The sequence below is a fragment of the Vigna umbellata genome, chromosome 11 (genome assembly GCF_029865625.1).
Source record: "Vigna umbellata cultivar VRB3 chromosome 11, Vumbellata_1.0, whole genome shotgun sequence".
In the NCBI taxonomy this organism is placed as follows: Eukaryota; Viridiplantae; Streptophyta; class Magnoliopsida; order Fabales; family Fabaceae; genus Vigna; species Vigna umbellata.
Window position 1 is genome coordinate 23,048,214 of NC_142175.1, and position 72,089 is coordinate 23,120,302.

The 72,089-nt window shown below is 31.9% G+C and overlaps 3 protein-coding genes and 1 non-coding gene across 14 annotated transcripts; 3 read left to right on the forward strand and 1 right to left on the reverse strand.

The window, feature by feature from the left end:
• Positions 1-403: 403 nt before the first annotated feature.
• On the forward strand, positions 404-5,220 carry LOC124821726 (putative pectin methyltransferase QUA3). Its single transcript, XM_047293656.2, has 7 exons — positions 404-1,078; positions 2,087-2,290; positions 2,378-2,588; positions 2,677-2,938; positions 3,163-3,537; positions 4,144-4,239; positions 4,671-5,220. Exons 1-7 carry the CDS (start codon positions 650-652, stop codon positions 4,876-4,878), a joined length of 1,785 nt encoding a protein of 594 aa, XP_047149612.2. The 5' UTR covers positions 404-649; the 3' UTR covers positions 4,879-5,220.
• Positions 5,221-6,047: 827 nt separating this feature from the next.
• TRNAG-GCC (transfer RNA glycine (anticodon GCC)) lies at positions 6,048-6,118 on the reverse strand. Its single transcript has one exon. It is a non-coding gene; the product is annotated as a tRNA-Gly (tRNA).
• An 11,642-nt stretch (positions 6,119-17,760) lies between these two features.
• On the forward strand, positions 17,761-32,324 carry LOC148191218 (E3 ubiquitin-protein ligase RGLG4-like). 9 transcript variants are annotated; one of them, XM_088102660.1, is made up of 10 exons: positions 17,765-17,991; positions 28,494-28,782; positions 29,204-29,225; positions 29,342-29,978; positions 30,060-30,189; positions 30,305-30,402; positions 30,998-31,127; positions 31,229-31,285; positions 31,919-32,014; positions 32,089-32,324. In XM_088102660.1, exons 6-10 carry the CDS (start codon positions 30,374-30,376, stop codon positions 32,176-32,178), a joined length of 402 nt encoding a protein of 133 aa, XP_087958786.1. In that variant the 5' UTR covers positions 17,765-17,991; positions 28,494-28,782; positions 29,204-29,225; positions 29,342-29,978; positions 30,060-30,189; positions 30,305-30,373; the 3' UTR covers positions 32,179-32,324. The 9 variants fall into 9 exon arrangements, 8 of the variants coding, with proteins under 8 accessions (XP_087958787.1, XP_087958785.1, XP_087958781.1 ...); XM_088102656.1 differs by having other exon boundaries at positions 28,494-28,583; positions 28,679-28,782; positions 29,204-29,978; XM_088102659.1 differs by having other exon boundaries at positions 17,762-17,991; positions 28,490-28,583; positions 28,653-29,978.
• Positions 32,325-60,929: 28,605 nt separating this feature from the next.
• LOC124846506 (homeobox-leucine zipper protein ANTHOCYANINLESS 2-like) lies at positions 60,930-67,655 on the forward strand. 3 transcript variants are annotated; one of them, XM_047323773.2, is made up of 10 exons: positions 60,930-61,074; positions 61,384-62,197; positions 62,304-62,521; positions 62,748-62,865; positions 62,975-63,658; positions 63,810-63,911; positions 64,010-64,225; positions 65,725-65,899; positions 65,991-66,358; positions 66,833-67,655. In XM_047323773.2, the coding sequence occupies exons 2-10, from the start codon at positions 61,976-61,978 to the stop codon at positions 67,226-67,228; spliced, it is 2,499 nt and encodes an 832-aa protein (XP_047179729.2). In that variant the 5' UTR covers positions 60,930-61,074; positions 61,384-61,975; the 3' UTR covers positions 67,229-67,655. The 3 variants fall into 3 exon arrangements, with proteins under 3 accessions (XP_047179729.2, XP_087957820.1, XP_087957821.1); XM_088101694.1 differs by having other exon boundaries at positions 61,021-62,197; XM_088101695.1 differs by having other exon boundaries at positions 61,024-62,197; positions 62,307-62,521.
• Positions 67,656-72,089: the final 4,434 nt, after the last annotated feature.

Genomic DNA, 72,089 nt, shown 5'->3' on the forward strand with positions numbered 1-72,089 from the left:
TCTGTTCATGTACAAACTCTCAATTAAAATTTCTCTTCCAAGACTCAGCTACCAATGAATATTTGTCAGTAATATTAGACCAGTTCATTTGTACTTATTTAAATTTAAAAACAATAGTAAATCATGATTTAAAAGTAATTTTCTATAATAATTTAAATTATAGTTATGAAAATAAAATTATAGTTAAATTTTTTTTAATCCTTAAAATTCTCTGATCTTATTTTTCAAATAATTGTTTTGTTTCTAATCCATTAAATTTAATAAATTAATCTTTAAATATTATATACGAGGAACTAAAATAAGTTTTAAAATTTCAATTATAGATTAAAATCTAGAATTTAAAATTGTTTCAAAATTTTATGATCTTAATTAATAATATAGTGTGTGGGGGAGTGTATGTGTATGGAAGATGTGGTTTTGCAACGAGATCTGCGTCCCACGTTGCCGACCGGTGAAAGAGTGATCTTTAAGCTTTACTCTATCTCAAAACATGCAAAACAATAAAGCATTCACACTCTTCATCTTCCAGTAAACCCTTCTTCACTCTCATCAAACAAACTTTCATTCATTTCACTTGCATTCGTCAACGCGCCCAGCTCCAAAACGCCAGACCCCAATGCCGTTTTGATCCCATTCAATACGGTTTCCGATGGGTCACGTTAACCTCCCAGCCTCAAAGCGCGTGGGTGGCCCTCGTCAGTGGCGCCTGCTGGACGTCGTCACCGCGGCGTTCTTCGGCCTCGTCTTCCTCTTCTTCGTCCTCGTCTTCACGTCCCTGGGGGACTCGCTCGCCGCCTCAGGCCGCCAGACGCTGAACCTCTCCGCTTCCGATCCGCTTCGGCGCCCCCGCGTGTCGGCGGTCATTGAGGCCGGTCAGCCGCACGTAATCGAGGCCTGCCCCGCTGACACCGCCGACCACATGCCGTGCGAAGATCCGAGGCTGAACAGCCAGCTGAGCAGGGAGATGAATTACTACCGAGAGAGGCACTGCCCGCCGCTGGAGAACACGCCGCTCTGCCTCGTCCCGCCGCCCCGTGGGTACAAGGTGTCGGTGCAGTGGCCGGAGAGCTTGCACAAGGTATGTGCAGTGTTCTTAATCTTGAGATTAATTTGTTAATTACAAGTGTATTAAGAGCTTGAGAAAATAGGTTATACAAAGTTCAAAATAGTTTTATATATTCCACCATATTAGGAAGTTTGTTGATTTTTATAATAATTACTATGGAGGTGAAATCTTATGGAAGGTTAGTGTAAATATGTGGAGTATTTATCCCTAAGATTGTGTATGGAAAAAAAAGAAAAGATGTTTGTTTATAGAAATTTCTTAAATGAATTTCTTTAACATAACATGTTAGTGTATATTTGGATGTCAATCATTAGAGTTCTAAAGTATTTTCAGTCTTGAAGCTATAATCTTTTCTTCCTCATTTTGTATCTGGTAATTGGGGAATGTGCATTGATTTCAAAAAGCGTGTTTCTAACTTTTATCCAAACACAGCTTTAGTCTTCAACTCCTGACTGAGAGCTGTCGTAAAAAAACTTATAGAATGGATAATACAAAAAGTTAACAATCTTACGAGAATGGTAGCATAAAAGTAAAAATCTGTTCATTATAATAGCTACATTGCAATGAAAGCTCTATATTTTGAGTAGAATGTGGCATAAAACGGCAGGAGATTTCTAATAGAAAGTTCCTTTTTACTTTAGGGCAGTCAATAGAAGGACACTTTTTCACTTATGGTGCCTTGCACTAGTTCTACTAAGGGAGCTATTATGTCAGTGTTTGACAACTAAATAATTTTCACGTTTGGAAGATTGGAGTCGTTTTTTAGTGTTTTCAGGCATGTGACTGGTTTGGGTTTAACTGTTTGCATTTAGTAAAATTTTGGTGTTTGAGCATACCTTTTAAAAATAATTAATAATTTTAATGCTGCTAAAATTATTTGGAAGCCAAGTTTTGGAGCAACCTACGATAAAATAAAATGTCTGCCTCCTGGACATAGGCAATTATGAGTTTCAGAAAAATGTTTTTTATATTTGTCATCAGTGATCCACCTTTCTGAAAGAACTCATGCGATTTCTGTAGATATGGCATAGCAACATGCCATACAACAAGATTGCTGACAGGAAAGGTCACCAGGGATGGATGAAGATTGAAGGTCCGTACTTTATATTCCCTGGAGGTGGCACAATGTTTCCAGATGGAGCAGAGCAGTACATTGAAAAACTTGGTCAATACATTCCAATGAATGGTGGTGTTCTGAGGACTGCTCTTGATATGGGATGTGGGGTAGGATCTATTTTTCTGTTTCCTTGAGACCTTTTATTACTAGAATCTGTTGTTATTTAGCTTGAAAATGTTTCTCATGTTTTCCAGGTTGCCAGTTTTGGAGGATATTTACTAGCTCAAAACATATTAACCATGTCTTTTGCTCCAAGAGACTCACACAAATCACAGATACAATTCGCTCTTGAAAGAGGAGTACCGGCTTTTGTTGCCATGCTTGGTACTCGCAGACTACCATTTCCTGCATTTGGCTTTGACTTGGTCCATTGCTCTCGGTGTTTAATCCCTTTTACAGCCTACAGTAAGTTCATTATCGCAGCTGACCTTTGCATATCTTGCAATCTTCTAAATTGGCGTCACTACCCTAATGCAGAAACCTTGCCTTGCAGATGCAAGTTATTTCATTGAAGTGGACAGATTACTTCGCCCTGGTGGATATTTAGTCATTTCTGGTCCCCCCGTTCAGTGGCCTAAGCAAGATAAAGAATGGTCAGATCTTCAGGCTGTGGCAAGAGCTTTGTGTTATGAACTGATTGCTGTAGATGGTAACACTGTGATCTGGAAAAAGCCGGCAAGGGACATGTGTCTCCCCAACCAAAATGAATTTGGTCTTGGCATGTGTGATGATTCAGATGACCCAAATTTGGCATGGTAATTTCCAATATGTTATTGATAGTTAATTTTTCCTCTAACTATCTTTGCTTCACATTGGTTGACATCGATAATGTGTTGAACATCCATTATTTGTGCTTGCTACGCATCTGTTTCATCCGGACATGGTGTAATAGCACTTGGGAGAATGCTGTTGTTATTTGTTTACTGACTTCTCATAGTGTTTAAATGAGATTCCGCAATTAAGATGATTTATTTCGCAGGTACTTCAAATTGAAGAAATGTGTCACTAGGGTGTCTTCTATCAAAGGTGAATATACTGTTGGTACAATTTCCAAATGGCCAGAAAGGCTCACTGCTCCTCCAGTAAGGTCCACGATCCTAAAAAATGGTGCTGATGTATATGAGGCTGACACTAAGCGATGGGTAAGAAGAGTTGCATTCTATAAGAATTCTCTAAAAATAAAGTTGGGGACTCCAGCAATACGCAATGTTATGGACATGAATGCATTTTTTGGGGGATTTGCGGCAGCACTGAATTCTGATCCTGTGTGGGTAATGAATGTTGTTCCATCTCACAAGCCACCAACTCTTGATGCAATCTTTGATAGAGGCCTTATTGGAGTCTATCATGATTGGTGAGTTTTTTGCTGCATATTTCATGTCGTTTCTCTTGAAAGGCCTTTTTGTTGTATCATTTAACTTTTGTTAATCAATGGTAAATACCTTACCTTATATACTTCACAAGTGTTTGACTTAAAATTTACTTTAGTGTGGGAAATATCATTGTACTTGATGATACAGATTTTTCATACCGTAGACTATTTAATTCGACTTCTGTTTCGCTGAAATTATTTTGCTTACAGGTTGATTCCTGTTCTAAAGTTTGACTTGTTTAGCGGCTTTTTCTTTTCCTGGCACTTACTACTTCTATATTTTATCTTGTGTTTTTCTATGCGTCTCTGCATGCATCAGAATTTATATACATGATCCAGTTCTCGTTCAGTTTTAGCATCTTGGATCTAGATTGCTCTTTACTTCTGCTCAGTTAAGCTAAATATTGAACAGCACGAGACAGTGAATAATTATTTAACTGATCTTATAATTCTTTGCATTTTAGGGAGTTCTCTTTAAAAAAATAGTGATAATCTTGTAGTTTTTGTTATGAAAATGAAAACTGAAGTAACTGACCTCTTATTTTAGACTCTTATTTGAAATTTGAGTTGTTTGATTAATGTTCCCAGGTGTGAACCTTTCTCAACATATCCTCGCACCTATGATCTGATCCATGTAACAAACATCGAATCACTTATAAAGGATCCCGCCTCTGCCAAAAACAGGTATTTTCATTCTAAAGTGCTAATTTGAATTCACAGACCTGGCTTCTTCTACATTTTCCATACTGTCATGGGACTTTTTGGGGTCATGATGATGTGATTGAATTTTCGTTTATGAATTTTAAATTTCAATCGATGCTTTCAAATATCTGTTAACATGAATAATTGGATAAAGCGTTAGCAAAAACTTGCTACCTTAATTGACGTGTAGCTCGTTAATTTCATCTTAGTTTTGTACCAAAGTCAAGTATGCATGTGCTTACATTCATAGTTTTACTACTTAATAAACAAAAGATTACAGTCAAATGTATTTCTAAGTTTCAGATACTAACAAACAAAAAGTGAGAGTATTTGTCATACTGTATCATCCTTGCAGACACAACTGTTCACATAAGTTATGAACTCACCTTGATTGGTTCATGATTTCATTACAGATGTAACCTTGTTGATTTGATGGTGGAATTGGATCGAATTTTACGCCCAGAAGGAACTGTGGTGGTGAGGGATACCCCTGAAGTAATTGAAAGAGTAGCTCGTGTTGCACATGCAGTGAGGTGGAAGCCCACTATATATAATAAAGAACCCGAATCACACGGCAGGGAGAACATTCTAGTTGCAACCAAGACCTTGTGGAAGCTCTAATGCTCATCCCACTAACATAGCTGCTTAATTTAGGTAAAATTTCCTTCCCACCGTTTCGGTGGATGAGGTTTTTAAGGCTACCTTCTCTGTGCATCAAAGGGATGCAGTTTCCTTTCCTGTTCAGTGTTTATATTAAGAGAGAGTAAGGTTAGGATCTGAGAAAATGAAAAAGATGTGAGGATTTTGTGCAGTTTTATATGGAAAGCACAAGCTAGTGTTATATTTTCTCTATAGCCATAAGGATAACTTGTAATTCAGTACTTTTATTTATCATTGTTTATTTATTGGAAACATCCATCACTGATCTAATTGGCTATCTAACTCAACCCCCATTCCCATGTCTATGAGGACTTCTTCCCTTATTTTGTTTACAACTACTACTGCATTTTTTTCAAGATTCTCAGTAGAGGCTGTGCTCTTCGATTACAAGCTTTAGTCAATGTTTTTTCTTATGAAAATTGTAGTCAATGTTCGATGATAGAAAATGGATCAGAACATAATAGAGTGGAATAAATTGGACTGAAATTGATTAAAAATGTCATCATATAAATTTTTTTCTATAAATTTATTTATTTTTGTCCATCGTATAAATTTAAAAATTCAGAAGTTGTTAATCTAAATAAGAGAAGTTACAACTTTTTTTTTTAGAAAAAAAGAAATAAAAGGCCTAGAAATCAGATTTTACCCAAAAGAAAGGTACATAAATTTTTAAATATATCACAAGAACTTAGAGACTATTTTTTTTTTATTAGAATGTTAATATTTCTTATATCACATTTCTCTCATATGGGGAGGAGGGGTGGAGTAAAATAATTACAAAAGCTGTAGAGGGAAAATGTAATTGTAAAATATGTTTTTCGTTCGTAAATATATTTAATCTTAAAAAAATTAAAGAACTTTGGTAATGATTTAAATAATTAAATATATATTTTTATCTTTAGTAATAATTATTCATAATAAGTTTCAACCTAATTTACAAAGCTGATCTTTTTACTTCATTTTCAGGTTGACTTCATTCATATGAAGACACATTGACAAATAAATTCGTAAAAAAAAAGATTGGAAAAAACCTAAGGAACTCAGACAGGTTTTTTTCATCTATCCTTAAGGCGATGAAAGTGTTTGACCCATCAAACACCTGAATAGTCATCACCGTTCCCTGAAAGGAATGCACCAGCCGGGAATCGAACCCGGGTCTGTACCGTGGCAGGGTACTATTCTACCACTAGACCACTGGTGCTTATTGATTTTCTTCAATCATTTAGATAAATATTCTATTACATTCTGTATCATCCTTTTTCTATTATACTCATTCAATTAATTAAACCTGGTTTAAATTACTTTGGTCTCTATAGTTTTATTATTCGAATTAAATATATGTTATTTTACTCACATTTTTTTTAATGATGGAGGCATTTGACACTCCATAATAAATAGACACCTTAAAAACAATATTATTATTTATTCCAAAATTACTCATCTTTTTTAGACAAACAATTAAATTTACATTCATCATCACAAACAAGTTATTCAAATAAAATATCTATGTTAATTTCGATTAAGTTAAATAATGTACCTAAAAGAACATTTCAACTAGTATGACCCTTGTTAACTAGAGGTTATATAAGTTAAAATGTTTTCATTAATATCTTCTATGTGACTACTTTTGACTTCGCAGTTGGTTCTCAACTTACAACCTATTACTCAAAAACATTCTTTAACAAAAATTGCCCTTATTTTGTTTTAAATATCATCATTTTACGAACAAGGCAATTTAGGAAAAACATATTTTGTTTGAGTTTGTAATATTTTTCAAGTTAATTCATTTCGCAATTAATAAAAATTAATAGTGGAAGATAAGAAAACAATGTTTTATATCCACCTTACCTTACAATAAAAAATTATGTATGGATTTCACTATAATAATTACATAAATCAAGAATTTTAATTATAATGCTTGAATGAAAGGATGAATTTGAAAAAGAAAACAAAAAAAAAATAAAAATGAAAAGAAAGATAAAAAAATTTAATATATATGTTAATTTATCTCGATTTTCATAATAGTTTTCCTACGATTTCTATAAAAGAAACGAATAAAAACTTAATCTTTATAATTCAAGTAACTTTATAATATATATATATATATATATATATATATATATTGAGTCAAAATAATCTCTCAGTTGGATTCAGAAAGATGAGTTTTGATCAAGTAACTAGCGACTGGTTCATTTGAAAAGTTGAATTTGATGAGTTCTTTTATAAACAAAAATAAGAAAGTAAAATGAATTTTGAAGTTAAAATGAACTTATGAGTTTAATTTTAAAAAAGTTTATTAAAATGAATTTTGAAGTTAAAATAGATTGTTGTTATATGTTGCTTAATGGACGGTACGAAACAACAGAAGTGTGAAATTATAGTGTTGATGGTTGAGTTTGCACCTCGTTATATATTTTGGTTTTTATGATGAACAAAAGAATAATTTTATAATTTTTTGCACAATAAATGATATAAAAATTGTATTGTCTGTATTTTATTTGTGCTTGATATATGAATTCATTATTGGTAAATGAATCAGGCTTAAAATAGATTGAATATCTCATTTTTAGTTGACATAATCGATTTAGTATTGTATATAATTTGTTAGATTTCACCATATCACTTTGTATCTTAACAAGGGAAAATTGTTTTGTAGTAATCGATTACATAAGTTATCTAATCGATTAAAACAAAAAGCAATGTCACACTGTTAAGAATGAAAATTGGATTGAAAATTTTCTTAAGTGCAGGATTAATCGATTACATAAGTTATCATCGAATTGATTAAATCAGTTTACTTTGTTTAATCCAAAAGCTTAACATATTACATAAAAACCTTAATCGATTATAATGCATCAGGATTTGAAAAATCCTATATACATGTATCTTGAGACCTGTTTCAAAACAAGAATTGATATCATTTTCAAATACTAACGTTTTAATTGAGTTTTGATTACAGGAGCATTCCAGAAGTGATCTTGGAGAATCAAGGCTACATTGGTTGCTTATACATCAAGATTCTTTCAAGAAAAGTGTGCTAAAGTTGTTCTGATTTGATCTACACTGAAGGAGTATATCTTAGAGATCAGGTTCTTCATTGACAATCTTTTTATTGTGTTCTTGTGTGGGTTTGCCAAGGGTTTAAGAGCTGTGAGTGCTCTTATATTAAGAGATTGAGGATTGTTCATCTCTTGGGTAGCTATATTGATTTTTAGTTGTGAGAGAAGTGCATTGAGAGGGGTATCTCTGTAAACTCAATATTTAACTCAGGTTGTTGAAGGAGGACTAGATGTAGGCTTGGGATTAGCCAAACCAGTATAGATTGTCTGTGTTGATATTTCTCTATCTCTTTTCTCTTGTTGATTCATCATTTTTATTTATTGATTTCAAGAAAGCTAAAGAACTCAAAAAGATTTTGAAAAGATCATCTTAAAAGGCCTAATCCAATTCACCCCCCATTTGGCATGAAATATAAGACATTTCTTTTCTTACAATTGACACCAAAGATGGAATTTGAAAACCACTTTAGCCGATTATACTGTAAATACCATTTTTCATCTACTTCACAAACCTTTCTTCTCTTTTCCTGATTCATCATGCTTTTAATTCTCTAACCTTACCTTTCCTTACTAAACTGATGTTCTAATGTACTCATTCCTTCAACACTTGAAATCTTTCATCTCAACCTATGATCGAACATTTCCTTTATGAGAACCACTAATCTTGAAACATCATTCTAAACTTCACTCTACAATATCCACTTGCCGATAAGATTTAATCATCTCCTTCTTATTAGATACTTAACTTAAGACTCTTACAATACTTCATTTTTCTCAAAGACTTCATTTTCTTTCATAGAAAGTCGACCCTACACCACTGCTCCTCAACCTTTTCTTAACCTTATTCTTCTTTTATAAAGATTGGTTCCCCTTTGTCCACTTTAAAATTCTTATTTATTTCTTAGCTTTAACCTTAAATTTTCCACCACTCGTCTTCTTCAGATCTCAACATTGATGATATACCGAACCATGTTGCCTTCTCAAACATTGATAGACCTGTGCACCAACACCTTCACTTCTTCTAACCTCTAAAATCACTGGCCACCAAAACCAAGCTGATTTCTCAAATCTTGTTATACCAATGCTTACCCACACTACTCTTGGAAAAACTTGTGGTTTCTACCCTCTTAACTCTATTCTTGAAATTCTTTCAACGAAAACAACACTTCTACCTTCCAACATCTTAATACATTCTTTGAAACTCAAAAACTTTGGTCTTTTAACTCCCTATCTTTGATGCAAGAATGTGTTTCAAAGGCCTTAATCAATTCTAATGAAGATATACATGTCAAGTTATTCTTGAATTTGCATTCCTCTACCACTATGAAGAACAATACACTACCACAAAGGCAATAACAAAACAAGAATCACTATAGCCAACAACATTGGAATCAACCCTTTCTTTCAATAACCTTCATAATTAAGAAAGGAAAATCATCTCTGATATCGAGTCATAAATGTGCACCCTCATTACTCTTATTAAAATGTTTTTATGTTCTTAAAACTTCCAGTTAGATACATTAACTCTACGATTTAAACTTAGAAAGACATGACAAATCATGTCACCTAGATTCAACTCTTCACAGGAAATATACGACAAACCCACAACTCGTAGGTCATACCTAAAATCTCTTTCCATACTTTCCATTCAATAAATAAATATATATTTAAACATACCACTTAATGTATCACCATCATCATATATATATCTATATAATCATCATTATATATACCCACATAATCATATGAATATATTTCACACAAACATGGTAATAAATCACATGAAATCATTCTATATACATCAATACACAAGAACTAGTCCAAGAAGAGCCACTAAATAACACTAAAACTCCTTTAAACTCGTACTTATAGAAGTAGCATTCAAATCCAGAAACTAGCGCTTAGCGCTACAACCACTAGAAACCTGACGCTCAGCCCTAGCGACACTAGAAAGTGGAGCTCAAGTGCCGTGACAGAGGCGTTCAACGCCATATCAGAACTTGAACTCTTCTTTAATGACCTTGGACACTTGCTACACCACTTTAATTAATCCCTAAGACCTTCTTAACATTGAGAAACCCCTAAAAACACCTTTCTAACTCAAAATGACCACTTCAAACCAAATCAACTTCCCTAAACTACCTAATCTTTTTTTACTCTTTATAAAACCAATTTCAATCAACCAAAGGTACAAACAAGTCATAAATGACTCTATGACAGACCCTGACCTTCTAATTCCAAATCTCACCTATCAAAACCCATAAAACTAATCCCAATTCAAGCCAAATTCAACATATCAACTACTAAAGAGTCTTACATAAATTTTTCTACCATTTTTAAAGTTCAAACCAGTTTTAAATCACCTAAGGATGGACCTAAAAGTTCTATTTTACATCAGACTTACTTCCTTTAAACTTTCACTTATTAAAACCTTTAAAATTGAGCATAAAACCTCCTAAACTTCACCCTACCAACTAACATCAATTTGTAACCCAAATTTAATCTATTTCTAAGCCCCAACAATTTTTAATTGACATGAAAACAGACCTAAAATATCATATTATTCACTTCAACCATTATCTTACAATTTTGCCTATTAAGACCTCCGTTTCAAATACTAAAAACCATTTACTTTGATACTCATCACCCTTTAACCATTTCAGATAATTTCAATCATCAACACAACATCACAACCACATCATTCATGACAATCAATCAATTCCACACATATTCAATAAATTACACAACATTATTCAACCAATAACCATCATTTTCAACATAATCCACAACATGCATAAATTTCATATACTTCCAAATATCATTTTATACTTAATAATTAAATTAGAAAACAACATTAGCTTCCCTTACCTTACACCAAAGCTACCAAGCTCTATACATGTGAAACCCTTGCTTCAAGCTTAAAGAACCCTAAGAACGCCTATAAACCTCAAAATTAAGATCATAATAGATCATTAGGACCGTTGATTAACAAAGAACGAGGAATTGATAAGGGTGAACACATGTGTCAACCCTCAAAACCAGAGATTTTAGAACAGAATGACGAAAGGATAAAAGAGACGAAACTTACTTGCTCTATAGGAGAAATTGATCGGATAAAAATGTAGACCTCACTGTTGTGGTCATTTAGGGACCTCCCGATTGTCAGAAAGATGACTCAAGAGTTAAAAAAGGTAAAGAGAAGGTACAAAACTCAAGAGAAGAGTTTTTAGAAAGATGATTTATGCTTTAGATAATGAAACATAATATAAATTCTATTTATATTATGAAACCTTTATTATTAAAATAAATTAGTCTCATTAAAATAAAACACACATCTAGTTTATATACTCAAATTTCTCGATTCTTATAATGAGAATTTGTAATCATAATTATTTGATTTGTTGTTAATAGAAGAAGATACTCAGAGAAAAATGTTATAATTTTTTTTCTCAACCTTTATAAATGAATGTTAAGATTTTTGGAACGTCTCCTCAGAAGATTTATTAATCTAAAAAAAATGAAGGAAAAAAAAAGAGAGCTCAAAAATATTTTATTCATTATCGATGTGTGAACTATGATGACTAACAATTGACCTAACCGAAAATCGAACGCAACCGAAAATCGAACCTGGGACTAATATTATTCTAGTACTAAACCATAAGGGCTTCTTTAATACATTTTATCAATAATTATTAATTTATAGATATTTAATTACTAGAGTTGTCAAAACGCGTAACCAGATTTGACCCAGCCCGACCCACTAAGGCAACCCAACCCGGCTCACTTATTAGCAAGCTGAAAAAATTCGAACTCGGCCCGACCCACCACGGGTTGGTGGGTTAAACGGGTTGACTCACTAGCTCATTTAATTATAAGTTTTTTTTTCAAAATAAAAAAATTATAATATTTTTTAATTTAAATCTAAATAAATGTCACAGTAAAATGATATTAAACTCAAAATGATAATTTTTGTATCACTTGTCCATTTATAATATTAGAGTCTTGATAAATCTATAATATTTTTCTCTCTTGAAACATTTTCTTTTGTATCACCATCTACAATATAATTAAAAAAATGCTAACTAATAATATTGAAACACAAAATAATAAATAATTAAATTAAATGGGTCGGTGAGTCAACCCGATTGGTAATCCGGACTCTAAGTGAGCCGGGTTGAAAACTAACACACATAAAAAATTACATTTTTTTTTCAAACCTAACCCAACTCAAACCCGTGTAAGCCGAATTTGACATGTGAGTTACAACCCATTTTAACAACACTATTATTTATCATAACTTTTTTGTCATATTGTCGGATAGGTCAATAATGCAAACATAAGCTGTTAATTGCTTTTGATTCTGGTCTATTATAAATGAATAAGCTAACATTATGTCATAACATTTTTAAATATGAGCTGTTAAAAATAATTTAAATATGAATTTAAATGTTAAATAAAAACAACAAAGTTATACACATGTAAAAAAAATCAGAAATTTATTATCTTAAAATTTTAAATTAAAAATACTATTAATATTTTATATACTTTCGTCTCAGATCACATTTTATCTAATATTTTTCAAATAAATCTATCATGTTTGATTTGTGGTACATTACTGATACGCTGATAAAAAAAACTGCCAATAAACAATGAAATATACAAAAATTAAGAAAAAATTTGGCACATTTACGAAAGAGAAATCATGGTTGAAATTAATTTTAGTTTCATATCCAATAAGACTTCTTGACCTAACCATTTAAAGATAAGATTTAGGTTTATACTTGTTTAACCTAATTCTGATATTAATTATTAAATTTCAAAAAGAAAATATTTACTAAAAATACGATAATAATAAAATTTCAGTCCAGTCACATAAAACATTTACATTACTTTACTTAAACTAATAAATTTTTATTTTTATATATTATTTAACTTTTTCATTTTTATCCAATATAAAATTTATTGTTACTTTTAAATTTCTAACAAGATTTACTAAATTCATGATTTGATATTGGACGTGTCAACTCATGAAACAAAAACCCTTAACCCTTGAGGTACAGATTTGATGAACTGATATTGTTGTAAATTGTAATAATGGCGAAGAACATTGGTGAAGTTGTTCATAGTGAAGTGCACATAACAACAAAATGTGTGAAGTGATTGAAGTGAATGATAGAGAAGAGTATATCTGGGAAACATGATCCCAAAAAAAAGTAGGGTACTTGAAAGCTACACATAAGATAGTACAGAAGGAGGTTGAAGGTGATATGCATAAAAACATAAAGGGAAGGCAAATTATTTTGAAAAACTTTCTACCCTTTTCATCCAAATTCATATCACATAGTTAATACTGCAGAGAACTGGTTTTTGTTGCAGAAATCACAGTGTAAGGAACTTGGAAATTCAAAGCTCTGCTGCAACAATGCAGAACCTGTTGGGAGCATCTAATGACCTTCCTATTTTTCATTTTTTACTTCCTCTGCAAAATAATAATAATAATAATAATAATAAATATATTATTTTATTATGAAAATTTATTTTATTAATTAAGTTTTTATTAGTAAATTTGTGAGATAAATACTTTTAAAAATTAAATAGTTTTTTATTAACAAAAAATTGGGAGATAAATATTTATTTTAAAATTAAAGAGATATAAGTGTGATGTGATTTATTTTGTAAAAGCTCAAGAGAAGATTATTGAACTGAAGACCAAGTGGATTTATGATTATTTTTTATTGAAATAACGCTGTTAAGTTAACACACCTATACTCATATTATTATTAATAATGGAAAAGCGAGAATACATACGTTGAATAAGAGTGAAAGTGTTAAAAGTATTTTTTTTTAGTTTTTATTGTTGTTTCTTTACAAGTTTCTCTAAATAATTTTATTTTTTATTTTAGTTGTTATTTTTAAATAATTATTTATTTTTAAAACTTTCAAGTTAAAATGGATATGAACTGTAACATCCCGGCAACTTACAGGGAAGATCGACTGCTCCCACTCATCCCTAAATTGCTCCAGGCCAAGCACGCTTAACCATGGAGTTCTTATGGATCAGGCTACCAAAAAGCAAATACATTTTGGTGATATGAGTAGCCAAATCAATCCCTTTTAAGCTATGGAGTTCTTATGGGTCAGGCTACCGAAAAGCAAATGCATTTTGGTGATATGAGTAGCCAAATCAATCCCTTTTAAGCTATCCTTCAACTGTATAGTCCCATACCTATACAGTCTCTAGATCTCTCTCATTCTGGTGTAAGTTCGATTCGTTTATGTGCCCCTTCCACTGGAAGCCTGTCAGGAGCCGCTCCTTGTCAGTGTCTCTTGCACCATGTCTCTTGCACCGGCGATCACTCTCCGCCTTCGTCAGTGTCCGGGTGTCACATGAGCTACGTTGTGGTATGATTCAGCTTAATAATGACAAATAAATTCATAATGTAAATCTTGTTGAACTCATATAAATTAAATGGAGAACTTTCTTATGTACACACCCTGCCTATTGTCTCATCATCTCCACATATATCCCAATATATATTGTCTTTATCCCGTTTCCTATTTAAATTATTAAAGTACATAGATAATTTTAAAAACTTTTGAATGTAATTAGTTTAAAAATAAGTTGAAAAGTATTTAATAAAGATATTATTATAACATTTATATAAAAATTAAATTTGTTTTCAATTTGTAAAGAAACGAAATTATTCCATTGTAATAAAAATTAATAAATTAAAATAGAATAGTATAACACATATTAACATTTATTATCTAACAATGATAAACTAGTCTTAAAAGAGTAAATTTGTATAGTTTTTCATAAAAAAAAAAAGTAAAAAGTGAGAAAGGATAGTGTGAATATAAAAAATTATGTATCAAAATATGATTTTTTTAAAAGTTAGGATTGAATTGACACGAGTAACATTATCACATTGTGACTATACGTATCATGAAGTTAACTTAATACGTGGTCATTTTTTAATTTACTTTAAGAAAATTAAAAATTTTTAAAATTACAAAACGACACATGACAGGTCATATTATTAATATAATACTAATAAAAATGATCTAATTGTTACATATTTTTTAAAATATATAAAAACTAATCAAAATATGGAGATTTATTTGAAATTTTTGAACAAATATAAGAAGCAACCGAATATTTAAACCTTAAAATAACTACAATTTTATCATAAATCAACCATTTCCACTGTAAATTTGAATAGTTAACTATATTATTCATCGAGAATAAAGAATAACATTATGATAAACTTATATTAATAATTTCCCTGCTCAAACAGTAAAGAAATGAAAAAGAATTTTATTGGTAGTTAATTATGTTTTTAGTAAAAATTTGGAATGTTTGTAATTTTAATTCCATGATTTTTAAAAATCCTATTCCACCAAAATCAAAGAAAATAAAAATAATTTTAGTTTCTAAACATTAATTTGAATTATGATGCACGGATATCAATACATACAATAAGTATCTGATATGCCGATAAATTTATTTTAAAAATAATAAAATACAATCCGTTATACATGTATATAAAAATGTAATATTTTTTGAAAAACATGATAAATATATTATTATTTGTATGACTCCAAATTAAGATGATATGTATTAAATGTTGTCAAAATAAAAGTTTATAACTTATTATTATAATGAAAGTGTTATTACTATATAAATTAGATACTAGAATATCCTAAAATATTGGATACGAGTATGTTATCCAAATTAAAGTATTAATACATCATAGAATCTGAAACATTAAAGCTAATCTACTAAAAATTACATTTCAAATCTTATAATTTCTAAAATAAAGATCAATCTCTCAGATCAATATTCGAAAACTAAAATAATAACTTTTTAATTTAAAAAATTTAAAGACTTTTTAAAAAAAAATTGAGAATTAAAACTAGCTCAAATTTCAGAAAATGAAAAGACAATTAGACCTTAATATATAAATTTGTAATATATGATTCAGTTTCTCTATTAATTCCCGAAAATATGTTGGCATATGTATTACACGAGGCATGGCGAAATTATGTTTTGAAATATGAGAAGCAACACAACACAGTTCAGATATGGTGAAGCATTAACTCTTGTCATCTTCTTCTTCAACAATGCATTGAATGTCTGTGCCACACGCTCACGTTAGGTTTAACATTCTGTGCCATTGCTGCATATCAAGAAGGACCTTCTCATGCCATATTAATTCTTCTATATGCATGTGATTTGTCTCACCTTTCTAACACATACAGAAACTTTTTCTTTCACTGTTTAACAAAAATCCAACGTTAATTCACATACATCATTAAAACTGAATATATTGTATTAATTTAACTAATATATTGTATTCTTTAATTAAAATATTCTTGTTATGAAAAAAGTTTTAGATTCATGTATTTCCATGCGTAGTAAGTATGTGACAATTGATTTTTTATATTATTACAATGGTGATGGTTATGAGAGTTAATATACTTTTTTTTATATTATTACATTAATTAAGAATGTCTTTGTTATATAATATTTTTAATGTGTTATATTAGTTTAATTGTGAAGTTAACCAAAAAACTATATTAATTTAACAAAAAATATGATTTAATAGTTTGTAATATATGTGTCAAATAGGATTAATTTTCTACTATTATTATAGGATATACTACCATAAAACATGTTTTTTTTAAGTTTATTATTTCGAAGCTGATCTCAAAGTAGACTTAAATTCAAAAGACTTAAATTTTAAGTTTGTTGTTAATGAAATAAACTTAAATTTTTAGTATGTTTGACAAACTTAAAATCATTCATCTGTGTTCATTTGATGATGTATTTGAATGTTGCAAACATGAGTTTATTAGGGCTGGGCATGATTAACTAAATTATACTAAACTATGGATTATCTATACTATTTTGCACTATAAAAACTAAACTACTTTTTATAAAAACTGAATTATACTTATTTGTAGTTCAGTTCAAAAAATCTGAACTTCTTTTATTAACAGTTTAGTTAACTACTTCAAACTATGTACTTTATTTTACTTTTGCTTGTTTAATTGTTTTGTTCTTCTTCTATTTCCAGCAACACAAACATAAGAAATAAAGGCACAGGTGTATATATATATATATATATATATATATATATATATATATATATATATATATATATATATATATATATATATATAAGTGACGTAAAATAAATTGTCTCATGTCGTCATAGAAAACAAATTAATAAAATCTAAATTATATATATATATATATATATATATATATATATATATATATATATAGATAAATAAATAAATGTTCTTTTTCAAGTCTCTTAAAAAGTTAACTATTATTATAATAATTATTAAAATAAAATGATATTATTAAATTTAACCTAAAATAATTATATATTTTAAAAAAAACTAAATTTTATTATATTGTAATTATATTTAAAAAACTGGTAATTATTTTATAACTTAATAAAATTAACTATAATTGTAAAAATAAAAAGATAAAAGTACAAATAATTATACACTAGTGTAAAATAGACTTTTTATAGCGTCTATTTATACCTGTTCAAATTCATCAGGTATAAAAAATAATACGATGACAAAATAATAAATAAAGAGAACTTTTTTACACCAGTTACTCTAAAAATAGGTATAAAAAATAATATAATGGCAAAATTGTAATAATAATAAATAATTTTAGACCAGATATGAACCAGTGTAAAAAATAATTTTTACACCTATTTTACTTAGAACCGGTGTGGAATATTTAATATTCTAGCCACCCCTTCTATTCACAATTCACTGCGCTCATCTTCTTCTTTTTTCCTCTTGGTTCTGCATTTCTTCATCTTTGCTTCACATCTTCTCTTCTCTTAGTTCTCTCTGGCGTCTTCTTCTCCTCCGCAAGCTCCTTCGCATTGATGGCATTGATGGCAGAGTTCAAAACCGCCAATCCGCGACTCTCCGATCTGCTCGTCAAAACCCTTGTGCTCTTGGACCGCACCTCCTCTAGAAGGTTAATTCCTCTCTTTTGTTATGTTTGGGCGATTAGGGTTCCACTTATATAATGATAGATGTTATTATTTCCTTGGTATATAAAATCATGGCTTGTGAAGCATGGCCTCTTTTTGATCGAGTTTTGTAACATCCCAAAATACAGTAATCACTATAATTCAGAATTTATCACAATTAACAGTAACAGTAAACAGTCTTTGCGTAATTAACAGCTGCTCCAAAAGAAAACAGCACTTATATAAATAAACAGTACTGTACAGTAACTTACAGTAGAGTTTACAGTGTTCAGAATTTTAGCAAAATATACAAAACAGATCTACAGGAACAAATCTGCAGAATTATATACAGGCTGCCAGAATACAGCACACCCAAAATTAACTACTGCTGCTACTACAGAACTAATCCCTACTGCTCCAATTTTACTTCAACGTCCACAAGGTTGGCATCCTCCAAATTTTCTTCTTCCAGTACTTGCTCAAGGGATGCACCACCATCTGCTCACATCCACAACGGATGATCATTGCATTTCGACAAGACGGATTATACATGGACATTAGACAACACAAAGGAAATGCAAGGGTAAGCTTATAATATTTAATTTATAAAATCAACACATACAGTTACATATCAATCCACACATTCAACATGTAAGCTCATCAATTAACAATCATATAGATACGTATAAACGACAGACCGTCCGGACTGTATGAACCGTGTAGCTACAGGCGTCCTTGCACCCGAGTGGTGTGGTAACTGTATTACACTCGACAGCTGCCACTCGAGGTTAACCCTATCCAAAGTACCTCTAAGGAATAGAGTCTCCTGCCATTCCCACGCATGACTACTCCCTTCTACGTGAAGATGAGTATCACGGAATATCAGGATGGACCAAGCCAGCATTAGCATGCCCACAGTCATACTTTACAAAACTCAATAATCAATCATATCAAAAACGTTCCTCCTTGGAACGCTAATAAAATCCAGTTCCAATAATTCGTTCAACATATCATTCACCATATTAAACAGTTCACTGATTCACATTTTCATTCCGTGTTCCACTCTCTTAATTCCACGAACGTTCATCACTTAATCAACAGGACTTAACATGTTACAGTACTCCTACATCCTCGTTTCTGAACAAAAGAAACGAACCATTTATTCACTTAACACGTTTCAACACTTCATAATTTGAAAATACTGATCTTTAAAAGATATGGATGATACTTAGAAATATTTTGAAGGTAAAGAATCCAGGTAGAATCCAAAGGATAAAACCCGTAAGAAAATGTTTAGATAAACAATCAATATAATTGATTTCAAAAAAAACAACACTGCCAGTCAAAGAACGAACGTTCATTAACAATTTGGACGAACGCCAATTACGTTCTCTCAGAATTCAATGGTAAGGACGAGCGTTCAGTTATATAAAAAGTAACCGAACCCTCCTTGAACGAACGCTGGGTCAATGACCGAGCACAATCAGAACGAACGCTTGGTATAAACCGAGCTCAACTTAGAACGAGCACTTCAGTATAAGACCGAACACTCTGTAGAACGAACGTTCAATATAAGGTCGAACGACAATAAGGACGAACGACAATAAGGACGAACGCTCAACATGAGGCCGAACGTCAATGAGAACGTACGCTCGACTTAAGGCCGAACGTCACTTATTTATAAAGTTTTAAATATTTATCTATACTGAGCAGAAACGAACGCTCATTCACTCAATTGGGGGACGCTCGTTCTCGAGCAGAATTCATTCCAAATGAATGAATTCCAATCTAAGTCATGTTAACCAAAAACCGAACGGTCTAAGACCGTACAGTGACGAGCGTCATTTAGCAACAGAGAATGATCAGAAATTCAGAGTTTTCACACTTAGTAGAAATTTTTCCAGATTTCCATTTTTCAACTTTATACTTTCATTTCCAGATTTAATTCCCTTCAGACACCATCATCATGCAAATTTCAACATTTAAATCATTCCAACCACACAATAACCATTCTCCATTTATCCATAATCAACTCAATCATGCATTTAAATCAAATTCATCATCAAATAAAATTCATATAAGCCGTATCAGTTCATGACAGATCCATCCAAACCAGAATACATATCAGATATCAGTAAACGTTCTAAATACTCAAACATCATGTTTTTCTTATATGAATCTCAGATCATAAATCAAACAGTATAAATTAAACATATAAGCTTCCCTTACCTGGTCTAGCAGTGAACTTTTAACAGTGTAACTTGATTCTGTCCAACTATGAATTTCTACCCAATCAGCTCTTTCTTACGCTCCTCAACTAGATTTAACCAAAGAGACTCAGAAACTCAGATTTTATTCTTTGCATGCAACTGAAACAGTGTTCCTAGAACTTCTAGAATTAGATTATGGTTTGGAACTTACCAGTTACAGGATCTAAAGAGGTTCGGATCAATTCGAAGCTTACTGCCCCGTGAACGTTTCTATGGTTTCAGAAAACTGATCGGAGTTGAATGAAGTGAGTAATGGTAGAAGGAAGATGAAGGTTCGTAGAGAGAAGTTTGGAGAAGATGAAAGGTGTGGTTTTCTGAGGAAGACGAAGTGTGCGTATGAGTGAGAGATTTTCTCAAAACTCAGAATTTTGGGTGGATTCCACGTCAAACAGGAGAGCGTCTCCCAGTCTGCCACCTGCACATCAAACTCTGATTTGGAATTCTCTCCCGTGACACTTGGCGTGTGTGCATGCACAGATTGGTGCGTTTTTAATGCACTGAATGTGTGCAGTGGTGCGTGTTTCAGAGCGCGATGTGGCACTGTATTAGTGCACACCATAACAGTATATATTTCAGCAGAATTGAAATGGGATTTAATAGGATAAGCATTTGATTATACTTCATAAATCTGGTTTAACAAAGAATTATCATTGCTAATTTTATAGGGTCTTACATTCTCCCTAACTACAAAAATTTTCGTCCTCGAAAATTCAGAAATTATAAGCAAATAAGTGCGGATATAAATCCTTCATTGCACTCTCCACTTCCCACGTTGAATCTCCAGTGTTAGCATCCCACACTACCTTCACCAAACGAATATCCTTTCCTTTATGCAGCTTGGTGCGTTCATCTTCAATGCGGATTGGTTGTAGCTCCAACGTTCGGTCTGGATGCAGTTGAATGTTTTCCAGTTCCAAGACATGGGAAGGATTAGCTATATACCTCCTAAGCTGAGACACATGGAAGACTGGATGCAGATTTGATAGTTGAGGAGGCAATGCGAGTTCATAGGCTACTGGTCCAACCTTCTTCAATATTTGATACGGCCCTATGAACTTGGGAGACAGCTTCTTTGGACGCACAACTCTTCCTACTCCAGTGATTGGATTTAGTCTCAGAAATACATGATCACCTGCAGCGAATTCCAGTGGTCTTCTCCTCCTATCAGCATAGGATTTCTGTCTGCTCAAAGACGTTTTCAACCTGTCTTGAATCAACTTAACCTTCTCGGTTGTTTGCTGGATGAGTTCAGGTCCAGTTAGCACGTTCTCTCCCTCTTGAAACCAGCAAAGTGGCGTTCTGCACTTCCTCCCATAGAGAGCTTCAAACGGTGCCATTCCAATGCTAGACTGGAAACTATTGTTGTACGTGAACTCCACCAGAGGCAAAATCTCATCCCATGCGCCCAAATGGTCTAGGACACACGTCCTCAATAAATCTTCTAGCGTCTGGATGGTGCGTTCGGACTGGCCGTCCGTTTGCGGATGATATGCTGAACTCATCTGCAATTTGCTCCCCAACTCGCCTTGCAGGGATTGCCAAAACCGAGATGTGAATCTCGTGTCTCGGTCAGAAATGATGCTTGAGGGCACTCCATGCAGACGAACGATCTCATTTATATACAATTTGGCCAAATTAGACATTGACATCTTCAGATTCACGGCCAAGAAGTGTGCGCTCTTCGTCAATCTATCCACGATCACCCATATTGAGTCATGATTCCTAACCGTTCGTGGTAGATGAGTCACGAAGTCCATGGAAATGCTATCCCACTTCCATTCAGGAATTTCCAGTGGCTGAAGCAAACCACCTGGTCGTTGGTGTTCGGCCTTAGCACGTTGACATGTCAGGCAGGAAGCTACAAAACGTGCTATATCACTTTTCATTCCAGGCCACCAAAACGATTTCCTAAGATCTTGATACATCTTAGTCATACCGGGGTGTATGCTAAGACGACTATGGTGTGCTTCCTCCAATATAATCCGTTTCAGTTCACCATCATTAGGAATGCACGTTCTGCCCATGTAACGTAACATACCATCCGTTCCAGCATTAAACTCTTTGGCTTTTTCTGTACCGAGTGCGCCAAAGATCTTCCCCAGCTCCTCATCCTCACGTTGCTTCATCCATATACGATCAAACACATTGCTTGATATTCTAAGGTTGCAGCACTTGATGCTGTTCGGTTCTAATTCGAACTGCAACCTTAGATCTCTGAAGCTCTCCACCAAATCCAGCTCCTTCACCATCATCAATGAGACATGTATCGCCTTCCTGCTTAGAGCGTCTGCCACCACATTTGCCTTCCCAGGATGATAGAGCAGCTCAAACTCATAGTCTTTCAAAAATTCTAGCCAACGCCTCTGCCTCATGTTCAACTCCTTCTGATCAAATAAATATTTGAGGCTCTTGTGATCACTGAAGACTTGGAACGTGGATCCGTATAGGTAGTGCCTCCAAATCTTCAATGCAAACACGACCGCTGCCAACTCTAGGTCGTGTGTGGGGTAATTTTGCTCATGAATCTTTAATTGGCGAGACGCGTACGCTACTGGACGTCTCTCCTGCATGAGCACACAGCCCAGACCCTGGTGAGAAGCGTCACAGTACACTTCATATGGCTTGGACGTGTCTGGAATAATCAAAACTGGCGCGCTCGTTAGTTTCACCTTCAGCTCCTGGAAACGTTCCTCACATAGATCAGTCCAAGCGAATGGTTGGTCCTTTCTAGTCAATCTAGTAAGAGGAGCCACTATCTTGGCAAACCCCTCTATGAAACGTCTGTAATAACCTGCCAGTCCCACAAAACTCCTCACTTCCGTGACTGAACGCGGGCTCTTCCAATCTAGCACTGCTCTCACTTTAGAGGGATCCACTGAAATACCTTCAGACGATATCACATGCCCCAAAAACTGCACCTCCTTTAACCAAAATTCACACTTGGACAGCTTTGCGTACAACTCTTTCTCCCTCAACACGGTTAGTACTGTTCTCAAGTGTTCTTCATGTTCGGCATTGGTTTTGGAGTAGATGAGAATATCATCTATGAACACAACTACAAATTTATCCAAATAGGGTCTGAATATCCGGTTCATGTAATCCATGAAGATGGCTGGAGCGTTCGTCACTCCAAATGGCATTACCACGTACTCATAATGCCCATAACGTGATCGGAACGCTGTCTTCTGGATGTCGTCCTCCTTCACCCTGATCTGGTGATATCCTGAACGCAAATCAATCTTAGAAAACACTGTTGCCCCATGCAGTTGATCCAACAAATCATCAATCCTTGGCAAGGGGTACTTGTTCTTGATGGTCAGCTTGTTCAATTGTCTATAATCTATACACAGACGAGAGCTACCATCCTTCTTTTTCACCAAGAGCACAGGCGCTCCCCATGGTGACACACTCGGTCTGATAAACTGCTTCTCCATGAGTTCTTCAATTTGCTTCTTGAGTTCAACCAACTCTGCAGGCGCCATACGGTATGGTTGGACTGATATAGGGGCTGCCGTGGTCACCAAGTCTATGGTGAATTCAACTTCTCTAACAGGAGGCAACCCTGGTATCTCATCTGGAAAAACGTCCAGAAACTCCTCCACAACAGACGTTCGTTTTTGTTTCAAATTTCCCAGCTCTTGGTCCTCATGTGTCATGATGAGAAAACAAGCCGCGCCTTCCATAATGTCTTCCTTTAACTGACCGAGTGTCACTCCCAAGCATTCCTCATCTTCTTCAGAAAATACTAACTCCTTCTTGCCACAATCTATGAGAATGCGATTGGTATTGAGCCAATCCATTCCCAAAATTATTTCTAAATCTTTGAGAGGCAAACAGATAAGATTCACCTTGTACCTACGTCCTTCTACCTCAATAGGGCATCTAACACACATGGTAGACGTCCTAACTTCACCCGCAGCCGGTGTTGACACCACCAAATCAAAATTCATCTCGCTCACAGCTATTCCCAACTTATCAACGCACGCCTTCGATATGAAGGAGTGTGTTGCCCCCGAATCAAACAGCACACAACAAGAGGTACCAAACACAAGGCAGGTGCTGATGATGAGTGTACCTGAATTAGCTGCCTCTGCACCAGTAATCGCATATACGCGTCCAGCTGCTTGGGCTCGTCCTCCTCTAGCCTGATTTCTGCCAGCATTCGGTGGCCTCAACACAGCTCGTCCACCCATGTTGCACTCATTCTCCAAGTGCCCACTTCTTCTACATTTCGTGCAGAATTTTCCTCCCGTGAGTTGAGGGCAAGATGAACGATAGTGTGGCCCTCCACACTGGAAACAAGTGACGTTTCCTGGCTGTCCGGCAGTGATTAATGCTCGTGATCCACTTGCATTTGACTGACCTGGGCGAGCGTAAGGAGTACTTCTCGTGTTGGCAGTACCCCTGGATACAATCGACCCTCTAGTCACCTGTGTCTGCTTCTTTTGTCGTTCCACTTCTGCCATATTCTTCTCCAATACTTTGGCTCTTTCCACCATTGCAGGAAATGACCGAATGCATAAACTTGATATCAACACCTTCAGGTCGCTTCTTAATCCATTCTCAAATTTCCTACACTGCCACTCTTCACTAGTGGCCATCGTATTAAACCTCAACAACTGTTTGAAAGAATTTGTGTACTCGGATACAGATTTTCCCCCTTGCACCAGCTGAAGAAATTCTACTTCCTTGGCATAGCGAACGCTGTCTGGGAAATATTCTTCATAAAATTTGTTTCTAAAAACCTCCCAGGTGATAGGAGCATGAGTGTCGGCCAGGATAGCCCTCACACTCGTCCACCAGTGGTTGGCCTCACCAGTCAACAAGTACTCAGTAAACGCCAATCTGTTGTCGTCAGGACACCTCTTTGCATTATAAATCTTCTCAATGTCCCTCAGCCAATGATCTGCCTCATCAGGAAGACATTTGCCACTGAACTTGGCAGGGTGATGCTGAAGGAAACTTTCCAAACTCCATTCAGCATTTGGTTGAGCAGCGTTTGAAGAAGATGCTCCAGGCGCACCTCTAGTTGCAGCCAGGATCTCCATCAATTGCCTTTGCGTGTTTTCAGAATTGACACGCGATGCCTCCAATCCTTGCATAGCAGCTTGGTTTTGCTGCATCAGAGTGGCGTTTTGCTCCATCAGTGTAGTATTCTGTTGATGCAGTCGTTCAACTACGGTTTCCAACAACCTAGTGTTGCTGGACGTATCGGACTCATTCGGTTGGGGAGGAGGAGGAAGTCTAGGCGCCATTAGTTCTCTGGATCAGAGAAAAACGAGCGTTAGTAAAGTTCGAGAGTTAAAACAATAACTCATTAACATATAATAAGCACACAGCAAAAACGTAGTGCACTCATACCTACAGTGTTCCTTAAAAGAACAAAACTGCTCTGATACCACTAATGTAACATCCCAAAATACAGTAATCACTATAATTCAGAATTTATCACAATTAACAGTAACAGTAAACAGTCTTTGCGTAATTAACAGCTGCTCCAAAAGAAAACAGCACTTATATAAATAAACAGTACTGTACAGTAACTTACAGTAGAGTTTACAGTGTTCAGAATTTTAGCAAAATATACAAAACAGATCTACAGGAACAAATCTGCAGAATTATATACAGGCTGCCAGAATACAGCACACCCAAAATTAACTACTGCTGCTACTACGGAACTAATCCCTATTGCTCCAATTTTACTTCAACGTCCACAAGGTTGGCATCCTCCAAATTTTCTTCTTCCAGTACTTGCTCAAGGGATGCACCACCATCTGCTCACATCCACAACGGATGATCATTGCATTTCGACAAGACGGATTATACATGGACATTAGACAACACAAAGGAAATGCAAGGGTAAGCTTATAATATTTAATTTATAAAATCAACACATACAGTTACATATCAATCCACACATTCAACATGTAAGCTCATCAATTAACAATCATATAGATACGTATAAACGACAGACCGTCCGGACTGTATGAACCGTGTAGCTACAGGCGTCCTTGCACCCGAGTGGTGTGGTAACTGTATTACACTCGACAGCTGCCACTCGAGGTTAACCCTATCCAAAGTACCTCTAAGGAATAGAGTCTCCTGCCATTCCCACGCATGACTACTCCCTTCTACGTGAAGATGAGTATCACGGAATATCAGGATGGACCAAGCCAGCATTAGCATGCCCACAGTCATACTTTACAAAACTCAATAATCAATCATATCAAAAACGTTCCTCCTTGGAACGCTAATAAAATCCAGTTCCAATAATTCGTTCAACATATCATTCACCATATTAAACAGTTCACTGATTCACATTTTCATTCCGTGTTCCACTCTCTTAATTCCACGAACGTTCATCACTTAATCAACAGGACTTAACATGTTACAGTACTCCTACATCCTCGTTTCTGAACAAAAGAAACGAACCATTTATTCACTTAACACGTTTCAACACTTCATAATTTGAAAATACTGATCTTTAAAAGATATGGATGATACTTAGAAATATTTTGAAGGTAAAGAATCCAGGTAGAATCCAAAGGATAAAACCCGTAAGAAAATGTTTAGATAAACAATCAATATAATTGATTTCAAAAAAAACAACACTGCCAGTCAAAGAACGAACGTTCATTAACAATTTGGACGAACGCCAATTACGTTCTCTCAGAATTCAATGGTAAGGACGAGCGTTCAGTTATATAAAAAGTAACCGAACCCTCCTTGAACGAACGCTGGGTCAATGACCGAGCACAATCAGAACGAACGCTTGGTATAAACCGAGCTCAACTTAGAACGAGCACTTCAGTATAAGACCGAACACTCTGTAGAACGAACGTTCAATATAAGGTCGAACGACAATAAGGACGAACGACAATAAGGACGAACGCTCAACATGAGGCCGAACGTCAATGAGAACGTACGCTCGACTTAAGGCCGAACGTCACTTATTTATAAAGTTTTAAATATTTATCTATACTGAGCAGAAACGAACGCTCATTCACTCAATTGGGGGACGCTCGTTCTCGAGCAGAATTCATTCCAAATGAATGAATTCCAATCTAAGTCATGTTAACCAAAAACCGAACGGTCTAAGACCGTACAGTGACGAGCGTCATTTAGCAACAGAGAATGATCAGAAATTCAGAGTTTTCACACTTAGTAGAAATTTTTCCAGATTTCCATTTTTCAACTTTATACTTTCATTTCCAGATTTAATTCCCTTCAGACACCATCATCATGCAAATTTCAACATTTAAATCATTCCAACCACACAATAACCATTCTCCATTTATCCATAATCAACTCAATCATGCATTTAAATCAAATTCATCATCAAATAAAATTCATATAAGCCGTATCAGTTCATGACAGATCCATCCAAACCAGAATACATATCAGATATCAGTAAACGTTCTAAATACTCAAACATCATGTTTTTCTTATATGAATCTCAGATCATAAATCAAACAGTATAAATTAAACATATAAGCTTCCCTTACCTGGTCTAGCAGTGAACTTTTAACAGTGTAACTTGATTCTGTCCAACTATGAATTTCTACCCAATCAGCTCTTTCTTACGCTCCTCAACTAGATTTAACCAAAGAGACTCAGAAACTCAGATTTTATTCTTTGCATGCAACTGAAACAGTGTTCCTAGAACTTCTAGAATTAGATTATGGTTTGGAACTTACCAGTTACAGGATCTAAAGAGGTTCGGATCAATTCGAAGCTTACTGCCCCGTGAACGTTTCTATGGTTTCAGAAAACTGATCGGAGTTGAATGAAGTGAGTAATGGTAGAAGGAAGATGAAGGTTCGTAGAGAGAAGTTTGGAGAAGATGAAAGGTGTGGTTTTCTGAGGAAGACGAAGTGTGCGTATGAGTGAGAGATTTTCTCAAAACTCAGAATTTTGGGTGGATTCCACGTCAAACAGGAGAGCGTCTCCCAGTCTGCCACCTGCACATCAAACTCTGATTTGGAATTCTCTCCCGTGACACTTGGCGTGTGTGCATGCACAGATTGGTGCGTTTTTAATGCACTGAATGTGTGCAGTGGTGCGTGTTTCAGAGCGCGATGTGGCACTGTATTAGTGCACACCATAACAGTATATATTTCAGCAGAATTGAAATGGGATTTAATAGGATAAGCATTTGATTATACTTCATAAATCTGGTTTAACAAAGAATTATCATTGCTAATTTTATAGGGTCTTACAAGTTTCTTCTCAGCTAGGTGGTGGATGCCAAAAATTTGCGCTTCCAGCTTGATGAGCACCGTGGCTCATCTTCATTTCCTGAAGCATATTTTCAGATAGCATTTGCGGTAAGTGTTGATTATATTACTGGATATAGGAGGCAAATTGCAGTGGATTTCGCCTGACATATGCTCCAGGACCATAATGACCGAACCTTGTGCAGTAAGGATTTGGTTGATAAGGCTTTAAAGAGAAATAGTGGAGACAATTTGTCTGCAGTTGTGATTTGCTTCCAGCAGCAACCTCCTCGCAAACTTGGAGAGAAGGGTATCTTTGCATGATATATATATCATCCTAGCAACTCATACAGTACTCAACATTCAATTTAGTCCTTGGATATTTAGAGTCACTATCTCTGCCTCATTCTTGTTACATTTCTGCAAAAGAATCAGATAAGAAGATAAAAAAAATTGAATCATACATTATACGTTACGTGTATAAATGCATTTATATAGAAAGAGAAATTGTGCCAGCTTATCCTTAATTATACTATTGGTACCTATTATAGAAAGATAATGCCTACTCAAGTTCTTTGGCTTGATTCTTCACGGCATTAGCAACCTCTATGGCTGATTGCTTTGATGGCTCATTTAGATGGAGCAAAAATGTTATATTGTCATGCAACATTGTATTTGCATTTTATTAGAACTAACTATAATTATGCCTTTTCTTATCCCTTTGTTTTCAGATTGCCATCAAGCTTGAAAAAGGTCTTCCACCCAATAATTATATGTGCAACATTTGCAGAGCTGTCAGCAATTGCTTTGGTTTCTTTCCAAGTCCTTTTTAATGTTATAGAGCAAACTGATTTTATGTTTTGCCCCAGGTCCCTACTGTTCTAGTTCAAAAGTTATTTAATCAAATTTTTCAATACATCAATGTGGAACTCTTTAATAGGTAAACATGTCCTTTTTCATTCAATCCTTTTTACAGTAATGGACTAATTATAACTCTTTAATCTGATTTGAAATCTGATTGTAGTATTGATAGCTTCTTATTCTGGTTTGGGAAACTAACTTAGGAAAGAAATTCTGATGGACGTGAGGGCAGTAGCTTATATGCAATCAGATTTTGTTTTCTGCTGGATCCATGCTTCAATGGTTTTAGTTTTTTTGGGTTGTGTTGTGTGACTTATATGTAGTGTTATCTGTGTTGATGAGTGAGCAGGGAAATGAATTGCGGTATGGTCCAGACAGAGTGAAATACTTGGGACCCTTTTCGGCTCAGACTCCCTCTTATTTGACTGGAGAATTCCCAGGGGACTATGGATGGGACACTGCTGGATTGTCTGCTGATCCTGAAGTAAATAATCTTATATACTGATTACTTTGTTTCTTCATCTGTAGGTGGTTATATCTTTTTCAAAGATCATTCTCATCTCAATTCGACCAAGCACAGAAACTCTAGGAAAACTTCCTGGCACTAACTTTCTGGTAGACAAGACTGAAAATCATCATCACCAGGTTAGTATGTCATATATATGCATCTGTTGGCACTAACTTTGTTTCTTTTGCTTTTCTTATTTTTATTTACTTTATTTTTAGGGTGTCACACACGTGATTTGCTGCACAGGAACAATAGCATTTCCTTAAAGCATTGATTTACTGCAGCATTTGATGTCATAACTAGAATGCAATAGAAGATTAGTTATCTGAAGATTCAAGAGTGGAAAATGTAAGCATAATACTGATGCCTTTTACTGAAAGTTGCCTAAAACATAATCTTCATCTACTCTTCATGCACTTATGGATATTTTTATTTTAATTTTGACTAAGTTTTTAAATTGAAGATTGGGTTGGAGTGAAGAATCTAGTATATGCATTGCCTTCCTCACTGAAGAGAGTTGTTCTTGTGTCATATGACCAAATTCAATGAATTGCCATGGAGGTAAGCATACCTCATTTTGCTCTTCTTTATTTTGTCGATATAACTTTCCTTCCTGCTTATGCCAGACCCAATAATTAGAAGAAGAAGAAAAAGTAAAATATAACTTATGTTATTTATAATTATTGAGATCTATTTTAATAATTAATAAATAAAGCGAGGATTAGAGATGTATATTATATTTTGGGTACACTTTCTTTTCTCTGCTACGGTCTTCAATTATAATGTTCAAAAGATCTTTTTATTTTAAAAGAAAGTGTAAAACTAAACATCATAGTAATATTGAAGTCCAGGCCTTCTTAAAACTTCCTCTTTGTCATCTTTTATAGTTTACAATATAAGAGTTTAGATAAAAAGTTCTCAAATTTAATTAAATTTCTGATTTCTCCAGTTTAGTTAAAATTAATTTAGAAATATAATTATAAACTTTTAAAATAAAAGATTCCTTTAATTCTTTTCAAATAATTCAAAATTAATTAATGATTTAATTATTAAAGCAGAATTTCCCTTTGTTGTATCATATTACCTTATTTTATGAATATACAGTTTTTGTTTGAATATGTTATGGTTGATTATTTTTTGTGGTTTTGGAAAATAGATGTGTGACAGGAAGAGCAAAGAGAATAGTTCCAAAAGCTCCTCCTCTACCATATTCTAGGCTTGCACCATCATTAGCTCGTCTTCCCACCATTGCACCACCTTCCTCCATTGATGACAACAACCAATCAGTATGTTTTAATAACCTTAAATACATAAACATTACAATTGAAGTTCTATCAACTTTGAAGTTCTTTACGATTGATTTGGTGTTCTATCTTCTGTTCTACAGGTTTGTCCTGTTTGTTTGACCAATCCAAGAGACTTGGCCTTCGGGTGTGGTCACATGGTGAGTTATCATTATTCTTATTTATTATTATTATTATTATTATTATTATTTATACAATATTTTGGAAAAACAAACTTGCAAGGATTGTGGATACAAGTTAACTAATTGACGTCACAGTGTAATCTTTATTTATTGTTGCAGGTAGAAGATGCTTGAATATCTGCTTTGTAAATTTCTTTTAGTTTCAAAATAATATGATCTTTATAATTTTATCTTTCATGTAATTAATAGGAAGGAAGAAAATTTTAATTGCGATGCTGAAATATAAAAAACTAAAAGAAGTATATACAAGGAATAACTCCTTTAAAATTACACTACAGATTAAAAAATTAATAATTCGTGTAATTGTTTTGTAAAACCGACTATTATGGATATGAATGAATAATAATATTTTTTATTAATGGAAAAATTATTTTTTTACCTTGAGTTAAATGTATTTAAAGAACATACTTGAGTATTTAATATTGTTTCATCTTAACACAAAAAGAAAAAAATGCAAGTTTCAGATTTGAGTCAATCAATCACCTGGAACAATTACTTAGAATGACTCTAATTTGATTAGCTAAAGACTCTTTGTACTTGCTTGGACTAGTTCAACTTGTTTCCATTTGAGAATCATAATTTAACTTGTAGTGCTCACGTCAACCGGGAAGCTTTGAGTGCGGATATTATGTCATGAGGCACATGCAGAAAATTATATCTGCAAATGTCGTTGACTCATGGAAATTGGTAACGTGAACATTTTATAACTAAGATTTTAAGCCATTAATATTATAACTTTACTCAAACTATTCATTGTGTAGATATTTGATGACACGTCTCCAATGGAACAACATGTCATAAAGGATGTTCGGGAGCAGTGGGCTACATTTTTTTTAACCATTTGTAAATGATTCGATGTTTCAATATTACATTTTGAGTTTAGGAACTATTTTATGTGTAATATGTTAAGAAACTATGTTAGGTAAATATAGTTAGGAACTTTGTTAAGTAAATATTACATTTTGATGTGTTAATGAAAACAATATTGATTATTTTACTTGTTATTGATTATTTAAACTGTATTGTGGGATTGAATCTTATCCAGGATTATTTAAACTGTATTCTGGGATTGAATCTTATGCAGGATATGGATAGTAGTACATACAAATAAAATATTTAAAAAAAAATATCACTTTTTACACCAGTCAAAGCCACAGCAGGTATAAAAAGTCTTGTTTTTTACACCTATTATAGCACCAATAGGTATAAAAAGAAAAACTTTCTCTAACTAAATATAAGACTTTTATACCTATTATGCACAACACAGGTATAAAAAGTAAAACTTTTTACACCAATTTAATAGTAGGTATAAAAAATTGTAAACTTTCTATACCCCTTGCTTCTATACCTACTCCAAAATAGGTATAAAAAGCCTTTTTTAATAGGTATAAAAAATCATTTTTGTACTAGTGATAAAATATAATATTATATATATATATATATATATATATATATATATATATATATATATATGAGAATTCAGAAAAAGGTGAGAAGAGAAGAAAGATGAGAGTTTTTATATTAAACTAGATAATTGTCAAAATAAAAATATTTCAAATAACGCGAGATAAACAGAAATATTTTTTAGAGATTAAGTTTTTAATCTATATAAAATAATATATAAACAAATTTATATTATTAAATTAAACTATATTTAATATGAGAATCAAATTTTAGACATTTTATATTTTTAAATTAATAATAAATAGTAATGATAAATAATTATAGTTATTAATTTAATTTTAATAATATGATAAAATAGTACCAATAATATTTCATTAATTTTTTTAAATTTTTTATTATAATTATTTACTAATTCTAATTATATAGATTTATAATTTAATTTTTTTAAATGCTGTGATGTTATTGAATATTAATTTATTTGTTTGTAATTATTAAAAAAAAATCAAATTGAACTAATTCTTTTAACTCTATCGATGATTAGCCATTGACAGTTGTACTAGTGCAAAATCACATTTATTTATTAGAAAAAGGTGCATTGTAGTTAACTGAATTGTTTTGTAGTTAACTGAACTAAAAAATAGTTTAGTTCAGTTTTTTTGAACTATTTTCTAGTGCAGTTCAGTTTTTTTAAACTATTTTATAGTTAATTGTAATAGATTTATAGTGCAGTGCAAATAGTGCAGTTTGCCCACCCCTAGAGTTTATTATTGTAACACCAATCGTCGAGTTGGTTGTTAGAGTGAAAAATGTTGAGAAGTAAAATGATTCAAGGGTTCGGCTACTGAAAATGTGAATTGTATAAGATTTTTGGGTGAGTTTAAACGTTTATTTAAGTTTGTTCAACAATTATTATATTTAAAAATACTAATTTAAGCCTATTAGGAAGATAATAAATAAGTTTATTAGTCAATAAAAGATTTCAATAACTAACTTTTACTTATCAAACTATCACCATGTACTTTTTCTTAATATGTTTTTTTTTTTCTGTAAAGAATTAAATTCACATATTTAAAGGGTCTTCTTTTTTACATTATAGTGAGAATATGTTAAGGTTTGACTCTCTATATTATAACGGTTTAAGTTTTGAATATATTTTTATGAGTTGAGACACTTAAAGTCTTTTATACATATAATTAATTTATTCTTTTGTTAATAAAAAATAATTTAATCAAATAATTAAATATATTTTTGATCCGAAATAAAATTGGAATTCACTCATATTTATATCTAAAATTTTGATATTGTTTCATCTTCAAACTTTAAAAATAATTTCAAACTTTAAAAATAATAGGTATAATGTTTATAATAACTCAAGTATGTTAATTTTTTTTAAAGTGTAGAATTCAAGTAACACATGGATGTGTATGGTTTTCACGTCTTTAATAAGGATTAGGTCATGAAAAAAGGTCTCATAATTAACTTTGTGATTGGGCATTAGTGCTTTAAATTTTTCTACTTCTTTGTGATGATATCTTCTTGAAAAAGGATAGGCATCAAAAGAAGATATGATTGCATATACGTAAGTTGGAGAAAGTATTTTATGACTTCAAAATTGATTCACCTTTTGTTTCCCTATTCAATATTCCATGTGTCAATGCTTTGAATAATGTTAATGAACAAAAAGTGAGATGCACAACATGAATGATGACATGGTTATTTAGGTCACCTGTGTTATGAGTGTCTCAACCTTCTCAGACAATGAATCTCAACTTTTCATTCTCCCATAATGTTTTTCTTCTTTGAAAAGATCATCATTGCCTTGTTTTTGGATAGGAGGTGAAAGTAAAAAAAACAAATTAAAAATGATTTTAATTGATTTAAGAAACAAATAGGAGAAAAGTGAGTGTAGAAAAAAACAATAATTAAGTAATATTATGAGTTATGATAAATTTATATTTAAGAGTGAGTATGAATTAAAATTTTAAAATGATTAATTTATAAAATTAAAATAATATTTAAATTTATTTTCATAATAACATTTCATCAATTTATTCAGGTTTAAAAAACAATTAAATTTTTAATATATGTAACTTCATACTTCTATATAAATTTAGTTTATTTTATTAATGTTATTTAAAAAACAAAAATAAATCCTTAATATTTAATTAATTAATTTTAATTTTAAATAGACGAAAATTCAAATTTGTTTAAAATAAAAGTAAATCAAAATATTAATTATGTAACATGTGATTTCACATGTTAGATACTTTAGTTATATTTAATTTTCATCTTAATTTGTATATCTTTTTAAATTTAAAGTAAATATAAACTATTTTAAATGGTTTTTAAATCCATAATTATTGGATTCATTAATTACTTTTGTTAAAATTGTTAATAGTGTAAAACGAGATACGTAACGGATTGTGTTTACTACATTATTAATAAATCAACGTTCAATTCTTTTTCTATTTCTCGTCTCAATTTAAAAATATTGACATCAAAATAAGAAAATTAAATAATATATTACACAAATGTAAAAAAAATAAAAATCCTTTGCCAACATGTGAGGAAAATTTTAAATGATGATTTTCTCTTCTTTTTTTCACCTCATGATAGAAATCAAAATCTCACACCCCACATTTCCATCACCTCAAATCCATTTAATTTAAAACATGAAAAAAAATTATCCCTTTCCTCTTGATACAAACATTAAATTCGGTAAAGTGTACACATTAATTTTCTGTTAACATGATTTAATTCCTGCAATATCTATCTCCTTTCATAAACCTACTTATGATGGAAATACTACTTCACTGTACATTTATTGATGGCACTCAAAATTTACTAGATTTATTGTATGCATATATAGCCATATAGACCCCTAGATTTATTTGTTAAACTTGGTTCAAAACACAATTTAGCACAATCGAACAATTCATATAAAACAACCTATCTTGTTGATTTTTACTAAAACATAATTGTAATATATAAACAAAGACACTAATTTAATGTTATGTGATTATGTTAAAATATGATTTATTAGATTACTTATAGTTTTACTATGATACGTATTTTTTTCTGAATGTGATGAATTATATATAAGAGATCCCCAGACGTAAGATAAATTTATGAATATAAATTTTATCTTATAAATTGATTTTGTAAAATTAAAATAAGATTAAAATTTATTTTTTAATAATATTTAACAAAAGCTATTTTTACTTTTCGAGTGGTTTTATTACAAATTATTTATATTTTAAAATAAAAATATTATTTAATTAGTATTAGATTAATGTTGAGTGAAAAATTGGAATGTTTCTATATCATCATCTAAAATGAAAGATTTAGAAAAAGATGTTACTCATAGGATCACAAACTAAAGTTTGAAATTCAGACAGATGCACATGTTCTGCATTAAAACACCTACATCTTGAATAAGATATTTCCAGAAATAAGAAGAAATGAGATATGTGCATGATGTTAGCTATAGGAGCCTACGTTCATTATGTTTTCACATGATGTTGTGTGCATAAAGGATCAAACCACAACTATAGTACTAGAAGAAGACACCAACAACATCACATAGATAATGATCCTAAGTATAACTATACCAATTATATATATCAGTTTGGAAGAGAAATTCAGATGTAAAGTTTGAACTATCTTAGTTGCATCAGATATCACGAAGCAGAATAAAACACGTGAAATTTTGCTGGCCCTTGTTAAAAGCATTTGTTGCACCCAGAAACAGGCAGAGAATAAGCTGGAAGCATGATGAAAGTGGATGCTACAAACAAAGTTGAACTTGAACAAACTCACATTTCACTGTTCAAAAATACAATATTACAGACAAATTTATGAATTTTTTATCTAAAATTTTAAAACAATAAATTTATTGATTTTTTATGTTTTAGTGTACAAAGAAGAAAGTTCACTACTAAAGAGACATAGCAATTGAATCTTATCATATATATATATATAAGGATGAATATCATTTTTCATATCTAAAAACTTAGATAATAAGTTAATGTATCTTTATTCTTGTTGTTTTTTTTATGTTAAATGTGAAACTTAAACTTACAATTAAATTCTTGACAAAATTTATAATTGCTTAAATTTTCAATAAAAAAATAATAATAAAAATAATTGTGTACAATGAAACTCAGTCACTTGTTAGTTTTACGAAAAAAAAAATTACTAAGAAGACACAACAATAATAAAACGTGAATTGATATCACTTTCTATAAAAAAAACTTAAAGACAACAAGTTAATAGATTTTCATTCATGATATTTTACTTTTTAGTTATTTATTCAATGTAAAACTTAGACTCACGAACAAAACTTAGACCGTTTAAATTTTCAATAAAAAAAAATAATGAAAAGAGTACATGTGTACCGAAACACGGCATTGGCATGCATGCATATAAATGCAAGCACAAAAGAGCAAAGTAAATAAGCAAATATTGGTGGTCCTTCGTCTACACCGTAATAAACAAAGCTTATTGGACTCTCTCTCTTACAATAGTCAAATCTAAGATAGATAAGGCAGAGCATGGAAAGATGATGAAGCTGTCTATTTCCTATGTGGCTAAGTTGAGTCTGAAAAGGTCATGTGGGATTGTTGCTCTTTGATTGGAAAACTCAACGCAGGCCCTCACATATCTTCACTATCATGAGTTCCCATTTCTGTGCTATAAGCATTATTCAGTTTTCTGGTTTCAATTTCCCAACCAGAACAACAAGGCTGTCAGCATATTCCATTCCATTCATTTCTTCATATGTATATACCTTCATCTTTTGGTTCATATTTCATACCAGTTTTGAAGTTTATACCATCTCAGATCCCTCTCTATTCATCTTTATAGTTTTCTTTTGTCCCTTTATGAAATACACAATATAAAATACCTAGGCTTCTATGGTAGTGAACAATGACCTACAAATTAGGGCACTCTTAAAGGTCAAGTCGTACACATATAGGGATATGTGTACCTGTATCAATACACGTTATTCAGTACTTATTTCTATCTGTTAGTTCTTATATATATATATATTATATTCTAGAGTAGTAATGAAGATGAAAGCAAAATGTGAGATGTTGGTGTAAAGAATAGGATCGATGATACCCAGTGTTCTTAAATTAGTAATTCTATTATGAGTCCTTTTCTGTTTTCATGGATATTGAATTTATAATATTGCTTTTAGGATTTATAATTTTAATTGTTGAATAACCTATATATGTTTTTATTTGCAATTTTTGTTAGGTTAAAGAATTTAATATAATTTTATACTAATATAAATTAATTGTATGTTTATTTTTCATTTATATAATTATAAACTTCAACATTATACAAGTGAACCTAAAATTCATCAAGCTGTCAATTCTTCTTCAATATAATAATTAGTTTATTGACTTTTTCGGCTTTCCTCTTAAAGAATGAATTCAAATATATAAATTTTATTTTCTTATTGATTTAAGTAGAGAAATTACAGTAGATTTTTAAGCATCAAAGAAGAATTAAAGAAAAAAAATTATCAAGGGTGGTGGATTATTTTGAATGGTTGGACCATTAATTTGAGATATAAAAATAAAGTTTCGTAATTTCTGTTTTGACATTTTGTCATATTTTTATTATTTGAGAGAAGGAACAATTTGATTTGTTTTGGTCTAGTTGTATACATTGTTTCTATATGTAATAAAAACTCTCTTATATTATTGAATATAAATGAATTTTTTACGTGGGCAACTCATAATTTATTATCTTATATTGACAGATTTCCTAGTTAATGTAAAAAATGTGTCTTTTATTGTAGAAAATTTTCCTTTTATGATTTTTTTCCACATATTCTTTCAAGAGAATTATTTCTACTGCTTATTTCATTATTATTTTGTAATATTGATACATCCTTATCATTACTTCCTTCCCATGTGACATATCTTATTAGACATGAAAGTATTATGAATTAGCGTAGATAGTAGGGTCACTATAATAATGAAAAGTTTGAATAAGATTCAACATTCAAATCTCATTAATTCTGCAAATGTATTCAAAATCCCGAATGAATTTATTGAATGTAGTCGATTATTGTTTCCGATTTTAGGTGGTAGTTAATCATAACTTTTATTTTATTTAGTTTTTTTTAACTACTCAAAATATTCAAAACTTTATGGTTTTCCGAAGTATTTTTTAAAAGTTTAAATAAACTCGTTAACATTAGTTCACGAGAAATAATTGAAAAAAAAAAATCTAACATAATTTGCAAAGAAATAAATTGGTTGAAAATGGGTTAAAAACACAACCATTAATATAAACTAAAGGGAAAACAAAGCAATATGCTTAATTTTTCTAAAGTAAAAAGCTACTGTTATTAATAAAATTGCTCCTCTTTTTATAACTAACTTATGCCTTTGTTTCTCCTCTTTCTATATTTGTTTACTTTTTTTCACGTGATTACTACAATCTTATTAAAAATGTCTTTTCATTATTGAAAAGAAGTAACCTAAGCTCATCAGTTTTTTTTTTATCATATATATACTTAAGAATCAATTAAAACTAAATAATTTTTTACAATAAATCTTTGAAAAACAATCATGTGCTTCCAAATCCTATAACATTCGAATTTCACTTCTATTTTCAAATATTATTCTCCTTATTTTTTTATGAAATAAGTAAAAAATACTTATATTCACATTTTATCAAGATTTTAATTACTTTTATCAACAATAACAAATGTATTCAATAAAAATAACAAAATTATTTAGAAATAGGACAAATGAAACTATCTCTACAGTCTCATTCTTCTGCAACTTTAGGAAATGGAACTAATACAACTCATTAACAACAAGTTACTTTTGGTCAAGATCACGAGTTTTATAAGGTTTAATGGAAGGATTAGAACACTTAAAGTGTTTTCCATTTTATATATTATTATTTATTGATAAAGAAAACTCATATCCAAATAATTATATAACCTTTTATTTTTTATATGAGACAGTAAAAATATTTTTACAGTTTCAAGTTAGAGATCAAGGTCAATGGTACGTCCAACTTCTAATCTCTAAATTATTGTTAAGTGATATCATTCATATGTTATGTTCGTTTGTTGAGTTAAAAAGTTATCTGTAAAAAGCTACTTAAGTTTATTAAATGTAATAATCTACCTTGCCTTTTCATAGAATTACTATGCAACAGTGAAAAAAAAAAAAGCTGATAAAGAAGAGAAAAGAGAAGCTAGAGAAAAGTAGGCTGATAAAGATATGAAGTTTTTATTATTCTGAAAAAAGACAGAAGGAAAGAAATATATAGGAAAGAAAACAGAAACAGAATAACAAAAACTAAAACAGAATAACCTAACTGTAAACCAAGCAGTGCAGGTCAGTGAGATCGAATGGTGTAATGAATCAACACAACCGAGCAGTTCAGGTCAATGGTACCGAACGGTGCATTGATTCAATACCAGAGCGATCGTCACAATACAAGAGCGATCGGCACAACAGTACAACCGAACGGTACAAGAGCGATCGGCACAACAGTATAACCAAACGGTACAAGAGCGATCGGCACAGCAGTATAACCAAGCGGTACAAGAGCGATCGACACAGTAGTATAACCGAACGGTATATCTGTTATCAGACCCCTCAAGCTGGGCGTAAATATTTTGAAGACCCAGCTTAGAACCCAAAAGTTCAAAAACAGGAGGAGGTAAAGGTTTAGTTAATATGTCAGCTATCTGCATGGTTGTGGAGATAGGAAGTAATTTGATCAATCTAGTAGCAACCTTTTCACGAACAAGGTGGCAGTCAATATCAATATGCTTTGTGCGTTCATGAAAAACTTGATTAGAAGCGATTTGTATTGCAGATTGATTGTCACAATAGACAAGAGCAGGAGAAATATAAGGAACGTGTAGATCATGAAGTAAGTAAGTGAGCCATTGAAGTTCACACACTGTGCTGGCTAGCGAGCGGTATTCAGCCTCAGAATAGCTACGAGAAACAGTCGGTTGTTTCTTGGAACGCCATAAAATGAGTGCGCTTCCAAGGTAGACAGCAAATACAGTGACCGAATGACGAGTATCAGGACAGGTGGCCCAATCAGAGTCATAGAAGGCTTTTAGCTGAACGGAGAATTGTGTGAGAGAAAAATACCAGCACCAAGTGTACCTTTGAGATATCGTAGGATACGAGTAGTAGCTTGTTGATGAGCATATGTAGGAGCAAACATGAACTGACTGAGGTGATTGACAACAAAAGTAATATCCGGACGGGTGGTGGTAAGGTAGATGAGATTTCCAATGAGACGACGATAGGAAGCAACAGCAAGATCATCCAAAGACCGATCGATATTGGTAGAGGATTGTTTGGGAACCATGGGAGTAGGGACAGGGGAGCTATCAACCATGCCAGTTTCAGCAAGGAGATCCAGAACATACTTACATTGACTAAGATGTATCCCTTTGGAGTTGCGTGCGACCTCAAGACCAAGGAAGTAAGTTAGATCACCAAGATTCTTTATACGAAAGGTAGAATGAAGGATGTTGGTAATACGTTGTATTTCTCCATCATTGTTACCGATTATGATGATATCATCAACATAAATGAGAAGTGTCGTAGTGTGATTATCATCATGTTTCAGAAAAAGAAAATTGTCAGAAGTGGAACAAGTATAATTGTGTGAAAGTAAACAATGATGGAGTTTAGCATACCATTGTCGGCCAGCCTGTCTAAGACCATATAAAGAGCGTTGGAGTTTACAAACCTGATTTTTGGTTGAAGTGGTAAGACCAGGAGGAATTTCATATAGACATCTTCATGAAGATCACCATGTAAGAAAGCATTGTTAACATCCAACTGTTTGAGTGACCAACACTAAGATGCAAGCTATGGCAAGAAGAAGCCGAACGGTAGTGAGTTTGGTGACGGGTGCGAAGGTATCTAAATAATCCAGTCCTTCAATCTGGTTATATCCTTTGGCGACCAGGCGTGCTTTGTATCGTTCAACAGATCCATCAGAATTGTATTTGATTTTGTAAACCCAACAACAACCAATAGTTGTTTTGTTAGGGGTAAAGTCGTTAGCTTCCAAGTGTTGTTAGCCTGTAGGGCATCAAGTTCGGCACGCATGGCAGTAACCCATTGGGGTTGTTTGGAAGCAGCAAAATAACATGTTGGTTCAACATTAGACAAAATAGATAAAATGGTATGCTTGAAATGAGTAGAGAGTCGATTGTAGCTAAGGTAATTCGTAATGGGATATCGAACAACGTTGTTAGTTTGAAAATCTTTTAAATAAGCAGGGATCTTACGTGATCTAGAGGATCGTCTTATATTAGCGGAGGTGTCACTACCAGTGTCATCTATTTGATTGATATATGTGAATGTGCTATGAAGAGTATCATTAGTGTAAGAACCGAACAGTAAATTATGATTATTAATTAGTAGAACCGAACGTAAAATATCAGTATGAGTAGAAACGAACGGTAGAAGATCATCATAATTATTTGTGTAATGATTGGGCAGTGGTAAAGATAAAGAGTTGTGGGTTTTATGAGTATGATGATAGGGAAAAACATTTTCATGAAAAACAACATTACGAGATATGTCAACCTTGTGATTTTTGAGATTTAGAAAGAGGTAACTTTTTGTGTTGTTTAAAACCTAAGAAAATGCTAGGGACAACACGATCATCAAACTTCTTTCTGTGAGCAGTAATTGTGTTGGCATAGCAAAGGCAGCCAAAAATTCGTAACATTGAGAGATCACAAGGAGATCCATGAAGCCGTTTGTGAGGTGTATCATTCTGTAGGACAGGTGTAGGCATATGATTTATCAAAAAAACAGCATGTTGAGCTGCATAACACCAGAAAGCAATTGGCAGATGTGAGTGAAAAAGTAATGCACAAGTGGTATTTAAGATGTGTTGATGTTTACGTTCAACCACTCCATTCTGTTCAGGGGTTTCCACACAAGTAGTTTGATGATTAATGTCTTTGCTTGAGAAAAGGTCATGCATAATGAATTCAACACCATTGTCAGTGCGTATTGTTTTAACCTTTTTGTGGAATTGATTTTCTATATAGCAAAGGAAATTGAGTATGTGAGTTTTGACAGGAGATTTATCTAACATAGGTACAATCCAAGTATAACGAGAGAAATCATCAATGATGGTTAGCAAGTATTTAAAACCATTCATGGAAGCAGTACTAGGATCCCATATGTCAATATGGAATAAATCAAAAGAACTCAGTGAATGAGATGTGCTACAGTATAAGGAAGTTTCGTGGAAAATTCTGTAACAGAAAGCTCACCTTGAGATAACGTAGCGGCTTCCATTTGCAGAGTGGAGATTCTAGCAAGATCACCGTGAGCAAAGTGGTTCTTCAGATCATTCCATATGTCGAGAGCATGATCCATCCATATGATGCTTTCACGAATGTTAGTAGAAACAAAATGCAGGAGCCAGGAAACGATCATGCTGTTGCACCGAAACCAGGCCGAAAAAGAAGCATCAGTCTTGGTGGGTTGAGGGGCTGATCCAAGAACGAACTCTACCTTGTTCTTTGCAGAAAGAGTCGTGACAAAAGATTTGCTCCATGAATGATAGTTTGCAGTGTTGAGAACGGGAGAAACAAGGGATATGGCTGGGTTTTCGTTTGGATGAAGGTAAAGATATGACTGTGTAGGGTCAGAGATAGGTGGATATGTGTCAATGGTAGCCGTTATAGGGAGAAGAAACAAGAACAGCGGTGCAGAAATCAGAGAGCAGCAGAAATTTCTTCTGATACTATCATAGAATTACTATGCAATAGTGGAAAAGAAAGTTGATAAAGAAGAGAAAAGAGAAGCCAGAGAAAAGTAGGCTGAGAAAGATATGAAGTTTTTATTATTCTGGAGAAAGATACAAGGAAAGAAATATATAGGAAAGGAAACAGAAACAGAATAATAGAAACTAAAATAGAATAACAGAAACTACAATCCTAACTGTAAACCAAGTAGTGCAGGTCAGTGAGACCGAACGGTGTAATGAATCAACACAACCGAGCGGTTCAGGTCAATGGTATCGAACGGTGCATTGAGTCAATAAAAGAGCGATCGTCACAATATAAGAGCGATCGGCGCAACAGTATAACCAAATGGTACAAGAGTGATCAGGACAACAATATAACCAAATGGTACAAGAGCGATCGACACAATACAAGAACGATCGACACAATACAAGAGCGATCGGCACAATACAAGAGCGATCGACACAGCAGTATAATCGAACAGTATATCTGTTATCACCTTTTATATATATTTATAAATTTTAGAATGAGTTCGTGGACTGACTGTTCGGTCTTGTCTCTTAGCTTCACGGTAACTAAAAAAACTCATAAAAAGAAGTGGATTGTATTGTACATATAACATCATGTATGAACTCATTCATCTTATTATACATACATTAAAACGAAGCCTCTTTTGATTAATAAAAGAATGTGGCATACATAGTCTAAAACTCACATAGAAAGTTGGCATAGTTGGAAAGCATGCAGTGGGGCAAGAAAACAAATAGATGCACTGTTGATAATGCTTTATGGACAACAGTTAGCAACATGAAAATAGAAGGATCATTCTTCTTTGGCTTTATGTTAAGAACCTTCAATCACTTACCATGTTCTATGCAATAACCACATGAACTATAACAACAGTAAACAAAAAAGAACCCTAAGAAAATAACAGAGTGGAGTTGCTATTTCCAGTTCAGAACATTTCTTTTATGTTGATAGGTTGCCGTTGTTTGTGACTTGATTTATCTGTTTGCATCAAGTTTGAGATTTCACGTCCAAATAAAAAAGATAAATTAATAATATATAAATGATGGTAAATCTTATTTTATAATTCATAATATAAAAAATTAATTAGATTTAAGTAGATAAGTCAATTTGCCTCATGGATTGAAATTTATTTTAGACTTAAAATTCATTATAATACCTGGTTATAAGAAAAAACCAGTGCCATGTATGGTGATGACTTTGCATAATAGAATTTATTATTTTGAACGATCTGCTTTAAATTATTCCTACTAATACCCTCTTTGTACTTATGTTAGAAAAAACTTTTGATATTACTTATCTTATGCATGCTAACCTTATTTAACATGTATTTTTAAGTTTTTATACCCTTATAATAAAAATACAATGACAAAAATAAAATTAATTATGCAAGTACTTAGATAATATCACATAACCATTATTATAGTGTTTCTCAACCAGTCTATATGTAATACTGTGAAGTCGGTTGAAACTAAGAAAAACGATTTATTACGATTAATCATCAAATCTATATATTATCTGTTTTGAAACTTAAAACTCAATTACAATGTCATTTTTAAAAAATCTTCTCAAATAATTCAGAGACGAAGATGTATATAAATAAGATTTAACCTCTGTTGAAAACAATGGCTGAGAATATTAAATTGATTAGAAGAATCCCAAGTTTCAATAAATAGTATTTGAATTACAAATTCCAATATATAACGTCTTTAAATTTAGTTTCTCATAATCAAAGGCTTTTTTAAAAAGAAATAAAAGTATTTTAAAAATTAAAAAGGAATAGAGAAAATATAATTCATTATTATTTACCAAAGAATAAGGACAAAAACTATTTTCATAGTTTAATCTCATGAAAAACTAAATTTATTTTGCGATAAATTTTGTGAGGTGATAAAATATTTTATCACAAAATTACTGTTGAAACAAATTTAATTTAGTAACATTATTAAGTGGAAATTAAATTTATCGCTTATTGAATCATTAAATAACAACTTCGATTCAGTCACAAAATTCTCTTTCTCCGTAAAAAAAAAAAAAACGTGGTTTCTTTCCGCGAGGAATCATATTTTGTTACTGATTTGACTTTTTTCTACCAATTAATAATAATTGTAAAATATTAAGAAATAGATTAAATAAATATATTTTAAAACTTGTTATGTTCTGTGTTTAAAATATTTTATTAATCAGTTGATGATACCTATGTCTAATCACTGCTTAGATGAAGAAAAACAAGTTGAACATCAAGTACATAATTTTAAAATTTCTATTAGTTTATATAGAATAATTTCCTCCAATATACAATTTAAAAAATCCTTTTTATTTATTAAATGAAAATTTTATATGTCTTTTAATAAAATTAAACATATTTACTATTTCAGTGTTGAAGTTATAAATTCACTAAATCTTTAGTATTTTGATACTTATAATTGTTGTTGTTCATTCTTTATGTTGTTTTCAAACTGAAACTGCATTAGTGTAGAAATGGTCTTTAACGTCACTCCATAGACGTCCGTCCTCAACAGTTTCAACGTAAATAATTGATCGGTGACATATCCGTAAATAAGTGAAATTATCGACATCCGTTATGGAGGGGACGGACGTCTATATAATTATAGACATCCGGGCCCCACCCACGGACATCTAAGAGGCTGGACAATCACCTCTTCAACTCCCCTCTGTCAACCCCTTAAACGTCCGTTGTGGAGGGGGACAGACGTCTACAATTATATAGACGTCTGTCCCTCCATATCGGACGTTTCGGGTGCTGACAGGGTGGTTGAAGAATTAATTGTCTTCAGCCCTTTAAACGTCCGTTGTGGAGGGGGCCGGACGTCTATAATATTATAGACGTCCGACCCCCTCCACAACGGACGTTTAAGGGGCTGACAGAGGGGAGTTGAAGAGGTGATTGTCCAGCCTCTTAGACGTCCGTCCCCCCACAACGGACGTCGAGAGTTTCACTTATTTAGATGACAGCACCTTTTTCCTCTCTTCCTTACCGGGAGGGCAATCTTATGGCCTTCACCTCCCGCCCGACCCGGAAATAGAACCCAGCCCCCCCTTCTGATCCATTCATTTCTGCAAGCAGGGGGGATCTTCGATGCTGTCATTTCGAAATGTCCGCTTCAACCGTAGTTTCACCTCCCAAAAAGCAAAGTTGGCTTGACGAGCGCAAATGCGAGGAAGCGGGAGCAAGATAAGCGCTTTTGTTACTGAGAAAGCGAACGCGCGACGGTTCAAGACTTAGCCGAGCGTTAGCGAAGCTAGATTTACCGAGAGGCTTCGAGTTAGCGAAGCGCTGTAGTAGCGTCGGTCGAAGCCCTATGTGCTAAAATGCTGAGCCAAGGACGCTCCGCCTTATCTATAGAAGCAATCAACCGAGTGCACAAACGGACGTCTTGCAGTGCACAAACGAACGTCCAACCCCAGCCCTACCACAAAACAATTCAGGAGGTGGTCGTCGCGGACGTCTGACGGGCACGTGGGACGTCTACGTAGACGTCCGAGGTGTACACCGGACGTCTGGATAGGCGTCGGGCCTGACACATCGGACGTCTATATACACGTCCGATGTGGACCCCCGACGTCTGAGTAACGTCACCTACAAAGACGTCGAGGGAAGGTCGAACGTCAAAATGCCAAAAAAATGGACGTCTAAAGTCATTTTTGCACTAGTGCTGATGTCGAAATCTGTTGATATTTCACAAGTACATAATAAATTCAATTACTTATTTTATTGTCTCAAATTTATTTTATAGATTTCATAATGAGTTTCAGATTTTCAATTTCTTAATCACGGTCTAATTAATAATGACCATATATTGATATAAGTTAATAACCATTAAGCTTAATTATTGTTTAAAGTTAATAGTTTGATTCATAGGTCCAACCGCTCTATCTTAAATAGTTTAATTGATATTTTTTTACTAGTCTTAAACAAACAACAATACATTACATTTATCATATGTAAAAGCATTCGTGCTATATATTCTTAGGCATGAAACAAAAGCACATAATTGTGTAGAAAAATTTTGAGTGGTATATATTAATAACAAATAATCCAAAATACTAGTCTCTAATTTTGAAAGAATATAAATTTAATCTTACATATATTAACGGTTGAATAAATGGGTTAATAAATGCTGTGAAAGTTAGGACAAATTAAGCAATGCTTTGACAAGGTTTTAATACCCGTCAACCTAAGAAATTATTTAAGATCAATTAAGTAAGGTAGCTATAGGTATAACAACATTTACTTCTTCATTGCTACTCACCAAACACATCATGTGAAATTTTCAACACATTTAGCGTCCAACTTTAAATTTTCCAAAATAACAAATGGTCTTCTATATATATTTCGTTTGAATTATAAATTAAGAATTTTATATTTATGTTTGAATTATAAATAAAAATTATTTCAACGACTAATTATTCAAATAAATCGAATTAAAAAGTGAAATGGTATTCGATGATTTCAAACTACTCTTTTGCTCAATATATAGATTTAAATCTTGAAATAAAATCATGAAAAGTAAGAATATTCTTTATTTAAATATCTAATTAACAAATAAGTTAATATTTGTTTGAATATAGTAAAAACTTCTTACACTTCTTTAGAAACAAACTTATGACATATATGTTACAAAATAGATATTTATTATTGGATATATAATAATACATGGTTTCATGAGAATTAGGACTAAAGTTTCAAATTTAATATATTTCTGTAGATAATTTTTTAAAATATGAACTACTTAATCTCAAACCTAAGATAATGACATAGAAACTTTAACGTTTTTCTTAACAGTAGAGTTTTTAATAAGCTAAACAAAACTGTAACAGTCTAATTAAATATTAAACACGACCGGAGACAATAATAAACCTATTTATTAAACCAAACATCATTAAATTAAAGAAACCAACATTGATCAAATACTTAAAACTGCAAATCCAAATAACTCTGAATTAATTTAACTTAATTAGTCTGTCTTCTATTTGGCTTGTTTTCTTCCAATCCTTCTCTCGCACTGCGTTTCAATGGTGAAAAAACAGAATCAACGAGATAACACTTCGAGAAGAAATATTAACTTATATAGAAACAAAAAACTGTAAAAATTTTAAAAATAGAAATAAATCAGTCTATGAAGCTTTTTATTGAATTTCTTTTATCAACTTCTCTTGCATTTTTCAATTATCGATGTATAATATTTTTCAGTCATTATTATTTTGTCTTGTCATCTTACATGCATATTTTAATGTCTTAAATAATTTGTGTCATTAAAAAACATAACAACTTAGATAATTGTATATAAATTATTACAATAAAAATTTAATTGAAATTTATAAAAATTTGAAACTTAATTAAATGAATATAAATTTGAAGAGCACAAACAAACAATTGAAAAAATTTAAGAAAATGAATTAAAATAAGAAGTTACAGATGGTGAGTGTTAGTAAAATTATGATGGTTGAAGTATCAAATCAAGAGAGCAGAAGGTCTTCAATTATTCTTTGCTGATCATTATTGTAACACTTATTGGTGCAATACTCTCCACAAGTTGTTCTTGATTTTGATGCACATGAAAAGGTGTTAGTTAGAAAAGTGTTGTCCATATACTGAAGAGGCAGTTGATGCATCAATGGTTGAAAAAACAAAACCCTACTGCACAAGTTTCCTCAAATTCACTTTCTTCAACCCACCCTCATTAACATCTGTTTCTCAGGTTTCTTCCTTTGACCTTTTCATGCCCTAATTAACACTTATCATTATGTTTCTCACATAAAAGGATCACCAATTATGCATTCTTCTCATCATTCCTTTTTACTGTATGTGCCAAATCAAGTTATAATCTTTAAATCCACACATAAACTACACAAACAATACTCATTCATGTCAAAACCACATCTATTTATTATATTCTTACTCCAACACATATCACAGTTTCTTCCAAAAACAATCAATGAAATTACCTTCTCCTCAAACTAGCTTAAAGGGAGAATCTATTTAAAAATATAATAATTAATTATAAAAGTAATTATAAGTCATTATCTACTATATGGAACCAAAACCTTGACAACAATACTCCATCAGTTCTCATTTCATGCATGCTACCCTAACTTTCTAACCCAAACTCTTCCAACTAATCAAAACTTCATTTCATTTCTACATCAAAATAGCATTGAAGATGATTTTCTCTTACTTAAAATGCTTATTACTCTAAACAAAGCTTATGCTTTAAGGCATGAAGATTAAACCACAAAAATCCATAATCCAAAATTGAAGGTACTACTAAGCTAGTAAAATCTTTATCCATAAAATTGCACATGTAATTACATGTATAGATATGCAAATAACCCAATACTGCAACCAACCTAAGAGAAAAAGAAAAAAGTAAAAGACAAATTTGTTCTATACATAAAATTTATCGATAAGTTATCCCTTCCTCTTTGCCGCCATCGGTCACTAGGAAGGACTCAAATCTTAAAAATATAAACAAATTTTTCATGAAACTAAAGAGAAAAAGTGTTTATAACAAATAATGTTTTTTATAATTAAGTGTCTTTAAATCCAATATTTTTTAATGATACCAATTATGTAATTCCACTACAGGAAAAAGTGAAAATTTCCAGTGGAATATTACTAACGACACTTAGGCCCTTGGTAATTCCATGACCAATTTACTTACCGTGGATATGTGACCGTCTATAAGTTACTCGATATTTAATTCCTAAAACTTGAGTTTCTCTCGCACAACTTTCATTCTTCGAAACAAAAAACTATATTTTAGTGCTTCGAACTAGAGAACAGTAGCTTGAGGTGATTGGCGTTTTAGGCTCGTCTTTCAGTAACAAACATCATCTCCGTCATTCGCCCAACCATTCGTAGCACTTCCTCTGGTTGCGCTTTGTTTGGGTTTGAATGATCTTCTTCTTCAATTTAGGGTTCCCCAATTCCCAAACGTAGAGGGTCTCATTCATTGGTGTTAGGGTTCCTTCAGGAGGATAGTTTTGTGGGTCATGGAGGGTTCGTGGGTTCGTGGATTGTTGGTGAGTTAAGCACGGTGTAGGGTTGGTGCGTCTCTGGGCTTCGAACATTAAGTCCTCTTCTTCTGCCCTATTCTATTCTGTCTAAAGCACCAGGTTAGTTAATTGTGTGATTGTCAGTATTATGAATGTTGTGGGTTGCTAATTATTTTAATTTTTTGGTTCTGATTTTGCTTTGAACATTTCAATCTCTATTTATCCTTTTGTAAGACCCAACAAAATTGTATAGCTTGTGCTATTTATTCTAGTTGATAGTGATAAAAAGGAAAGATTGTGTTGAATAGAAGTTGATGATAATAATGTTAAATTTTATTCTGTGATTAAATTATGTTCCTATGATAATGATGTAGTTTATCTTTTTGTTATGGGTTGCATATTAGCTAGTGAAGATACTTGGGGTGAACTTGTATGCGATAGGAGTATAGGGTATATACTCGTTATTATATGTTGCTTAGTTATTTTATCTATTTTTTTAATTGTTTATTTAATTATTATTTGTAATGTTTAAGATAGTATTAATCACTGTTTTCTTGTGTATATGAGATTTAGTTTTTTACCCAGAGTAAAAATAAAAAGAGCAAAATAGAAATCTTATAAACATTTTACTATAAGATAGAAAAATATGATATCATTTTTTATATTTTTATTTTTATTTTTTCAAAAGAAAAAACCTTAATAACACTTAAAAATAACTCACAAGTATATATACTAACTGATTGAAGAATACGAGCGGGGAAATAATTTATGACTGTACTTATTATAGCAGGCATATTGAATGATATATATATATATATATATATATATATATATATATATATATATATATATATATATATATATATATATATATTAAATTTATTCACTCTTGTTAGTTTTGCATCTATTAAACATTTATTTAAAATATGAAATTTTCCATTTTATCATTATTTATAGTCTTGCTTCCACTTTAATTTAATCCTTAAATTTTTAAAATAATTTTAAAGCACTGAAATCCACAAACAACATAAATTTTTTATTATTGTCCTTCGTTCTATTTTCCTTTTAATAAAATTATGGTACCTATCCCAAGTTTGGAATAAATATCATAAGAGCATGAAAATTATTATATGTACACTTGTAAATACTTGTTTTGTATGTTGAGGTGAGTGATTTGATAATAAAAAGGGAGAAATTGAGATTGAAAAGATGGTGAGGATGTTCAAAAAAACACTTTGTTTGTTGTTCTATTTTCCAGTCCTGTAAATAGAAAGGTGCCATTCAGCTATTATTGGTGATCCTTGTTCCTTACCCTGTGCCTATTTTGTCGCTTTCATCCCATCTCTTCTCATCTAAAAATCTAATTTTAAGCTATTCAATAACAATTTTAATCTTTTAAGTTTAGTTTTTTTATTTTATATTTAGTTATTCCATATAAACATCACATAAATTTAATTCTTAAAGATTCAAAGTAAACGGGATATTTTACTTTAAGTAAAGAAAAAACAATAAAATAATCAATATGTAAGAAGAAAGATTCACCATTTTTTTTAAGATTTTAAATTGAATATAATGTTTTAGTCTATACTAATTTTTTTACACTCTTTTGTGTTCATATTTCAGTTTTGAAAAGTGAGTTAAGGATATAACTTGTAAAATTATAAAATGAGATGAGTATCATATTATATAATGTAAGCTTATGTATAGATTCCAACATATTCTTTTTATACTATGTTCATTTTTTAAGGTGAATTTATATATCTAAGGTTATATACAAGTGAACATAATAAATTCAATAAATAATAAATTCTATTATAATAAATTTTAAATAATTTTTATATCATTTTAAAAAGTAAATTTACAAACTTAACTCAATTATATTAAAATTTCTTCATTTTTTATAAAAGAATTATTCTCCAGTCAAACTTCTTCTTAAATAACTCCATATATCATGATAAAAAAAATTTTAAGTTTAATTAAAATTATGAAAAACATATGTTTTCATCTCTAGCTTTAATAATAGTTCATACATAATTCAGACTGAAGTCAAAATGCTTTTTTAATATGTTTTAGCTTTTATTTATATTTTTACTTCTTACAAAAACACTTGTGGAGAAGTCAAAAAGTGTGATGATAGATTGAGTCAACATTAATGGTACTATAATGAAAAGTGGATGACTTTTGATGTGCTAATTTATGTAGAGTGATATATTTTTGTAGAATAACTTAGAATGCATGATAATAATATTATAGAGCATTATGATTTGGATTAGAGAAGGAGAAAATTTGAAAGCCATGTTTCTCTGAGAGCTATTTTTGTCTTCTTTTTTTGGGGCCAAGTAATATGTCGGAACATGAAAGACCAATCAAAATTCAAAAAGTTTGATGGGATCACATGCCTACATTTTCAGTGTGCATGATTGTTTCTGATATTATTATTTTAGATATTTAATAGATGGAAGAAAAAAAAAACTCTTTATAATGTGGTGGGACACACACTGTGATGATGATGATGATCATGATGATGCTGCATTCATGTTTTATTTTTTATTTTTCTTTTCTTCTTCAACAGTTGAAAGAGCTTTTATATTTATTACCATTTATGTTGCAACTCCATTCAACCCTTTCAAATGTAAATTTTACAGCTTCTTTTCTTCATAAATTCTCATTCAATGGTATGAAACATGATTACCTTGATAATTAAATGTGGTTTGTTCTTTATGGATGTTTAATTAATGTTTAAGTGCCATTAGTGGGACAAGCTTTCAATTGTTACTAGAACAAGAAAAATATTGAAAATAAAAGTAGTAAAATTTCTTTAGTTCATGTTAGATCTGTGACTTAAGTTGCATAATGCATATGAGTTCATTGTGATTTAATTTATCTACATTCTGTTACACAATTATTAATAGCTTACAATAATTTCTCATTTTAAGCACTGTTTTGTTCAAAATTAAACTTACAATATTTACTTCAAACATTTTATAATTTACCTTTATAGAATAATTCATGCGAGAAAAAAAACATTATTTTAATGGAATTAGATGAGAGAATATTATTCTTTACCAAAACATGTTTAATTGGAACATTTTAAATTAATTTTAATTTTAAAAACTTAAACATGTCTCATTTTTAATTGTAAATAATTTTATTTAAATTAACTTTTATGATCAATTTATTTTTATATAATAATTCTATTCGTCTTCTCTCCTTCTCTATTGTTTGTATATTAGACTCTTCTACATTTCTTTTTGTTATTATTGTTGAAGCTTCTACTGTTATTTATTGATGTCATTGTTATTGTTTTTGTAATTATCGGTGTTATCATTAATTCCTCCTCCTTCTCATTCTTTTCTTTTTATCTTCTTTAGACTCATTAATTATTTTATAATAAATACTTTATTAAAAATAGAAAAATTGACACCTATTTTATTAAAAAAAAATTAATGTCAAATTTTTTGATGAATTTTAAAAAATTCAATCCATGAATTTATTGACAATATCAATAAATTTTAAAATAATTCAATTATTAATAAATTTACCAATTGATTTTACCAATAAAAAGGTCAATATCCAAAGTAAAAACCTTGAAATTTTACTGACAAAATTTGCTTCTGAATTCATTATCTATAAATACTCACATCAATAATTAAATTTTTTAAATTTATCAATAAAATTCATCCATAAATTTTATATTTTATAAAAAAAATCATCGTTAATTTAGAAATTTATTATAGCATACGTTTTTTACATTATAAGTGTTTGTTTAATTATAAAAAAGTTAGGTAATTTTGGGATGGATAATTTGAAGTATTTTGAGTGTAAAAACTTAGAAAGTGATATTTTAGAATTGGTCGTAAGTTAAAAATAATAAGACTCAATTATTTAATATTAAAGGGTTTTAATATAAATAGTTTTGTTATGAACGAGTTTCATAACTTTAAAATACATTATCTCTCTAAAAACTACTTTTCTAGGATTCTCTTACTTCTCAATAGGAGTTCTTATCCTCTGTTCATCTTATTAAAGAGCTGAGATTGTAAGATTGATCCTGACAACGATCTCTTCAATTTAGACCGATATCTCATATAGAGTAAGTTTTTTTTTCTACTCATTTTATTTGGTTTATTTTGTCTTCCTTTGCATGCAAGTCAGTTATGGATGCATGTGATGTTTGAGTCTTCTATATTTTGTTGATTAGTGGTCCTAACAATGTATCTTGATCATGTTTATATGGTTCGTAAGAGCATATAGGACTTTATATGCTTATGGAATTATTTTAGGCTTTCTATACCGATTTGGTCTTCTATAAGGTAAGGAAAACTAATTACCTTAAATTTTAACTAATAAACATCTTTTAATTATTGATTGTATGTTTGTATGATAGTTGGTTTGTGTAATTGAGATGATTGGTGAAATATGACCTGTTGAGTTGGGTTATGCGAGTTGAATTATCCTTGGTGATCGTATGTTGAATTAGAGGTATGTTGTATATTTGATATGTCATTTGAGGTGATTTGAGTCATTGAATTATGTATAATTTGATGTATAGTTGTTTTGAGCATCTACGGCTAGAGTTAAACTAGTCTTGCAGGCATGGAATGACATAAATATGTAGAATCCCATTTTGAATAAATATGCAGACTCGTTGGGCGAGCTTATTCTCGCTGGACGAAGTCAAAGTCAAAGATTTCACTGAATTGATATTTGTTGGGCGAGTTTATTCTCATTGGGTGAAGTAAAAGTCAGAGAGTTCACTGTCTTGATATTTGATGGACGAGAATATACTCGTTAGGCGACTTTTTGGAGAATTTTAAGTCTGTAAGTTCCAGTTGTTTTCTCGTTGAGCGAACTTATTTGGTCGCTAAGGAAGTGTGTTGTGAGACACTTTTAGCTAAGCGAACATATTTAGTGGTTGAGCGAGTGTACCGTCAGGTACTACTAGTTGAGAAAGTGTACTATCAAGTACTACTAGTCGATCGAGTAGATCTGGTGGCTAAGCGAAAATATCATAATTTTAACTAAGTTTACCTATACCTCTTATGATGTGCTTATTGTATGTAATGTAAATGATGAAACTATGCTTGGTTAATAACATAATTGTGATGAATATGAGTATGTTTGGTATTTATTTCATACATGATATGGTGGATATGGTGCGTGTTATCGGTTATGTGCATGGCATATGTGATGGGTGTAATTTCATGGATCTCATTGAAAAATTCTATTTTTGTGATCTATAGTGTAATGTATTAATGTTGGGGCTTTGAAATGAGAGATGATCTTGACACTCTTAATAACCATCTAGTTTCAAGTAGAGAGGGTGAGGTATGTCGTGAAGAGTAACAATAGGTTATTAGTCTAGTGGTTGTTTCTTGGCCATAGATGTTTAACAGATTAACCTTGGTGTGTGGTTGTTTGATGGGGTGATAGTTTGATGTGGATGAGTTTTTTTACCACACATAAGCGCATATCCCCCAATAGTTTGACATAATAGATGTATTTGGATGATCAAGTATAAAGTGAATGATTGTATGTCTTAGAATTGATTGATTTATTTGTGTTATATGCTTACTTCTACAAAATTGATATATGCTTGATTTTGGTACATTAACTTACCATTTCCTTTTTCTTTGTTCGTCTGTCTGTTTCTTTTTGTTTGCGATTATCAACTTAATAGTGTGAGCAAATGAAGACGTTCCAGTTGATCCAGTGCAAGATGAGAGTGGTATCGAAGCTTAGAAGTAGACAATTTTCGCTTTCAGTTTCATCAGTCTTGGAAATCAGTATTACATTTTTATCTTCAATGTAATAAAACTCTTAGAGGTGTAAGATCCTAATATGTATGTATATTTGATCTTATGGTTATGTATGAGATAATTGTAATAGTCTCATGTATCTTTTGTTTTAGAATTATCTATTATTTTAATCATTTATGTGTAATATCTCTTTTAATAATTATATATATTATTAAAATGAGATATTAGATTTAAAATCATAAATCGATATAAAAAATAATTAATGTTGAGGAAGTGGTAAAGTAAGTTAGAATCCTGAACTTTATATAACATAATAAATACCTTAAATTAGAACAAATTTATATACAATGGTGGTATTGTATGAGACTATGTAACTTTAATACTAGTTGCTGTGAATGGTTTGAAAGGAAAAAGAAAAAGAAAATAGAAGGAATTAAAAAAATTAAGAAATATTTACCTGATCAAAGATCTAATTAAGGATTAAACACTCATCATGCTATTGCTAATATATGTATTATAAACCTTGAAATTTTCACAAAAAAAAATTATAAAATAATTATATTAAACATGATTGATAATTTTTTTAGTAATTGATTATGACTACTATAATAAAATCTAATAGTTATAAGAATGACGACAACAACACTGATTTAATTAAGGATCTCTGTGTAGGTTAAATATAATAAAATAATTGTAATTTTACTGACCTATACATTGAGTATAGGACTAGAGCCTTAAATACTAGTTGTGATAAAAATAAAATAAAATTGATAAATATTTAAGTAAAGTTTCAATAATTTACCAAATCATATATAATACATGTTTTAACATAACATATTTATTTATAAGATGTTCAAGTGTAATAAAATTTAAATATTATCTATTAAAATAATTGTAGATAAAATTGATAGGTGATATTTTAGTTGGAATTATTGAGGCTTACAAATCTACTATTGTGCTATTGTGACTTACATTATTACATAAACAGAAAAAACATCTTTCTGTTAATGATCTACATCTTTATTATTACATATAATTTATTTTATATAAAATTATCTATACTCAATGCAAAGGTGAATAGTAGATTTAATTATAAGGAAAATTCTAACTCCGAATTATATAGATAGAGATGTGAAGAATTTTAAAAAATAAAAATCCGGAAATAAATGTGGGTATCATTAATTTTAAATCAAGCATTAACTAAAATGTAAATATTAACAATATTTATAAATGTGGGTATCATTAATTTTATATCAATCATTAACTACAATGTAAATATTAATAATATTTATAAATGTGGGTATCATTAATTTTAAAGCAAGCATTAACTACAATGTAAATATTAATTAATTATTTATAAATGCGGGTATCATTAATTTTAATCAGCATTAATTATAATGAAAATGTTAATTAAATATTTATCATCTTTCAAATTTTGATTCATTAAAACATATATTTTGGAAATTTAATTCTATGAACATGGTGCGTATAGGCTAGCAAAGGGTTGCAATGAATGAGAGGGAGTTACTTTTATTATTTATTGAATAGGTAAACTATAGTAATAAGACATAATGATATATGATAAAAAATTTAAGATATTTATTGATCATTAAAAAATAATATATTTTAGTTTTGAAAATATTAAACATTAATTAAAAAGTGTGAGTGCTGTAAATTATTTAATTAAATGAAAGTTAATAAATAAAAAGTGATATGATAATATGAAACTCATACATCACACAATGGCTTTTTCAATAAAAATACTTAATAAAAATTATTATTAAGTAATATGTACATTAATCAACGTTTAAAAAGAATTAAGGTGACTAAAATTTTTAATTTGTCTTAAATTTAATTTGAGTATTTTAAATTGAGCTTTTATTCATTTGTTTTGTTTATTAAATATTCAAAATTTGTTTATTTTTCAATTAAATATTTTTTTTATTAATTAATTTATGTAGTTATTATCTCGTTTCGTTATCTTTATTATTTATCTTAATGCGTTAAAAAACGTTAAATTTGCAATTAATATAAAGTGATGTTGTAATTAATATTACACAGTAAATGATGTTTATTGAAAACATTTAGGACGAGAAGATATTATTTTCAACATTAAACTTTGTTCATTTGAACCAATGAATTTGGTGGAGATTGATTGAATGAATTTGAAGGTAAAACTTTTTTGTTGTTTATTTGAGTGGATTTGGAAGTAAGTGAAAGTGGATTTGGAAGTAAATTTTTTTAATCTGTCACATCAATCAAATCTTTTATTAATTCTTACCAACTTTATTCCAAATCCACTCTTGCTTACCTCCAAATCCACTCAAATAAATAACAAAAAATTTACTTTCAAATTCTCTCAAATTCATTGAATCATTCTTTCCCAAATCTATTCGAGTAAACAAAGCCTAAGAGTGATAATAACTATAATCTTTTAATCATTGTAAGTGATAACAAAAAAGTTGTCGAGAACCAGTATGTATTATTATCCAACTTATACGTCAAATCATTTATTATTTTATATTAATTATAATATCCTGTTATATTAATTAACTATAAAACTTTAGATTTCACAATAAATATATATGAACAAGTAAAATTATTTTATATTAACTATTTTGCAATACACAAATAAGCAAAATGACTAAAAAACAAGGAAAAAAACATATATTCCAGTTAAAAAAAATTAAAGAGCAAATATTCAATTCAAAATTTTAAAATTTTTAACTATTCATTAAATATATTTTTTTAATAAAATTTAAATTAAAAACATATAATAAACTTAAAATTTAATATTAAACCTAAAATTAATCACTCACATTGTTAATCCATTTAATGAATTTAAAACTCTCTTTAGATATATTAATGACTTCAAAATATATAATAAAAATAAATAAAAAAATTATATATATATATATATATATATATAAAGAAATTATGTTATTATGTAATCTAATGATTAGTATTTTAAAGTAATATTCACTTTATAAACACTTATACTCATCCTATTTATAAAAATCTCAACTCTCTTACTAATTTTAACGTCGTAAAGTCTTTTGGAAGGGAATTTCCTCTCTCAACATTAGAAGATTTGATTTCAGTCATCAAGAATATTTCACCTATTGCTAGGATTTTGCCACATGTCTACAAATATGCGTTCAAGATCTATGTTTTAAAGCCGACCTTAAATGTATAGTGATTGATTCTAATGATGTCACTTGACGGACTTGGGATATAACAGTGGTACCAATAATGGAACATTCGGTCCTCAAGCCTTCGTCAAGAACATTCAGTCATTTCTTTTATACATCGATTAATGAACTTATATTTCTACCACATCTAATCGTGTCACATTTCCTAGGAATAGATATCAACGCAGTTTAAATGTTTCTTTATTCTTTCACAATTCTGATCCCAAGTTTGTTGACCTAAACTCTTTTTACCATATCCAACATTTAGAAGTCGAGATTAAACATAATTTAAATATATTTTTCTTCTTTCATCTCTTTTAAAGATAAAGTTATGATAGAATTTTTCACTCCAAAAATGATAATATTTTAAATATATAATAATCACTCCTAACAATCTCTCTAGAAATTAAATTCAGAACAAATTCAAATTAATTTTTTTAATGTAACGAATTTAAATATAAGTTTCAATCCGTTTTACTTTTTTCTTAATAGCCCAACTGACAAAGGATGCTATGAAATTTTAAGAGTTGGTGGGCCACGAGATTACTTCTTCAAATCCCAAATAAATTCATTTTCCTTCAATTTAAAAATCAGTATTCTTAGTAACCGTAATTTGGAAACTGTTTACTTTAATTTGTTTATAAATGCAATTAAATGTTTAGCTCATATGATTAATGATCCCAAGTTACTTTTTCAAACCGATTTCTATTTTGTATTTCTTTTATCACTAAAACGGCTTTGTTCATTCATTTTCATTATTTAGCCAGATGACTTTAACTACAACATTAATTCTTTTCATAATTACCCAAATAAAAAAAATAAAACTTTAACTTAAAAAGAAGAAAGAAATTCAAACTTACATTAACAGTTATAGAAAAAATATATATTTTTTTCTAATATGATGAGAATTGATTCGAGATTCATTAAAATGGAAAAAAAATAAACGAAATAATTGTTTAGCTCATATGATTAATGATCCCAAGTTACTTTTTCAAACCCATTTCTCTTTTGTATTTCTTTTATCACTAAAACGCTTTGTTCATTCATTTTTATTATTTAGCCAATAACTTAAACTACAACATCAATTCTTTTCATAATTACCCAAATAAAAAAAATAAACCTTTAACTGAAAAAGAAGAAAGGAATTCAAACTTAGATTAAAAGTTATAGAAAAAATATATATTTTTTCTAATTTTATAAGAAAAAAAAAAAGAAAGAAAGGAAGGGAGAAAAGTGTAAAAAGTGGTGTGATTTTTGTCTTCTAAGGAGTGATTAAAGCAAGCTTAGTCCAATTATTGAGAATCCCTAGGACGGTTTGTGAAGAAAGGTTGAGATTTGTGTGAAAGAGTCCTATCCTATGGATCTCATACCCAAACACACACAAACACCATAGGACCCTATCATCATCATTCTATAACTTGGTTTACTTTCTTCTCCACAAAAGCTCATCAAAAAGGCACTTTGCAATTTTCACAGTCACTCACAGGCTTTCTGGGGATACTGTGCAAATACCATCAGCCATCACAGTAAGAGTCAACCGACCCTTTTTGGATCCATCTATTTGTAAGGCTTCCAATAGTCCACACGTTACGTTTTATCTTCACCTTTTTCCTCTCTCTCTCTCTCTCATCATTCTCTGTACAATCTATAACCATTTTCATTTTCTTCAATCTTTCACCCTTTTCCTTAGCATAATAGTGTCATACTGTTATTCTATTACAAAAGTCAAACACAAAGCTTTTGATTAAAACCAGAGTGTCACTTTTTAAGAGCCTTCATAGATTAAATATAAACATGTTACTTGATTAAAACTATAATTAAAAACTGCATCTTTTTTTTTTTTTATTTTGTTTTCTGTCTTTTTCCTTTTAGGCTTTACAAGAGTCAAGCATGCAGAGAATGAGGCACACACACGCAAAGACAGTAGGGTTCTTATATCCCTTTTCCATTTAACCCCAAGCCAATGGATTGAAGCTATAATTCAACTGTGTCTGTGCCACAAAGTGCCACTCTCAAAGGGTCACTACTAAGAGAGGAATAGAGAAAGAAGAAGGAGGCTGCTGTAATAGCATAAGGGTTTCTAGGCTTCCTTTCTTTCTCTACAAATAATAGAAGAAAAGAAAAAGACAGCATTTTTTTTTTCTTTCTGCTACAGAGAGAAAGCTGAGACATTGGGGTTTTATCCTTTTGTCTCCTCTATCTCTCTGTCTCTATTCTTTCCCCCTTTACCTTGAAAAGTTTCTTCTTTGATCACTCTCCCAGAGTATATAAGTCTCTTTCTGACCGTCCCACTTCATCTTTTGAGTCTTTCTTGAGTTTCAAAATTCTGGGGTAGCTAATTGACGCCTGAATTCTCACTGATGAAGCAATTCGATGCTTAAGAAGAAGTGAGTTCAAGGGGTTTCAGGGTAAAATTTTTAGGCTTGTTGGGGTACTTCTGTTGAAGAGAAAAGTGGCTTCTTTGATGAGTTTTGGGGGTTTTCTTGAAAACAAATCAGGTAGTGGCGCAGCCAGACACGACCTTTCGGATATTCCTTACAACAACGTTACCACCACCACCCATACCAACACCAACGAAGACGATAGAATGCCCTTTGGTGCAATCTCTCAGCCACGCCTGGTGACCACCACCACTCCAACCCTGGCCAAATCCATGTTCAACTCCCCAGGACTATCTCTGGCACTTGTGAGAGATCTTGTTACTTTACTTTAAAAACTAACGTGTTGGTACCATGTTGTACTGTGTTTCCTTATTTCTTTTCCTTTCTTGTTTGCAAAAAATGAAACAAAAGCAGCAAACCAATATAGATGGACAAGATGTGAATAGAATGGTCGAAAATAGCTTCGAACCAAACGGTTTGCGAAGAAGCAGAGAAGAAGAACATGAAAGCAGATCTGGCAGCGACAACATCGACGGCGCTTCCGGCGATGAACAAGATGCCGCCGACAACCCTCCCAGGAAAAAACGCTATCACCGACACACCCCTCAGCAGATACAAGAACTCGAAGCGTATTTTCATTTTCATTTTCATTTTCATTTCACCATTCAATCCTTCTATTCTTCTTATTCTTCTTCTTCTTCACTCTTATGCATACTAACATGCAATTCTATAAGCCTAATGGTTATAACCTTGGTTCCAAAACAGTTTCTTACTTCCTAAACACGTTGTACGTGTATGTTATTTGTGATTTGAATGGTGGATGATTTTTTTTGAATTTTTTTTAATGGGGTTCAGGTTGTTCAAGGAGTGTCCTCATCCAGATGAGAAGCAAAGACTCGAACTTAGCAAGAGACTGTGCTTGGAAACTCGACAGGTGAAGTTTTGGTTCCAAAACCGGAGAACCCAAATGAAGGTGTGGCACGCTTCAAACTCTCACAAAGTCACTTTCACACTCCTTTTCTTCCTTTTTGAGGTTTCTGATGCAGTTTGAAACTTTTTCTTCTTACGTACGGTTGTACCAGACTCAGTTGGAGCGGCACGAGAACACTTTGCTAAGGCAAGAGAACGACAAGCTGAGAGCGGAGAACATGTCTATCAGGGACGCAATGAGGAACCCCATGTGCTCCAATTGCGGTGGCCCTGCCATCATCGGCGAGATTTCGCTGGAGGAGCAGCACCTTCGGATTGAGAACGCCCGGTTGAAGGACGAGCTCGATCGCGTGTGTGCACTCACGGGCAAGTTTCTGGGTCGCCCCGTTTCTTCGTTACCGAATTCAAGTTTGGAGCTTGGCGTTGGGGGGAACGGATTTGGTGGAATGAGCATAGGCACTACATTGCCTTTGGGACAAGATTTTGGAATGGGAATGTCGATGTCTGTGTCTAACAACCCTTTGGCTATGGTGTCTCCCACTAGTACCCGACCAACTTCTGTTGTGGCTGGGTTTGATAGGTCCATGGAAAGGTCCATGTTTCTTGAGCTTGCTTTGGCTGCCATGGATGAGTTGGTGAAGATGGCTCAAACTGGGGAGCCTCTTTGGGTGAGGAATGTTGAAGGTGGGAGGGAAATCATGAACCATGAGGAGTACGCGAGAACCTTCACTCCTTGTATTGGTTTGAGACCAAATGGGTTTGTGTCCGAAGCCTCTAGGGAAAATGGCATGGTCATCATTAACAGTTTGGCACTTGTTGAGACTCTCATGGACGCGGTAAGCCAATTGAAATTTCATCTCACTAAACTCCAATTTTAATTAGAAAATAGTGTGTGAAGCACGTAAAACTTGGCCTAAACTTAGAAAATGGTGAAATGCTGAAAATGCACCTAGAAATGCATGACTGAATTGCATTTTGCCTCAACAGAATCGATGGGCAGAAATGTTTCCTTGTATCATTGCAAGAACCTCCACTACTGAGGTGATATCTAACGGGATAAATGGATCAAGAAATGGAGCACTTCAATTAGTAAGTTTGGTTTATGTTGTTTCAAGTTCTTTTTAATTTCTTGGTGAAGGGAAATGGGGTGTGATTTTGGTTTCTGACCCTTTAAATCTGGTGCTCAGATGCATGCCGAACTTCAAGTTCTTTCGCCTTTGGTTCCTGTTCGTGAGGTCAATTTCCTAAGGTTTTGCAAGCAGCACGCAGAAGGGGTTTGGGCAGTGGTCGATGTGTCCATAGATAGCATCAGAGAAAGTTCAGGAGCACCATCCACTTTTGTCAACTGTAGGAGGCTTCCTTCTGGTTGTGTTGTGCAAGACATGCCCAATGGTTACTCCAAGGTAAACTGAAACACTCTTTCTAGTTTTTAGTGTGGGATGATTCTATTCTAACTCCTACTCCCTAGTACAAAAGAGTAATGATTATACTACTATATCCTCCTTAGCATAAAAGGGTTAGAAGAAAGGAGGGTTTTTTACAATAATTGACTGCAAAAATATTATTATGTGCTTTTCTTCAGAATCTTAATCTTTGAGGACTGCAAAAATGATTTATATTCCTCCATGGAAACTATTGATCCCATGCAGCCACTGTTATTACCAAAATATACACTAGTATTTAATAGCTTTCATTTTTATATTGAATTTATTATGACTTCCGAAGTGGGTATCTTTCCCTTTGGTTTTTAATCACATTTGTTCATGGAAGTTACTGGTCGTTGGAGCCAAGTACAGAATATTCAAGAGAAACAAAACACCATGCCAAGGAATCACGGGGCTTTGCTTTTCGAAGCTTTTTATGAGCTCCTGTTTCGAAGTAACTTGGCTAGTCTAGTGACTACTCTCTATATAACTATTCTGTCAGTGATGATTTTCGCACAAAATTCATTTCATTTTTTCCAAAAGTTTACATAATATCATTGCAGCAGAGTCGGATCTCAATTTAACAATTATATTCCAATGTGGAGTTTTCAACGTTTGATCTTCAATCCCATAGACTCCTTTGACAAAATAATCGATTTATAAATATCTCAACTATCAATAAAGTACTAAAGGTATTTTAATCGAAACATGCACACATCAGCTGATAATTTTTTAATCTATGCATAGATTCCTCATAAGATAACAGTGTTAGTTTTGGAATAGAGAGTATTTCCTGTGTGGTATAAAATCCAAATCAATCCATTAATTTATTCACAAAAATCTCCATCACTTAAATTTATGCCATCTTGAAGACATTAATAAGATATCCATTTGTATGAAATCGGCCATATGATCTTGCACGCACTTTCTGATTCTATAAAAAATACATATGATGTTTCTATTCCAATCTTTGACACCACACAATAAGTATCTTGTAGCATTATTTAATTCACGAGATCGAATGTGGCCTAGTTCCAGACCTATGATCGGATAGGGCTGTTACATATAATATTGAATGAAAACCCTTGGAGTAAAAAATCAGAGACTGAGTACTTTGTCTGTTTCCTCTGAGTTTTTGTTTGGTTGTAAATCTCGATGCTCACAGTACCCCATTGCTCCTGTAAATACTGCATCTTGACTTTATATAGTACCAATATTTTATGTACTTGTCGAGGTCCATGAGAGATACCTATGTCTGTTGCTGAGCCCAGTCTTCAGGCTTTTCTAAGATTTGCTTTTACACATTTTTTTATATACTGTCGCCATAAACAAACATACATACATAACCTTATTATATTATGCATACACTTCAATTAGTCAACATGATGAACTTAATTAATTAATTAAGAGAACAGTGGTTTTGAAATATTTTGTGACATGCATGAATTTTGACATGGTTGGTTGCATGTGGCTTGAAGGTGACATGGGTGGAGCACGCAGAATACGATGAGAGCCAAATTCACCAGGTTTATAGACCATCGTTGAACTCAGGCATGGGGTTCGGTGCTCAGCGTTGGGTGGCTACCCTTCAACGGCAATGCGAGTGTCTTGCGATCTTAATGTCCTCAGCAGCACCCTCTCGAGACCATTCAGGTATTTTGATATGGGCATTCTAAAAGATCAATATTTTTTTACATGACAAATGTTTTGTTGTTAAGATTCATGATTTTGATGGTGGGTGCAGCAATAACGGCAGGGGGGAGGCGGAGCATGGTGAAGCTGGCGCAGCGAATGACCAACAACTTCTGCGCCGGAGTGTGTGCCTCCACGGTGCACAAGTGGAACAAGCTCAACCCCGGGAACGTGGATGAGGACGTGAGGGTGATGACAAGGAAGAGCGTGGATGATCCCGGCGAGCCGCCGGGGATTGTGCTGAGCGCCGCCACCTCCGTTTGGCTCCCGGTGTCGCCGCAGAGGCTCTTTGACTTCCTTCGGGACGAGCGCCTCCGAAGCGAGTGGGACATACTCTCCAACGGCGGGCCCATGCAGGAGATGGCCCACATCGCCAAGGGCCAAGACCACGGCAACTGCGTCTCTCTCCTCCGAGCCAGTGTATGCTTCTTCTCACTCCTATCATCTTCGTTACAAAGATTTTTTTTTTTTCGTGATTTTAGATCTGTGAATGCTTTTGCGATAATTTCTTTGTTAGGGCATGCAAAGTTTGTGTTAATGTTTTTGTTTTCATTAGTGTTTGGATTGGAAATGGCGTTGGTTGTCGTTTAGTTTTTGGATGAGAGCTGCTGTAACTTTGAGAAGGACAACGATGGAAGTTTTGGAAGTATCAATGGAGGCAGATTTTGATGAATCACTAAAATAAAAAAAAAGTCAAAATATAAGATGGGTGTTTCTGACTTCTTGTTTTTTATTCAATTTTAAAAAAATAAACATGAAAATTTTAAAAAGTGAAAATAAAAAATTTAGATTCAGGTTTGACCAGCCTCTGGAAAATGACAACACACTAGTTATATTATTTCACTTTGAACTGAGTTTTATTTAATTAGTGTTTTTTTTCTTCTTGTGTTGCAGGCCATAAACTCCAGCCAGAGCAGCATGCTGATACTACAGGAGACATGCATAGACGAGGCAGGGTCGCTTGTGGTGTACGCGCCGGTGGATATCCCGGCCATGCATGTCGTCATGAACGGTGGTGATTCAGCTTATGTGGCACTGTTGCCATCGGGATTTGCTATTGTTCCTGATGGGCCCGGGTCTCGTGGGTCACAGAATGGACCTACTGCCGCAACAAACGGTGGTGATAATGGTGTGGCACGCGTGAGTGGGTCCCTTTTAACCGTTGCGTTTCAGATCCTTGTGAATAGTCTTCCTACAGCCAAGCTCACAGTAGAGTCCGTGGAAACCGTGAACAACCTCATATCATGCACCGTTCAAAAAATCAAAGCTGCTCTGCACTGCGAAAGTTAACCATCACCATCACGTGATCGATCGAGTCATTGTCATCCCTAAGTCACGTGAGTGTGTTTTTTTTTTTCTTTTTCCTAATTTGTTGAGATTTTGAAGGTTTAGACATTGAAACATGTAATGGGTGGGGGCGCGTGTGAATGACGGATGGTTGTTTGAGTCAAGAACGAACCGCGCATGGAAAAAAAGAAAAAGCTCCTTGCATGGTGATAAGGATCCGAAACTGGTAGGACGAGGTTCCTTAGCACAAGGCAAGGGTCGTGGTTCGGGTATTGACTCGGGTCGACCTTTTGTTTGCTCGAGTAGAAGAAAGAATAGAGAATGGAAAAACAGAAACATAAAAATAAAAGGTTTTGTTAGTATTTATTAGTTAAAATATTATTGTGGAGTTTTTAGATTGATGTATGGCATGGAAAAGTTTTTCCTTGAATATCGATTGGTAGGATATATTTTAATCCATGATTTTGGTTAATATTGGGAAATCAGTTTTTAAGTATTTTTATTTTATAAATATTTTTATAATATGTGATGAGATAAATAGGTATAAAAATGGTGGTGGAGGAGAGTGAGGGTGTCTGGTATGCATTAAATGAATGTGCAGAAGGTGTTGGAGGAAGCGTTGGCATCATTAAATGCAAAGGTTATGACATTTTGTTGATTCATCCAATAACCATCTTACACGACCACCTTAGTTAGGAGCATTATCTGACAGTGAAACAACAGTGGGGATTTTCAAGATAACGCCGTTTTGGCACCATCATCCACCCGTTTGATTTGATGTTAATCCGTTACCACTGTGCCTACCATACCATCGTCATCATACATACTACTGCCTATACCTGTACCTTTCCCTTTCCCTATTTCATTTCTAGTTAACTTTCTCCCATCATTTCAATACAGACTTAATAGTTTTTTTTTTTAAATTTAAATATTACTTTTTTTATTCAGTTTTTATTTTATTTGAAAAATTAATATCATCTATTTAAATTAGTGTTGGTATTATTGGAAAAATAATTGCATCAGTAATTTTAGATTTCTTTAATTTTCACTCTTTTTGTTTTTACCTATCTTTACAATTGTCTTAGGTAAAAACAGCAAATAAAAATAAAGAAGTGGAGTCTACCAAATATGATTAAAATATTATTATTTTAGAGTGTTAAATGAGTGTAATAAATTATATTGAATAAACTTTTCAAATAATGGTCTAAAAATCATATTAATTGTTTCAATATAATGTTTATGTTCTCAAATCAAGTTTTTTTTATTAAATAATATTGTTAATGTGTGTCGACATAGTGTACGATTTTGAATTTAGAATGTTATAATTTTGTTCATCTTAAATAATTAGAATAATATATATTTAAATTATTATTGTTTCAACTTCTAAACTATGGAAGTCTATTAAGTATACCTAAACAATTATAATCTTTTAATAAATTATATGATACAAGATTCTTTGAGTTTAATAACTAGTCTTCTTTTTTAATCTAAATATATATACAACAATAATAAACAAATATAAATCATCCATAGAACTATTTTAAGAATCTAAACCCATAATGAAAAATAGAGACATGCAATGAGAGTTTGAGGTAAGGCATTGAAATCAATCATCCTTTTTGCCTGTATTGGAAAATGACATGTGATTAAAAGCTCATCCCTTTTTGTCTGTATCAGAAAATGACATGTGATTAAAATCTCACCCCTATCTTATTTTTTAATTTTGTTTTCTACAACCAACCTTTTTTAATTAGAGAAACAACAAAAGGAAAAAATATTATTTAACTTGCATAAGAAGAGTGTAAATTAAATCAATAACAGGAAAATATATATTAATTTTGGTGTAGGTTTGCATGAATGGTTCTATGAATAAGATTGATTGATTAAGGTATAATTCAATCAAAGGTGCAAGTATTTTTAAATAAAAGGAAATTATTTTATCACTATTAACTAGAGTTTTTTTTTTATTTAACAATAAATGATGAGTTCAACAATTATATATTGTATTCTTAACCCAATAATTGCTAGAAGAGGAATTGTCACAGTAATTATTAAGGAAAGAAGATTGTTGTTATATTTATTAGATGAGTTAAACTATTTCTATTTCTAGTAGTAAACAATTTATTCAATACATTTAACATTAAATATACATATTTAAAATTGTATGTACAAATTATATTTAAATTAGAGAAAGAAAGAGGTTTTATTTAAAGTCAAACTGGATAAAGCCAATGCTATGATAACAGAACAATTGAAAGTGAAAAAACAAAAAAATAACTTTCAGAAGCTTTCACTATTTGATTGTATGCAGTCAACTAAATTTTAAATATTTAATGGAATAATTAAATAAATGAAAATTGAAAAGCAAAATAGTAAAATATACTTTCAAAAAAGTTTAGTCATAAAATTTATAAAATAGTAATAATTAAGTATAAAATGTACAACATGAATATCTTTTATTAGTAGGAAAGATATTAATAACACATTATGGGACATACAATTATGACACTGTTGTTTGGCTACTCTTATGACTAAGGTTGACAAATGTTGCTTAATGATACCATATATAGAGTTATAATAATCATTACAAAGGAAGTGTTCAAGAAATTAACATAGAATAGAGGTATACAATAGTGTGAATTGGTTCTAACATACAAATAGAGAGAGAAAGTATTGTTATTCTATCATAAATATATATACTTTAAATATTTAAATGAAATGCTATCCTAATTGATTGGATTTAAATATGATGTAGACCACACACATGCAACTTATCTTCCTCAATTAATGTCACAAAATTTTAAAAATTGCATTTATATAAACAATAATTTTCTTCTCAAAGAAAAAAACAAACACACTAATTTAAAACCCATTTCACAATAAATAGATGATGACCTCATTGAAAGATTTTCACATACAATATTAATGTGATAAATAAAAAAACCTTTAATAATAAAAATTATATCAATTTTAAACGTTTTAGACTTAAATCCGTTAAAATAACACCATTAAAATCAATTGTTATATATGATTATTTATAAAGTATGATAATAATCGTCCGTGCGTGAATAAGGGAATTTTAAAAATTTAAACATGATGAAATATTATCTATTTTTAAATTTAAAACTTTTTCTCATTTGGTTCAAATCCCATAAAAACAAGGGGATTTTAAATATTTTAACATGAGATTAAAATTTGTAAGAAGTGGTAAAATAGAATATGATATGACTTAAGTTATTGAAAGTAGAAGAAGATTTGATTTTGGGGTTTTTAATTAGAGCCTTTGAATGTAAATGTTGAAAGAAAGGATGAATAGAGGGGATATTGTGGTATATAGTTTGGAAGAATATGAAATGGTCACTGTGTTGTGAACAGTGTGAAGTTTGGAAGATTAGAATGATTTGGGAAGTTGGAAAGCGAGTGAAGAAATTGAGATGTTCCATGTGTGTATGATATTTGGTAATAATGTGAAGAATGGATATGAGTGTATATGTTAACAGTGAGGATGAATGTGTGGGTAAAAAGCTCTTTTGGCCACTTCTAGTGCACCTACGCATGCAACTTTCAATTGCTTTCAATCAATGCCAATATTATTGCAGACATTTCACCACAATCCTTCCAACATTTCATTCTATGCCTCTCCCCATCAAGCTTCAATTCAACCAAACTTTTCTGACCATGTGTCACAAGGTATACATATATACAATCTCACCCATTTCAAAATATACATCTACTTACCACTACTAATAATAAACCATATATATGCTCAATGTCACAACTCCACCCTTTCATTCATTATTAGTGCATACCACTTTGGATTTTATAGCTCAATCAAACAATTGACTGAACTTGGGTTATGTACATGTATTGTACCTCATGATAGTTTTTCCATGATTCACCTTTTTCTCTTTTTCATGCATCAACATTGTTGTAAGTCTCATTAACGAGGTGACGTTACAATGAAGTAGTAGTTTATTAGAAAGAAAGTAGAGTTACCTATTGTTTATGATATATTGGTGTCAAATTTTTGTTCACGATTTTCCTAATAAAAAATCCAACAAAATGTTGTAGTGAACATGAATTTAACATACGAGTCTCACAAAAAGTTTAATATAAATGTATTCTATTTAGTGTTGTCAAAACAGGTCACCTGACCCGATCTAATCTGATCTGACCTACCACAGATTGACTACTAGTTCTATTATAATAAAAATGACAATGTAAATTGTGGAGAAATATCAAAATGAAAAAACTCTAACTTAAAAAATAAATTATTAAAATAAATTAGTTTGTGAACTAATAATAAGTGTTGAATCCAAGTATTAGTATTAGAATCAAAATCAACAAACAAAATTGACTTCTAGTATAACAATTATGGAGAAAAGGATTATTGTAGATAACATAAATTGTCCGATTAGGGGTATGACATAAGTCAAATGATTGATATTATGCATAAAGAAAGGGGGATGGATACACGTGAGGTGTGATGGATGAAATCCCAATACTAGGTGTGGACGAAGGTAATAAAGTCAAGAAAATGAAAGGATATGAGAAAGAAGGAATGGCAAATTTGCTTGCTTTAGGACATTATCTTATGGGCCTCTTTCTTGCTATATTGGATGAGCTACCTCACCATCCTTTCTTTCTCATTCTCCTTTGTGTTATGATCTTCTTTCTAACACATGGCCATGGGTCCCATCATTCCCCACACCCTTCAAACATTATGTCAAGACAATGATGCCAACATTTGGAGCTATTAGAAGGGATTAGAAAACTACAACTTAGACATTATTAGCTTCCTCTCTATCTTCAAAACCCTTTTGCAAAATGTCAATGTGAACTATGAGCTCACTTTGATGGGATT

What these genes read in the sequence shown, in the direction of transcription:
- LOC124821726 (XM_047293656.2), top strand. Translation starts at nt 650, where the DNA reads ATGGGTCACGTTAACCTCCCAGCCTCAAAGCGCGTGGGTGGCCCTCGT. An exon ending in AATCCCTTTTACAGCCTACA is followed by an intron (nt 2,589 to 2,676) that starts GTAAGTTCATTA and finishes CTTGCCTTGCAG; the next exon opens with ATGCAAGTTATTTCATTGAA. An exon ending in ATTGGAGTCTATCATGATTG is followed by an intron (nt 3,538 to 4,143) that starts GTGAGTTTTTTG and finishes TAATGTTCCCAG; the next exon opens with GTGTGAACCTTTCTCAACAT.
- LOC148191218 (XM_088102661.1), top strand. Translation starts at nt 30,374, where the DNA reads ATGACCAAATTCAATGAATTGCCATGGAG. An exon ending in TTGATGACAACAACCAATCA is followed by an intron (nt 31,128 to 31,228) that starts GTATGTTTTAAT and finishes TCTGTTCTACAG; the next exon opens with GTTTGTCCTGTTTGTTTGAC. An exon ending in CCTTCGGGTGTGGTCACATG is followed by an intron (nt 31,286 to 31,918) that starts GTGAGTTATCAT and finishes TTTAACTTGTAG; the next exon opens with TGCTCACGTCAACCGGGAAG.
- LOC124846506 (XM_047323773.2), top strand. Translation starts at nt 61,976, where the DNA reads ATGAGTTTTGGGGGTTTTCTTGAAAACAAATCAGGTAGTGGCGCAGCC. An exon ending in CAGGACTATCTCTGGCACTT is followed by an intron (nt 62,198 to 62,303) that starts GTGAGAGATCTT and finishes ATGAAACAAAAG; the next exon opens with CAGCAAACCAATATAGATGG. An exon ending in GAAATGGAGCACTTCAATTA is followed by an intron (nt 63,912 to 64,009) that starts GTAAGTTTGGTT and finishes TCTGGTGCTCAG; the next exon opens with ATGCATGCCGAACTTCAAGT.